Here is a 72,089-nt window from a genome sequence, read left to right as displayed (position 1 = left end):
TTCAAAATGTAATGTACATTTTTAAATTCCTTATTATAGTTTTTCCCAATTGCTAAGACACATTTCTTAAAATCTTCACATATTTTCTCACAACATTAAACAGAAACCAAGGGCCTCATTTATAAAATGTTGCGCAGAAACCGTCCTAAATTTGTGTGATTCATAGAATGAACGTACACACAGAAAATGAGCATATGCCTCTCTTGCAGATGTTAAATCTATAAATCGCAAATGATCTTGAACTTGCGTGCAGCTGAATGGTTTCAGTTCTCCACGTTTTAAATGACACCAGTCATCGTCCAAATCCTTGGCGAACTGCAAGAATAGCTTAGATTTCCAAAAACCTGCAGTAATCTGACCAGAAAAGTGCATACATCTGCTCAGACCCTGACGTGGCACTAAGCACTTTTCCACGTCAAAGACCGTTTTTATAAATATGAGCTTTGTCGTGGATTTAAGCATACACACACACTAAGATCAAATCTGTGCGTACGCACGCTTTATAAATGAGGCCCCAAATCTTCAGACTCATGGCAAAATCAAACAATCGGCTCAAAACCATTTCACCTGTACTCACCTGTCCAAATCAAACAATGCTTTCAGATCATACACACAGCCAGTGAATATTTAAACACTACAGATCATTCATTAGACACCACATAAAAAATGGAAACACAATATCCAGAGCATGTAGTTACAGAACAAAAATGTGCACCTGTGCCACCTGTGCACTCTGAGCTGGCTTATATTTTATACCGTTGGTTTGATCACATCACAAGTGTGAACAATTCTGAGCCGTTGTGTGTAAGCGATGAACTGTGTTGAAGTTGTGTTTGACTTTTGCCACTTGTTTACCGTTTTGCAACACAAGTGCATCCCAAAATGTGTTTTAGTGAGTGAGTGTGTGTTTAGTTAAGAGTTAAGTTAAAGGTGCCCTCGAATGAAAAATTGAATTTATCTTGGCATTGTTAAATAACAAGAGTTCAGTACATGGAAATGACATACAGTGAGTCTCAAACCATTGTTTCCTCCTTTTTATATAAATCTCATTTGTTTAAAAGACCTCCGAAGAACAGGCGAATCTCAACATAACACCGACTATTATGTAACAGTCGGGGTGTACGCCCCCAATATTTGCATATGCCAGCCCACGTTTCCAACATTATAAAAGGCATTAGACAAGGGCAGCCAGTATTAACGTCTGGATGTGCACAACCAAATCATCAGACTAGGTAAGCAAGCAAGAACAATAGCAAAAAATGGCAGATGGAGCAATAATAACTGACATGATCCATGATAACATGATATTTTTAGTGATATTTGTAAACTGTCTTTCTAAATGTTTCGTTAGCATGTTGCTAATGTACTATTAAATGTGGTTAAAGTTACCATCGGTTATTACTGTATTCACGGAGACAAGAGAGTCGTCGCTATTTTCATTATTAAACACTTGCAGTCTGTATAATGCATAAACACAACTTCATTCTTTATAAATCTCTCCAACAGAGTAGTATTAGCCGTTAGCCACGGAGCACTATCAAACTCATTCAAAATCAGAAGTAAACAATATAAGTTAACAGTATACAATACTCACATAATCCGACGCATGCATGCCGCATGCATGACGAACACTTTGTAAAGATCCATTTTGAGGGTTATATTAGCTGTGTAAACTTTGTTAAGGCACTGTTCAAGGCAAGCGCGAGCTCTGTGGGCGTGGACCACGGGACTTAAAGGGGCCGCAGCATAAAATCGGCGTGTTTATAATGATGCCCCAAAATAGGCAGTTAAAAAAAATTATTAAAAAAAATCTATGGGGTATTTTGATCTGAAACTTCACAGACACATTCAGGGGACACCTTAGACTTATATTACATCTTTTAAAAACATAATCTAGGGCACCTTTAAGGTTTTACAGAAAGAGTGATTTATTCGACAAATAGTTTTAGGGCTTTGAGAATTCACTTCAGAGAATGGGGTTTAGTGCCTAAGCAATTGCAAAAAACTATAAATTTATTTACCTCAAAATTTTGCAGTGCATATCAATAAGTATCTAGGAAGGTTCTGTGCTGGTTCAGTGTTTTGGGGAAAAGTCAAAAGGGACTTTACTTTAGCTCCGTTGTACACTATACAAACATGTACACCTCATTCTACTTAGCATGGAATGCTGCAGTGCTGCTTTATTAAAAGCCCTGACTGGGTGAGATGGGAAACAGAGGCTGTCCAAGATGGATTTTATTTTTATTAATCTATATTTCCTCTGTCAGAGCTGTAACTGAAGGTCTCTGCTGTTGTCAGAGCATAGAGCAGCAGACACTTCTGGTATTGTGTTCCTCTCAATGGGGCAAAATCAGTCAATAGCGCTCACTGAATATTACCCAGTAAAACCCCTATAGACAACCATTTATTATGGATTCTCTCTCTCTCATTTTCCCTTCAACCTTCTCAATTGTCTCTATTGTATGTAGGTCTCTGAGATATTGATTGTGATGCCAGGAGTAGAGTCACTTAACGTCATTATTGTCCACAATGATCACAGTGAACTGAAGTCATCGTCTCACCATTTAGAAGTTGAATCAAGACACTTACCAAAAAGATATCCTATGGCTTCAGAAAACTTTGAATGTAGTTAACTTTTTAAGGTGTTTATCCTTTTTGGAGCTTGACAGCACCTGGTTGCTATATTATTTTGTTGTATCGAAAGGTTCAGCAAGAACATTATTCAAAACTTCTCATTTTGTGTTCCACAGAGGAAATAATGTAAGCTTTAGCATGATGGCTGAATGCTGTGATTGATAAAGCATAAATATTACATGGTGCGGTGTAATAAAACAAATTAATAATATCGAACTGATTTTTGCCTTTATTTGGATTTGAATGTTTTCTGAAAAGAAAGTGAGAAGCTTTTAAACTTTGCCTGTCGACTGGTGCTAAATTTGCTGACAGATTTTCCTGCAGTCTAAATAATAAGGACACAAATTCCACAAGAGTGCTGAACAGACTTTACCCGAACAAAATGTGGAAACAGTACAATATAGAGTTTATGATCCGTGAACATTGGGCTGAATGGGGTCGCCATAGCAATGCTGATTGCTCCAGACAACTTGAAACGTAAACATATAAAAATGTATAGGAGGCTTGTTTTTCTGTTACAAATTATTTTTTAAACCTGAAACAGATTTAACAGACTCAGTGTTTCTTAACTCTGTTCATGCTATATCAGTTCCATGTATTAAAGACAGCTCTCATCTTATAAAATCTGCAAAGCACGTTTTGGCCAAAGCTCTGGAGGGCCATTCTGTGTATCAGGCTCTCCAGAGCGCCATGAATGATACATTTTGTCTGGACTCACATGATGAGAAAACAAGACGTCTGAAATTAGTTTTTTATTCAGAACTATCCACAAGCCCCCCTGCCTTAACCGCCCAGCTAAAACAAGACTTTTATGTGGTTTATTGTGTCATAAATTGAAGGTCATCTACGACAGAAGAGTCACACCCACATAATGGGACAGTTTGAAAATCCCCAGTCACTGTTACTGTTACTATAGTCTTCAAATCTCACATGGAAAAATAAATAATTTTACTAGGCCACATCAGAAGAAGAGAGTTAAAGAGATGTGTTTTCCAAACCTTTTTGACACGAAAGGAAAAGATTATATGTCACTCTTTTCCATACAATTACAACAAATGAGGACAGGCAAGATAAAAGGACATAAAGCAACATTAAAGTATCATAAAGTATCTTCTGAAGCCATGCAATATCTACATTATCCTTCAAGTTTATTTTTAAAAGTATCTTAAGGCTGCATTTGTTTGATAAAAAAATACAGTAAAACAATACTATTGAGAAATATTGCAATTTAAAAGAACTGTTTCTATTAAAATATATTGTATAATATAATTTATTCCTGTGATGGCAAAGCTGTATTTTGGCAAATGGCAACGCTGCCCTTACTTTAGTACTCAGTGTTATGCATGGTCCTTCAGAAATCATTCTAATGCTGATTTGCTGCTCAGGAAACATTTCAAATTATTATCAATGTTGAAAACAGTTGCACTGCTTAATATTTTTTTATGAAAACAGTGATGCTATTTTTAGGATTCTTTGAAAGAAAGTAAAAAAATATATATTTATTTAAAATCTCACTGACCTCAAACTGCTGTATGTGTAAGGAACAGCTCTAAATTTAGTTATTCAGTTACATTAGCTTTACTTTGCATGTCTGGGTTCATGAGTTACAGTAAGCAACATATTCATGGATAAATAAGTCTTTTGAATGAGATTTTTGTGAAGAATTGAGTGATACAGTTGATAGAACCAATCTGAATGTTCATGAATCAGACTGATCTGTTTTTTGAATTACGGTTACAGTTTAACAGCACCTTGGAGGGGAAGATGATGAGAAAACTTCATGTGTTCAACGTACTGTAAATTTGTTCTGTTCCTCGCACAAAGCTATCGTATGTCGTCAGAAGACAGAGAATCATGGGGGTTATGCGCAACAAACTTCTGTATTCTGTAAAAAAGGATGCATCGCTTTGGTTCAAGTCTTTTGTATGTGCTTCATTAAATATAGAGTCGTTTTATACTCACGAAGAAGGCAATGTTCTCAGGACCTCTCAGGTTCCGAATTTTCATCACCTTTAGAGAAATTTTAGGGAGCGTTGCACAAGGTCACGAGAGTGTTGCCTTCTACGTGGGTGTTTTATAGAAAATAGAGTTTGAAGTCACCATTATTGAGGTGAGTGTTTGCTTTAGATGGGCTCTTGATTCTTGATGTTTTAACATTAGATTTTCTCTGTCTGCTTTGACTGTGTTTCCAAACCATGCTTATTACAGCAAAAAATAAAAGAAAAAATCTGTTCAGATGAATTTGGTTACTTAATGATGGTGATTCAATCATCACGGAGTGTCCTGATTCTCCCCAGAGTCTAAACTCTGAGTGTGTTTACTGTTAATTTTGCAATAATTTAGATTTTCTTATTTTACAAGTTTACGTTTTTTTAAAATTCATTATTTTCAAGCAGTCACTTTTAGACTCACACAGACATCAGCGTATGAACCTCAAGAATGGTGACAATAAACAAAAACCTTTTTTGTGACTTTAGTAGCTTGTTTTGTGATGCTCAGAGTTAATCTGTTTATCTGAAAATCCTGCACAATGTTAAAAATTTTTAAAATATCACAGCAGGACAGGATTTTATGCAGTATTATAGGGCTACAACAAAATGAAAGGAATACAACATTCAGAGATTAAATGTCGAAGGTCAGAAGCCTAACTAAATCAAGCACTTGCCTTTTGTGAGGTTACCATTGTGCTGAAGAGTAGAGCCTATGCTTCAGTTAATGATGAGCCCAGAAACACTGATATTATGCTGCATATTGTTTTGTTTAAAGACAGTTACTGTGTAGTTGCTGATGCAGATACAGTAGTTACAGCTCATGCGTGTGCTGTTACTGACTTACTACAAGTGATTTGCATTTTAAAGAAAAGGTTTCATAATAATAATCATCCAGGAAATACCTGTTAAGTGCTTTTTTTGTAAGACATTTAAAAAAAAATTTTTTTGTTTGAACAGCCACTTTTGTTAGTCAATTTAGCTCTAATTTTCAATTCAGTTTTTTTACAAGGGCAGCAGGGACGGGGGAACATCACAAATGAAATATGGTTCCCTAAACGTTCAGAGAATGTTCTTAATGTTCCCTGAAGGTCCGCTGAATAACGTCCCCCAACCCTCCACATCGTGACCGTCTCTGAACGTACTGGGAACGTTACTAGGCAACATCCTTACCAGTGGGGACAACATGAGAATGTTCTGGGAACGTAAAATTTCTAGCGGGGTAGAGCCTCCTTCGGAGGAGTGAGCAAAAATGAGCATAACTAATGCATTGCATATGCAGATTAAAGTTTTTTTTCTTTCTTCTTACTAACATTTAGATATTTAAATAGAATAAAAGTCTAACAATAAAAAGAACTAGCTACGACACCTAGTAATTGCAACTAAGATTAATATACTGTATACTGTATTGTATTGTATATTGTCTACTATTCAAAGCCTATGACAACTTTGATGGTACTATTTTGGTTCTTTAAAAGCTTGTAATATCTAGTCCCTATTCATTCTTAAAAATATTTCCGTTTGTGTTCTACATAAGAAAAGAAAGTCGTGCAACCTGAGGGTGAGTAAATGCCCAGATAGCAACTTTGTGCCAACCCAGATCCGGCCTACATCTGCCACGCGTGGTAAGATGATCTGGGCCATATGTGTTGTGGAATGATTGCACTTGGGTGGATTGCTCCTGTTTGCCAGATCTGAGCAACAAGCAGGCCATAGCAATGCCACACGTCAGCACAAAAGCAAAGAAATAAACCAGAACTGGACCCTATCTGAGCGACAAAATCTTTATATATTATTTATAGAATCATCTTAGCATTAACAAGCCTGTTAACAAGCAAAATCACTTAAGGAAAGAAGAGAACAGAAAAAAGAGACAAACAGAAAGCCTTGCCTTGAAATAAACTGAAGATAAAAGAAGACATTAACCCTCTACAGCACAGTGATGCCCTCAGGCAATGGAAAGTTCTTTTAAGCCCTATGCTTAGTACATGTTTCTTTAAATGATTGCAACCAATTAGAATAGTCAAAAAAGTATCAAAGAACAGTCTAGTAAGGTGTGGGAGTCACTATCAAGCATTTAAAGTTTGGACTTCCTTTTCTGACACATGGTCACAGGAGCACATGGTGTGAGAAGAAGGCAAGATTATTTGCTTATGTTATCTTCTTTAAAATTACATGAACTGTACATAAAAAATATGTGTGTATGAAGGTGTAAAGAAGCCTTTTGTCAGGTTTTATGAAGTTTTTTTTTATTTTGCATGTTCAGAAATTCAGTTTTTCTTTTTGTTGCCTCAGGGCAACATTGTGCGATAAGGGGTACTTTTCGAGGATGTCTTGGACAATACCTTACATTGGCAAATAAAGTGTGACAAGAAGGGAAGATGCAGGGTTCCTGCATGTGCAGGAACAGCCAAAGTGACGTGCAAAAAGTGTAATGTACACCTCTGTTTCACAGCAGAGAAGTACTGCTTTTTGAAATTTGATGGTTTTTGAACATTTTTGAGATCTCATTACATAAAGTACATTATATGACATGACATACTACATGATACAAACCTGTGCCTGTATCAAATCTAATATATCAATGTGTTTCAATTGTTTTCCCCTTTTTACTTAATGATTTCTTGACATTTTTAAAAAAGATATGTGATTTTGTATTGCTCTCTGAGCATTACATCTTTTCCCATATTTTTTATCATGCGCCATCAAAATGTGTGCAGTAGAGGGTTAAATCTCTCCAGATCCCAGCAGAAGAGGATTAAACAACTCATTACAGCTTCACATATTACTAACCTGATTGACTTTATTTCTGTCATTCATCTACAGAAGTTCTTATTAAGAATTAAAAGTTTAGTGCTCATGTTTGTTTTATTTGACGTGTTTGGTGTTTCCATTAGTTGAGCTCTTAACTCTTATAATATGTATGTTTTCTCTAGCTGCTGTGACAGTGTGTTTGTCAAACACATTTGCATTAGCAAAAAGCTGAAATGTGATCAGATGATGATTTTTTTTTTAGCTACTGATGGTTTTATAATTGTTGTGAAATAGCCTGAATTACTGATGTCATTTGAACATAATAACTGTGCTTTGCCATTAATACATTTGTATTACAAACCCTATTTTGCTGCAACATGAGATCACACTGTTAGTTAGAAGATTGAAAACAAAAACGGTAAACTGTAATGACAAACACAGATATGAGCAATCAGAAAAACTAAAAAACAAAAAACTAATAAAAGACAGAACCAAAAAGACAGAACCATCTTTATGAGATTTCAGTGACGGTTGCTTTTATTCAGTTATGAGATTTCAATGATGGTTGAATTTGAAACAGTTCAAACTGTCAGTTTTGTTTAATTACGAGATTTCAATGATGCTCAGTTTTTTTCAGTTACGAAATTTCAATGACAGTCGATTTTGTTTTGTTACGGGATTTCAGTGACGGTCGGTTTTGTTCCTTTGCAAGATTTAAATGATGGTAGATTTTTTTTCCTTTACAAGATTTCAATGACAGTCAGTTTTGTTCCTTTATGAGATCTCAATGGTTGACTGTTTTGTTTTGTTATGAGATTTCAATGACGGTCGGTTCTTATCCGCTTAGAGATTTACATGACGGCCGGTTTTGTTTCGTTATAAGATCTCAATGACAGTCAGTTTTGTTCCTTTATGATATTTAAAAAACAGTTGGTTTTGTTTCATTACGAGATTTCAATGAAGGACGTTTTTTTTTTCTTTGTTCTTTTACAAGATTTCAAATACAGTCGGTATTGTTTCGTTACACGATTTCAAAGACAGTCGGATTGTTTATTTGTTCTTTTACGAGATTTCAAAGACAGTTGGTTTTGTTCCGTTATGAGATTTCAATGATGGTCGGTTTTATTCAGTTATGAAATTTCAATGATTCTTTGAGATTTCAAAGACAGTCGGTTTGTTTCTTTGTTCTTTTACGAGATTTCAAAGACAGTCGGTTTTGTTTTGTTACGAGATTTCAATGATGATCGGTTTTATTCAGTTAAGAGATTTCAAAGACAGTCGGTTTTGTTTCGTTACGAGATTTCAATGATGGTTGGATTTGTTCCATTATGAGATTTCAATGATGTCTGTTTTATTCGGTTACAAGATTTCAAAGACAGTCGGTTTTGTTTTGTTGGGAAATTTCAACGATGGTTGTTTTTTTCCATTACAAGATTTCAATGACAGTCAGTTTTGTTTCTTTATTCTTTTACAAGATTTCAAAGACAGTCAGTTTTGTTTCGTTGCAAGATTTGAATGATGGTCGGTTTTGTACAGTTTTGCTCAATGATGGTTGGTTTTCAGTGACAGTCAGTTTTGTTCTGTTCTAAGATTTTAAAGACTGTCGGTTTTGTTTCGTTACGAGATTTCAATGATGGTTGGTTTTGTTTCTTTTACGAGATTTCAAAGACAGTTTTGTTTTAATTATGGTCGGTCATTAAAATCTTTTGTTCTGTTATAAGATTTCAAAGATGGTCGGGTTTGTTCTGTTACGAGGTTTCAATGACAGTCGGTTTTGATCTGTTACGAGATATCAATGACGGTCCATTTTATTCAGTTATGACATCTCAATGAAGGTAGATTTTGTGTGTAAATAGTTATTTTTGTTACAAGATTTCAGTGATGGTCAGTTTTGTTTTGCTACAAGATTTCAATGACAGTCGGTTTTATGAGATCTCAACGGTAAGTTTTAAGTGTCAAACATTTTTTTTCATTGCGAGATTTCAATGATAGTCAGTTATGTTGTGTTACAAGACTTCAATGATGGTCGGTTTTGTTCTGTTATGAGATTTCAATGACAGTTGGTTTTGTTCTGTTATGTGATTTCAATGACGGTTGGTTTTATTCAGTTATGAGATCTCAATGACGGTAGGTCTTCAGTGTGAAACGTTTTAGTTTTTGATACCAGATTTCAGAGATGGTCGTTTTTGATCTGTTACGAGATTTCAATGATGGTCGGATTTGTTCAGTTTCGAGATTTCATTGACGGACAGTTTTATTTGGTTATGACATTTCAATGACGGTAGGTTTTGTTCCTTTGTTCTGTTATGAGACTTCAATGATTGTCGGTTTTGTTTGTTTATGAGATCTCAATGACGTTAGATTTTCAATGTCAAACGTTTTAGTTTTCGTTACGAGATTTCAATGATGGTCTGTTTCATTCGGTTATGACATCTCAATGACGGTAGGTTTGTTCCTTTGTTCTGTTACGAAATTTCAATGACAGCCAGTTTTGTTCTGTTACGAGATATCAATGGCGGTCCGTTTTATTTGGTTACAACTCGATGGTAGGTTTTCATTTTCAATTTTTTTTTTTGCTACGAGATTTCAATGATGGTCAGTTTTGTTATGTAATGTTTGGTTATGACATCTCAATGGTGCTAAGTTTTTAGTGTCCTTTGTTCTGTTACGAGATATCAATGACGGTCCATTTTATTTGGTTACGACATCTCAATGATGGTAGGATTTCAGTGTCAATTTATTTATTTTTTTTACAAGATTTCAGTGATGGTCGGTTTTGTTTTGTTATGTTATGAGATTTCAATGACGGTCGGTTTTATTCCGTTATGAAATTTCAATGACGGTCAGTTTTATTCGGTTATGGGATCTCAATAACAGTAAGTTTTAGTGTCAAGTTTTTCTTCGTAACGTGATTTCAATGATGGTCGGTTTTATTCGTTTATGAGATCTTAATGATGGTAGGTTTTCAGAGTCAACCGTTTTTGTTTTCACTACGAGATTTCAGTGATGGTTGGTTTTGTTCTGTGATGAGATTTCAATGATGGTCTGTTTCATTCAGTTATGACATCTCAATGACGGTAGGTTTTGTTACTTTGTTCTGTTATGAGATTTCAATGACAGTCGGTTTTGTTCTGTTATGAAATTTCAATGACGGTCGGTTTTATTCGATTATGAGATCTCAATGACGGTAAGTTTTTAGTTGCAAAAGGTTTTTTTCGTTACGAGATATCAATGATGGTCAGTTTTATTCGGTTATGAGATCTTAAAGGAACACTCCACTTTTTTTGAAAATAGGCTCATTTTCCAACTCCTCTAGAGTTAAACAGTTGAGTTTTACTGTTTTCGAATCCATTCAGCCGATCTGAATGGATTCGAATGAATTGGTCATTTTTGAGTGAGATGCTAACGGTCTAATCAGATTTTAAAAAAAGAAAAAAAAAAAGAAAATGAGCCTATTTTCAAAAAAAGTGGAGTGTTCCTTTAATGATGATAGGTTTTAGGAGTCAAGCGTTTTTATTTTTATTACAAGAATTTAGAGATGGTTGGTTTGGTTCTGTGACAAGATTTCAATAACGGTCTGTTTCATTCAATTATGACATGCCAATGATGGTAGGTTTTGTTCCTTTGTTCTGTTATGAGATTTCAATGACAGTCAGTTTTGTTCTGCTACGATATATCAATGACGGTCCGTTTTATTCGGTTATGACATCTCAATGATGGTATGTTTTGTTTTATTATGAGATTTCAATGATGGTTGGTTTTATTTGATTATGAAATCTCAATAACGATAAGTTTTAAGTGCCAAACATTTTTTATCGTTATGAGATTTCAATGATGGTCAATTTTGTTCTGTTACAAAACTTCAATGATGATCAGTTTTGTTCTGTTATGAGATTTCAATGACGGTTGGTTTCATTTGGTTATGACATGCCAATGATGGTAGGTTTTGTTTCTTTGTTCTGTTATGAGATTTCAATGACAGTCAGTTTTGTTCTGTTACGATATATCAATGACGGTCCATTTTATTCAGTTATGAGATCTCAATGATGGTATGTTTTGTTTCATTATGAGATTTCAATGACGGTCGGTTTTCTTTGGTTTGTGTCAAACAATTCTTTTTGTTACGAGATTTCAATGATAGTCAGTTTTGTTCTGATACAAAACTTCAATGATGGTCATTTTTGTTCTGTTTTGAGATTTCAATGACGGTCAGTTTTATTCAGTTATGAAATCTCAGTGACGGTAGGTTTTGTTCCTTTGTTCAGTTATGAGATTTCAATGACAGTTGGTTTTGTTCTGTTACGATACATCAATGACGGTCCGTTTTATTCGGTTATGACATCTCAATGATGGTAGGTTTTCAGTGTCAAGCGTTTTAGTTTTCGTTACGTGATTTCAGCGATGGTCAGTTTTGTTCTGTTTCGAGATTTCAATGACGGTCAGTTTTATTCTGTTATGAAATTTCAATGACGGTCAGTTTTATTCGGTTATGGGATCTCAATGACAGTACGTTTTTAGTGTCAAGTTTTTTTTCGTTACGAGATTTTAATTATGTTGGTTTTATTCGGTTATGAGATGTTAATGATGGTAGGTATTCAGAGTCACACGTTTTTGTTTTTATTATGAGATCTCAGTCATTTTTGTTTTTTTCTGTGATGAGATTTCAATGACGGTCTGTTTCATTCGGTTATGACATCTCAATGACGGTAGGTTTTGTTCCTTCGTTCTGTTACGAGTTATCAATGACGGTCCATTTTATTTGGTTACGACATCTCAATGATGGTAGGTTTTCAGTGTCAATTTTTTTTTTTTTTACAAGATTTCAGTGATGGTCGTTTTTGTTATGTTACAAGATTTCAATAACGGTTTGTTTCATTCAGTTATGACATCTCAGTGACGGTAGGTTTTGTTCCTTTGTTCTGTTACGAGATTTCAGTGAAATTCGGTTTTGTTCTGTTACGTTATGTCAATGACGGTCAGTTTTATTCGGTTAAACCTACCATCTCAATGAGGTAGGTTTTCAGTGTCAAATGTTTTTTTTTTTTGGTTACGAGATTTCAGTGATGGTCGGTTTTGTTATGAGATTTCAATGACGGTCGGTTTTATTTGGTTATGAAATCTCAATAACGGTAAGTTTTAAGTGTCAAACTTTTTTTTTTTCGTTACGAGATTTCAACGATGGTCAGTTTTGCTCTGTTATGAGATTTTAATGACCGTTGGTTTTATTCGGTTATGAGATCTCAATGACAGTAAGTTTTCAGTGTGAAACTTTTTTTTTTCATTACGAAATTTCAATGATAGTCCGTTTTGTTCTGTTTTGAGATTTCAATGATGGTCGGTTTTATTCAGTTATGAAATGTCAATGCCAGCAGGTTTTCAGTGTCAAATGTTTTAGTTTTCATTACGAGATTTCAGTGATAGTCAGTTTTTAGATTTTATTGACAGCCGGTTTTATTCGGTTATGAGATCTCAATGACTTTTGGTTTTCAGAATCAATTGGTTTTGTTCTGTTAAAAGATTTCAAAGATGGTCAGGGTTGTTTGGTTACTAGATGAAGGTTTATTTTATTCAGTTACAAGCTTTCAATGACATCTGTTTTATTTGGTTTATGAGATTTCAAAGACAGTTTTTGTTTCGTTATGAGATTTTAATGTTTTGTCCGGTTATGAGATCTCAGTGACGGTTGGTTTTCAGTGTCAGTCGGTTTTGTTCTGTTATGAGATTTCAAAGATGGTCAGGTTTGTTCCGATACGAGATTTCAATGACAGTCAGTTTTATTTAGTTACCAGATTTTAATGACATCTGTTTTATTCGGTTTGTTTTATTGTTTGAGCAGCTGCAGTGTCTGTCAGTGATGACAGAGTTTTCATTTTTGGACGAACTAACCCTTTTAAATAAAACTCAAATAGATTTCAAATCAGCTTCGCTACATGCTGGTACATACCAAACACACAGCGCGTTAGTTCAAGACATAAATCCTCTTTGCACAGACTATCACAATGGTGCTGCTCATGGACAGCTGACCCTGCTGTGTGTTACTGAAAGATGGTATGTTTTGTTTTATTATGAGATTTCAATGATGGTTGGTTTTATTTGATTATGAAATCTCAATAACGATTAGTTTTAAGTGCCAAACATTTTTTATCGTTATGAGATTTCAATGATGGTCAATTTTGTTCTGTTACAAAACTTCAATGATGATCAGTTTTGTTCTGTTATGAGATTTCAATGACGGTTGGTTTCATTTGGTTATGACATGCCAATGATGGTAGGTTTTGTTTCTTTGTTCTGTTATGAGATTTCAATGACAGTCAGTTTTGTTCTGTTACGATATATCAATGACGGTCCATTTTATTCAGTTATGAGATCTCAATGATGGTATGTTTTGTTTCATTATGAGATTTCAATGACGGTCGGTTTTCTTTGGTTTGTGTCAAACAATTCTTTTTGTTACGAGATTTCAATGATAGTCAGTTTTGTTCTGATACAAAACTTCAATGATGGTCATTTTTGTTCTGTTTTGAGATTTCAATGACGGTCAGTTTTATTCAGTTATGAAATCTCAGTGACGGTAGGTTTTGTTCCTTTGTTCAGTTATGAGATTTCAATGACAGTTGGTTTTGTTCTGTTACGATACATCAATGACGGTCCGTTTTATTCGGTTATGACATCTCAATGATGGTAGGTTTTCAGTGTCAAGCGTTTTAGTTTTCGTTACGTGATTTCAGCGATGGTCAGTTTTGTTCTGTTTCGAGATTTCAATGACGGTCAGTTTTATTCTGTTATGAAATTTCAATGACGGTCAGTTTTATTCGGTTATGGGATCTCAATGACAGTACGTTTTTAGTGTCAAGTTTTTTTTCGTTACGAGATTTTAATTATGTTGGTTTTATTCGGTTATGAGATGTTAATGATGGTAGGTATTCAGAGTCACACGTTTTTGTTTTTATTATGAGATCTCAGTCATTTTTGTTTTTTTCTGTGATGAGATTTCAATGACGGTCTGTTTCATTCGGTTATGACATCTCAATGACGGTAGGTTTTGTTCCTTTGTTCTGTTACGAGTTATCAATGACGGTCCATTTTATTTGGTTACGACATCTCAATGATGGTAGGTTTTCAGTGTCAATTTTTTTTTTTTTTACAAGATTTCAGTGATGGTCGTTTTTGTTATGTTACAAGATTTCAATAACGGTTTGTTTCATTCAGTTATGACATCTCAGTGACGGTAGGTTTTGTTCCTTTGTTCTGTTACGAGATTTCAGTGAAATTCGGTTTTGTTCTGTTACGTTATGTCAATGACGGTCAGTTTTATTCGGTTAAACCTACCATCTCAATGAGGTAGGTTTTCAGTGTCAAATGTTTTTTTTTTTTGGTTACGAGATTTCAGTGATGGTCGGTTTTGTTTTGTTATGAGATTTCAATGACGGTCGGTTTTATTTGGTTATGAAATCTCAATAACGGTAAGTTTTAAGTGTCAAACTTTTTTTTTTTCGTTACGAGATTTCAACGATGGTCAGTTTTGCTCTGTTATGAGATTTTAATGACCGTTGGTTTTATTCGGTTATGAGATCTCAATGACAGTAAGTTTTCAGTGTGAAACTTTTTTTTTTCATTACGAAATTTCAATGATAGTCCGTTTTGTTCTGTTTTGAGATTTCAATGATGGTCGGTTTTATTCAGTTATGAAATGTCAATGCCAGCAGGTTTTCAGTGTCAAATGTTTTAGTTTTCATTACGAGATTTCAGTGATAGTCAGTTTTTAGATTTTATTGACAGCCGGTTTTATTCGGTTATGAGATCTCAATGACTTTTGGTTTTCAGAATCAATTGGTTTTGTTCTGTTAAAAGATTTCAAAGATGGTCAGGGTTGTTTGGTTACTAGATGAAGGTTTATTTTATTCAGTTACAAGCTTTCAATGACATCTGTTTTATTTGGTTTATGAGATTTCAAAGACAGTTTTTGTTTCGTTATGAGATTTTAATGTTTTGTCCGGTTATGAGATCTCAGTGACGGTTGGTTTTCAGTGTCAGTCGGTTTTGTTCTGTTATGAGATTTCAAAGATGGTCAGGTTTGTTCCGATACGAGATTTCAATGACAGTCAGTTTTATTTAGTTACCAGATTTTAATGACATCTGTTTTATTCGGTTTGTTTTATTGTTTGAGCAGCTGCAGTGTCTGTCAGTGATGACAGAGTTTTCATTTTTGGACGAACTAACCCTTTTAAATAAAACTCAAATAGATTTCAAATCAGCTTCGCTACATGCTGGTACATACCAAACACACAGCGCGTTAGTTCAAGACATAAATCCTCTTTGCACAGACTATCACAATGGTGCTGCTCATGGACAGCTGACCCTGCTGTGTGTTACTGAAAGAGAACAGAACACACACTACACACCATGTGTCTCTCTCGGCAAGCCACCTCTCATCTCACTCCCTTCTGTCCATTCCCTCACTCCTTTCATCTCTCTTCTCACACCAAGATGTTTCCTTTGCTCGGCATTCCTCCACTCTCCACTCGGAGATTACTCTGCCCTCGCATATGCGAGCACCAGGAGGGGTTCTGCCTCTCTTCAATTCTCCCAACCTCTAATCTCCTTTCCCTCCCTCACATTCATCCTGCGTTTTCCACTTCCCTCCTCTCCCATCCTCCTGGTGTGAGAGACTTGGGCTGGCTGCAATGTGTCAGTGTTACCCAGCATGCCTTTGGCAGTACTGACAGTACTCACTTCGGCCAACAAACAGGAACAGGAAGGAATCCTGGGATGCGGCCAGACCGTCCACTCGGAGGGGGCACATCCGTCACATCCCGTGCACTTACCCCATGCTTCTTCCCTTCTGTCTGCCTCTCTCTTTCTCTCTCTAATGTGCTTTTCACATAAAAGAGACACATGACTTTTTACTTTAGTTTTTATCTGATCCCAGTTGGGTTTTTAGATAAAAAAAAAAAAGTATCTTGTGATTATGTATGTGCCCCCGAAAGTGTGAGAGTGAGAGAAAAATTGAAAATCCATGTCCATGTCTGAGAAAACAATAACAATATCAAGAACTTACATGGTGTCTGGACATGTCTGACAGACGCACACAATGCCGCTCACTAAGAGCCAATATCACAGCCCCTGAGATTAGCAGTCTCAACCGCAGGGAGAAAATGTGTTGCGATCGATAGAAATATCATCTTCTGCAATCCTTTATTTCTTTCTGTGGTATGATTCAATTGGTCGTTTCTACACCTTTTCAGCTCTTCTTTATATTACCCCATTTGTCTGTAAGTATAGAGAAATTAGACAAAGAACAACATGAGAATCATCATGTAATTGGTTTGTACTAAATTTCTTAAGGCTTGTGTACTGACCATCTGACATTTGCTCACACGCTCTCAAACTCATAGCCAGGTGAACCTTCATTCTGTGTTCAAAATGAAAAATCAACCTACTTCTTAGTGCATTCTGTGCAGTACACAATGCTGGCTACTATTTTTTTTTTTTACTGTAAAACAGAATGCATTATGCAACTTTTCAAATGGCTGTATGTTGCATTGTTGGCACATGACCTCATTATATCATTATATGTATAGAAGTCATGTCTACTTATTTCTGAAATTGTCCTCAACTCTTGGTTGCCTCATCAAATAAAATTGTGGCTGATATTACTTCTGGTTCATTTGTCACGTCATGTTGAGTGCATGCATTGTCGGACGCCTTATGTAGGTCAATGTAAAAGATCTTGGTATGCTATGCATCCAGAAAATTAGTGTATATTGAGAACGCTGCTTGATATTAAAAATGGCATTTGTTATTATATTATATTATATTAATTTATAATAATAATCATAAACACACTGGTTTGTAGTGCAAATAATTTACTGTTACTGCACTTATTCTCTATCTGCTAACGAAGTCAGAATTCTCGCACATTTACAGGAAATAGTTTACTTCTGTGTTAAAAAAAAATAAGGTGGATACTGAAATTATTGGAATATGTTTCACTATATACTAAACACTGTATATACATTGTAAACCTTTGAAACAGAAGGCTTCCTTGTTACATGATATAATTATGTTGGATGTGAGTGACATTTAGTTAAATGGTTATTTTGCATTTCAGTTTCGTATGTCTAATTGCAGTCTGATCACTTAAAAAAAATAAAAAAATGGATGTGAAAAATCAACTGTAATCTTGTCACTCTGGAAATAGAAGGTCAAGTCGAGCACATTGCACTGTGGGACATCGCATTAAACTGTGCTCTTCTGTATACTGCACATTTTGACAACCTTACTGATGAGTCACCCTCTGTTTAACCCCCTTTCCACTTTTGCCCTCCCTTTTTCTATTTATCTCTTTTGTTTTTCTCTCTCAGGTGGTTGTCATCTGTCCAAGTGCTGTTCTATTTCATCTCCAGACTATTTAATGTGGCTGTTAGGCCTAAAATCATGTTTTCACACACTGATGCCATTTTTCTGAAGAGGTTGTGTCTGGCCTTTTTAGCCATTACCATTTTTCTCTTTTTCACTATAACCCTCTTTCATACATACTAAACAAGGTTCAGTCTTAGCTCTTCATTTATAAAGGTTTACCCTACTGAAGAAAAATTGTAAACTGGTCTAAAGTGGTTCTTAGTTGGTTTAGCTGGTTGGAAAGCTGGTCAAGTGACCAACTTCAGTAAATGAGTTTAAGTTGTTTAAGCTGGGTTTTTTTTTTTTTTTTTTTTTGCAGTGAATGACACCGCTTTATTTTTTCCCAGGCTGCGGTTCTACAGATATGTGTTCACTAAAATAAAACTCTAAGATTAATTAACCTCCAAGTTCAGAAGAATCAAGTTTTATCCTGTCTGACATTAGAGATGTATTTATTTTGAGCAGGATTGTGTGTTAAGGCTGGCATGAAGTAATGAATCCAGCATCGTTGTGGCCTCTTAGCTGTGTAGGGAATCATGCCACCTGCTGTCTGTCCAATCTGGTCTCTCTTCTGCAGAAAGAACACATGAAATATCAATAAAGAGATTAAATAATAGGGGAAGGTAATCAAAGAATAACTCAAATCTAAACATACAGAGAACATCATGATAGTCACTCTGATGCAAAGCCTGGCTAGAGGAAGGCTAAAATTAAAAAGACTGTTAATACGAATGTAACTTTTCATTTCCGCTAAAAAAGTAAAAACTAAAAATTGTGTATTTCAACCCATTTATTTTACTGACAAATCTCATCTTCTTTTGAGAGTGGCTTTTTCATACAGCAAGCTGTTCTTAAGCTCACAGTTCACCAAAATAAATGCCGGTTGAGGTTAAATCATTGGGAAAATTGCTCTCATAGCGGGAAGCGCTTTGCAAAATGTCATTTCCAGTCTATTTCAGACGCGTATGCGTCACCATGCTTTTTCTCTCTTTGGCTCTCACTCACTCACTCACTCACTCACTCACTCACTCACTCACTCACTCACTCACTCACTCACATACTATCTTCCTTTCAGACTCTCTTTCACCTTTTCTACAAATGCTTAAGTTGGTGTTGTTTTTTATTAGTGTGTTTTTTTTTTACTTGTATTGGTTTGTGGTTATTAGCATGCATGCACTTGTGTTGTCTTCATGGCCTCTGAATTGTGTATCCATCTCCTGTTGGCACACTGCTGCTGCTGGGTTGCCAGCACACAAACACATACACACACACACACACACAGAGGATGGGCATGAACATTAAGTCACTTGTTCCTCTTTCTTTGCAAAATTGATTACTGGGAGTCATGACACTGAGTGTCTCTTTTTGGCTTGGCATCCCACCGAGAAGTAGTTCCGCCCAGGGTCACAATACACCTCCACAGAGAACGAGCACACAGAGCCTTGTCTATAGCTCCGTTCCAAAACCTAGTGAGCAACCTTGCTTCATACTCTCTACATAGGCAGCTGCCTAATGTTCATGGAACCACATAAGTGACAGATGCTATACATATAGTAGGCAGCAATGTTGCTCTGTACATAAAGTTTGGTGTCAGTATGTTGCTAAGCTACAGCTTGATACTGTAATAAGCATAATAGACAGAAATATTGGTTATATGTTTTTTAATTACACTGTTATTTAATATTAAGTATTATTAATTTTATAATAATATTATTATTAAATATTTTAATATCTGTTTATTTATATTTTATCATTCAATTTTATATTTTTCAGCACTGAATGAAATAAATATATATAATAAAATATATAAATACATATAAATATATCCATGATAAACAAACACAAATCTAAACGCGATCTATTTTTACTATATGTATGTATTAGGGATGTAATGGTACACAAAAATAAACTTACTCTGCCTGCTCCGCCCCAGTCTCCAGTCTTTCCTCCTCTCCATGGACCTGGCCCTCCACCCTTCCCTCTCCGGTCCGCCTCTGCTCCACCTCCTTCCTGTACTTCTCTGGTCATATTAGGAGCATCTGAAAGCTCCTTAGGAGGGGGGCTATGTCACAATCACCAGCTGGAGTGCCCTTGATTGCCACCAGAGGGCACTCCACCCCAGACTGTTGTCACTCCAAGGACTACATTACCCATAACTCATTGCCCAGTCTCATCATCCATTATTGTCTACAGCTGTTTCTCATTACCTTAACTCTGTGTATAAGCCTGGTTTTCTCAGTCATTCTCTGTGAAGTCTTGTATGTGTCAATACTGCATTTCTGAGCGTTCCATTGACTATCTGTTCCCTGGTTTTGACCCTGTTGCCTGTTTTCCTCAATTTACCATGTCTGCCTGTGTTCCTGCCCTTGGATTGTTTGCCTGTGTTTTGACCTTTGCCAGTTTTGTGAATTACCTATTCAATAAATACTGCATTTGGATCCTCAACCTTCGCATTTCTGAGCAGTTTATGACATGTGAATATTATTATGTTTAAATCCACCATTTTGGATTTTTTGGCATTACGGGATTGGCTTCTCCACGAAGGATTAAGCATCTGATTTAATTCCCTCTGCATTCTGACAATTAAATTTAATGCTTATGAGCATCACATGGTTTCTCATTCCCCTCATGCTGCTGAGAGATCCACCCAGCCAGTCAAACTCAACAGAGGGTTCCTACTCATTTATAGAGGCAAACAAACTCTCCTGAGGAGAAAACTAGAGAGGGTGGCATTTATTTCCTTGAGACAAACTGCAAATAAAACCCACTCATTCATTTCAAAATGAGTGTAAAACCAGTTAAAACCAGCCATGTGTTGACTTGAGTTTCTGCAGCCTTCGGGCCTGGCTGGGCTTCATATTTTAGACTGGTTTCACTTGTCATGACTTAGAGAGGCATTCTGAAATGCATCACCCTCCATTATAAATGATGAAGTCGAATCTGAATAATGAATTGCAGTGCCTTTGCCATCTGCAATGACAGAGAGAGAGAGAGAGCAGAAAAAAAGGAAGTCTGAAGTCTGTGGTTGGTGAAGTTGATGAAAGAGGGAAAAAAACAGTGTGTGAAAAGCACAAAAGACCTCAATTTGAAGACCAGATGGGGACACATTTTCTTCCTCACACTGTTTTTCATGCGCACAATGGAAATTATATAAATGAGAACCAAAGTAAATGAAGTGAAACTGAGCTGCAAAAACTAAAAGACACCTGCACACCTTTCTTCTTCCCTCAGTGGGAGTAATAACTCTCAGGAAGTATTTTGACAGTATTTTGGTGTATTGTTGATTGTATGGATTTTAAGTTTTTATACCCTTTTCTACATACTATTACATTGCAGGTGTGGCCAAAAAAAAGAATGTGAACTTCTCTTTACACATTGTTATACAGTAGCAGCACTACATTTGTTCTACAACTTGTTCACTGCGTATATATGGCTTAAACTCAATGCACTGCATCAGAATTTTTTATATCAATGGAAACTGGTTACCTTGTTAAAGCTACACTCTGTAATTTATGGCTCTCTGGCAGTTAAAAAAAAGAAACCTGTTTTGGTTGTGCTTCGGCTCTGCTCCTCTGAATATAACTGCATTTAGATATATGTTTTCAACCCATGACCATGGTGTTGCTTAGATATTTGTATATCATGTGCTCATTCTAGTGTTTCTAATTCAATGGGACAGTCTCAATCTGTGCTGACACATCGATTATGCAGCAGAATATTGATTGAGCCACAGCCAAACCACTGCAGATCCCCCTATGTATCCATATTTGGTCACATAGTTGAGTCTCTGCTTAAAACAAAACAGTAAACCTGCACCGATTTTAATTATCGACCATGTTTTTGTACTTTTACACTGGAGGTTTAGATTCAATGTACACAGCTAGTTGTACTTTTTAATTTGTTTTTACAATACATCTGCCAGAGGTGTAATTTCATCCAAATGCTATAGTTCCACCCTTTGGTTTTACATGTCTCTCTCTCCCTGTGTATCTGTTATTGGGTTTGCACTCTTATTTTAGCACAGGAAATCAGATCCATGTGGTTGACTCAGTAAGGCATTTTAAGACTGAATTATGGAACTGCAGACCCACAAGTCTTTTAAAATCCAGGTACTATAGTTTCTACTGTCTAACTGAGAAATCTCACATCCATTTAACAGACACTCAAACCTTTTAACTGGGTCTGCAGTGATCTTGGAATTCAGTGTTTGCTCACACGTACACTTGATCAGTGTTGGAGAAGAAACTTTGTAACCGTATCTTCTAACAGTGTGTCTACAACACTCATTTAAACAGCATACACACCAGGACATTTGACTGCATATCACATTTTTTACATTATTGAGACATTTTTTGCAATTGTAATGCAATAGTCTGGTCTACAGGACATAAATCCAATAAGCCTATAAATAAAGGGGTTATTGAGCTATTTACACTGTTATATACAATAAAAAAGCCTGCACAGTGAAAGTTAACAAAAAACGAAGAAAAAAAAAAAAATTTCAGCACTCCTACTTCCCATGCCCATGATAATCAGTGATGCTGTCTACACTGGATATGGCGCGACGCGACACAACAAATTCCCAACAGTAAACTGATGCCTTTTTCTATTTCTGACCTACTGCCACAATAGCACAGAGACAAGAAGGTAAGATCCATGTGCAGCTTTAATTGGGCAATCCAAGAACATAATCCAGGCAGGCAAGGGTCAGAGTCCACAGAACAGTCCACAATAAACAAAGAAAACAAACACAAAAACCTAGTGACAGTAAATGAATCCTCAATAACAAAAGCAGAAACAAACAGGGTATAAATAGACAGACACTAATCATAAAACACAAAACAGCTGGGTGCAAAGGATAATGAGTCCGGGAAGTGTGTTATGGGAAATGAAGTTCACAAGTGGGGTGAGGAACAGTCCGAGTTGGAGTGCCCTCTAGTGGCTACCTAGGGCACTCCAACTGGTGCTCATGACACCTACTTCAAGTGCTTGCACTACTTCTGACACAAAGAACAAATTGATGTGCAACAGTCACTTTGTCGCATCCAGTGTAGACAACTGTCGTGTCAGATGTAGAAACAGTGTAGGTCTACTCATTTTAAAGTAGTTCAGCTAATCAAGCTACTCTTAAAAAAGTAGGTGGCTCTAAAACCATGAGGGTTTTTTAATAAATTAATTTTGATATAATCATGATTAGGTTGCAATATAAAACTTATAAATGCAACTTAAATACAATCACACCTAGTAAACATAACCGCTGATGAATAGCAGTGTTTATTTTGCTATGAAAGCGATGCCAATTGCCTTACAGAGACTCTTAAAATGATGAATCATTTATTTTTAAAGTGATTTGCTAAAAAGAATGCCAAATGCCTTAGATGGGACTCTAGACTTGAACTGATGAATTGTTTATTTTTGAAGAGATTTGCTAAAAATGAATATAACTTCTATGCAGCATTTTAAGCCCCTTTTGAATTAAGACAGAAAAGATGTCATAATGGTCTTCTCTTCTCCTCTTAAGTGTCAATAAAAGCCAAGAGGTCAAAGGTTGTGCAGGTTAACAGGGTGTATTTTCCCTTAATGCTGCAAAGCTTTCACATCAGAAGAGGTCCTTTCACCGGTCACTAACATTAGAGAGGAGACACTAGGTGTGTGTGTGTGTGTGTGAAATAAGTGTCCTCTCCAACCCTACACAGACAGACGACTCTATTCTTCAGTCTCTGTGCTCCTCAATGCTGTGTGAGGAATTCAGATATGAGCCGAGAGATGGGAAAAATGAAATACGCTCTGAGCTTGTGTGTGTTTATGTCTGTGTCTCTTTTCACATGTAGGTGCGCAGGGTCCAAATGTAATACCTGCCAAATATGTAAATGTGTAAAAATTGGCTTTGGTGAGAAACTAAAAGCTATTTGGCTGGTAATTTTATTGGGAACTGCAACATAATGCATGGATTAAATCATAAGGCAGGGCGGTTGAGTGTGTATATTAAATTACTTTGTTTTATTATTTCATTTTAAATGAAATGGAATGAATGATAGTATTTTTTATTAAAAAATAGTGCACAATTTAAAATATTTTTTTGCCTTTTTTCAATATTGGATAATATTAATATATTTTAAAACTGCTATTCATCAGTCATTTTTTTATGAAAGAATAATATACAGACAGAATAATGTAAAGAAATTATGAACTTTTTTAAAATCATGGCTGGTGAGAAATAGTCTAATCATTTGATTTATTCATCACTGTCATTCATTTTATGTCTGATGTAGAGAATTAAGGTCTATCATTTGAACCAAGAATCTTCCACGTCTTCAATCTGCATTTCTGATTTTACTGAGCACAACAAGATTGATTGTATAAAAACCTACTTCAGTATGGTCAAATATATGATAAACATATCCACTTGCACACATAAATGCATGGAAGTGCTTAATCAAATATAAACATTTTAACAAAAACCTCCATATTTCATCTCTTTGCTATATTCACAGGAATGCATTAATTTTCTGTTTCACGAGTTCGCCTGCCCATTCACGCTTAATGGGTAATGGTTAATGGTAAACAAACTTGGCTTGCTGTCCTCAAAGGAGGCTCGAACCCGAGGCTCGGCTCAAGCTCAGAGTTTAAAATGGGGTAATGTCCTCATAAGTCACCCTCTCCTTGTAATACCCATGTCATACCCATGTCATTATACAAATCTGTGTCCTGATATGTCACAAACACACACACACACACACACACACACACACACACACACACACACACACACACACACACACACACACACACACACACACACACACACACACACACACACACCTCAATTGTTTCTCTCTGTGGTCCCCCTGACAACAGATCCAGCACCCTAGACCAGATGCTTCACAATTACCCACAGTTCCCCTGGAATTGTTCCTGCCTCATTGAGTCTTCAGCCAAAGTCAGGCAGCTGCAGCTCATCAAAACACACACACACGCACACCTACACACACACATAGCACACACACATGACCCCCAGCCCCACCCCATCTGTTATGGCTGAGATTATGTCACCTCTCTCCAAACAGGTTAGACACACCTAAAAGCTTTTCTTTATAACCTTCAAGGGTTAGTTCACCCAAAAATGAAAATTCTGTGATAATTTACTTACCCTCATGTCGTTCCATGTCGGTTTAGTCCAAATTTTCTGAAGAGACACACTCGCTTTATATGTTGAACAACAGATTTAGATTTAGGCTCATATTCATATATAACATTGATCAACGCACATGGTAAATGGAAGTTCAAGAATGGTTGTCTTGATGTGCAAAGAACCAATAAGATGTATTCTCGTGTGTTACACAGCACATTTGACCTTCCGAAAGAACCAACAATGTTTGTTCTTGTGCGTCAAGCAAGTAATCTGTGTTCGCTGATCAATGTTTATATTAAATTCAATCTGTTCATCATATAAAGAGATTGTGTCTCTTCAGAAAATTTGGACTAAACTGCACAATTCATATGGATTAGTTTTACAGTCTTAAAGGTGCCCTAGATTGTTTTTTTACAAGATGTAATATAAGTCTAAGGTGTCCCCTGAATGTGTCTGTGAAGTTTCAGCTCAAAATACCCCATAGATTTTTTTTTATTCATTTTTTTAGCTGCCTATTTTGGGGCATCATTAACTATGCACTGATTTTTTCAGCACGGCCCCTTTAAGAGATTCGCTCCCAGCCCCACGAGCTCTCGACTATATATACATTGCATAAACAAAGTTCACAGCTAATATAACCCTCAAATGGATCTTTACAAGATGTTTGTCATGCATGCTGTATGCATGCTTCGAATTATGTGAGTAAAGTATTTATTTAGATGGTTACGTGTGATTCTGTGTGAGTTTGAGGCTATGCTCTGTGGCTAAAGTTAACATTACACACTGTTGGAGAGATTTATAAAGAATGAAGTTGTGTTTATGAATTATACAGACTGCAAGTGTTTAAAAATGAAAATAGCAACGACTCTCGTCTCCGTGAATACAGTAAGAAACGATGGTAACTTTAACCACATTTAACAGTACATTAGCAACATGCTAATGAAACATTTAGAAAGACAATTTACAAATATCACTAAAAATATCATGATATCATGGATCATGTCACTTATTATTGCTCCATCTGCCATTTTTCGCTGTTGTTCTTGCTTGCTTACCTTGTCTGTGCACAGATCCAGCCGTTAATACTGCCTTTCCTTGTCTAATGCGTCGAATGGGCTGGCATTATGCAAATATTGGGGTCATACATATTAATGATCCTGACTGTTACGTAACAGTCGGTGTTATGTTGAGATCCGAGTGTTTTCCGCAAGTCTTTTAAACAAATGAGATTTACATAAGGAGGAGGAAACAATGGGGTTTGAAACTCAATGTATGTCTTTTCCATGTACTGAACTCTTGTTATTCAACTATGCCGAGGTAAATTCAAATTCTGATTCTAGGGCACCTTTAAACATTTTGAAGTGAAAGTGGTAGTTGCGTGGACTGTCAATGGAAGGACAGAAATCTCTCAGATTTCATTTAAAATATCTTCATTTGTGTTTCAAAGATGAATGAAAGTCTTACTATTTGGGGTAAACTAACCCTTTCATTCAGCAAAACTGTATTTTTATGGGCTTAAAGGCAAATAGCCCAACACTTGATTCAAGCAAAAAAAAAATAAAATAAATAAATAAAAAAATAGTCAGTTGAACATTGGAGAAAAAATTGTGTATTGTGTTCTGTCAGTTTTATTTTAGGGTTAAGTTGTGGAGGTCAGAGATCTGCCCTTCCGCCAATATGACTCATTTATTCACTGCAACAAAAGTGCCTTCGTTCTAGTCCAACTAAAAAGGGCAAGTGGCCAACAAAATGCACAAAACCTGACAGCTGGTATGATGATAGAGAAAGAGAGAGAGTAGAATAAAGGGAATGTGATAGAGGCAGGACTGAGGTAGCTTAATTATATACTCAACGAAGGAGTGAGGGATGGTGGAGCAGAGAAGGAAAGAAGTAGACAAAATGTTCTCCTCAGAAAGGCCTTGGACTTCAGCAAAATGTTTTCAGTAATAGTTTTGTTCCTTGGAGCATTGTAAATTTTAATGAATGATAAAAAACCAATTATCAGTAGTCACATTTTAATACATGAACCAGCCATCTGACCTTTTCATAGGGAGCCAAGAAAATGGCCCTCCAGCAAAATTGTTTTTTTCCCCTTCTGTCTTTGCTTCTCATTTAAAATAAATGTATTTTTAAAAAGTCTCTCTTTACCATTTCTCAGGCATATTTTACAGACACATTTTACAGATTGTGTATCATACCTGAGTACGAGTGGAGTAAGTCCCTTTAGTGCAATACTTTAACCTATTTTTGTTTTTACATTTTGTGGTTATTTAATTTTAAATTCAATTAAAAAACTTTTTTCATTTTTATTCTGTAGTGAGAACAGTATTCAGATCTCATTTGTATTGTTTTCTTACTTTAGAATTTTATAAATTATGATTTTAAGAAATATATCTAATCATTTACGATAATTATAATGTAATAATAATTATACAATTTTATATATTTATTACATTTTATATACATTTTAATATTTTGATGCTTTAAATTGGAAAAACAACTTTTTGAGGTTTTGCAAGCCAGCTTTTCATTGACCTTGCTGTAGATCTCGCCACACTCCCTACATTATATTCAACCATGTACACAAGTTTATTTTCATCCATCCAGTAACTTCATTGTGACTGATATGGCTGAGTGCTATTGCTGTTTGCACTTTAAATCAGCATGTGGAAACTAGAATTTCCTCTTCACTACACAAAGAGTGTAAGATTCAATGTCTCCATGAAATTGAGTCTCTCTCTTTCTCTCTCCAACTCTTTCTTAACCCTTAGAAGCTTTCAGTTACATATTTGTCCTTGAAGTTTTACATAGTTTCATCTATTTAACATGAAGGCCACATCTTTGCTCTACCATGCAGCTTTTTCCAGTTTCTCAAAGGATTACTGAGATTTGAAACATACTGGAATTGCTTCAGGTGTGGCGCTATTCTGCTCAGTTTCGGTGAGACAAAAAAGAAGTGAGACAGGTGAAATGATTAAGAAGACACAGACAGGTTTGAAAAGAATCACTCGAAGTACGGATTCTGAAGGACAATCTTGTTCTTATCTGGGAACAAGTGAACAAAACAGAAAAGCTTCATAAATCCTTTTGCTTTTGTTGAGAAATACCTTCTTATATTTATTGCATCAAGACATACAGACACACAGAGAAAGGGTATTGTTTGTGGCAATGCATAAATCATTGTTGCATGAGCTTCTAACCATCTAAAATGTGATGGTAGTGTGAGACTGAGAATTCTGTAACTTATTGCTATATGTCAGCACAATTACCCACAGTCCTGTGAAGTTAGCACAGTCAAAACCGGCAAAATAAAAGACTCCAACATTCCCATAAAAGATTATTCAGATAAATGTCTTATTAAAAGCCAAGCAGATAAGCATGCTGCCTGCCAAATATGGCAACTTCCTGTCCATCTCCTAATGAGCTGTCATAAAGATGACTGATTGCACTGGGAACAATGAAATCTTTCATATCTGAGCTGAGAGGTCTTTTGTTCAACCCCAGTTGCATTTGGGAGACCTCCCGAACGACAGCCTTTTGTCAGCGTAAAAGAGGAAGGCCTGATTAGACACGCCAGGGATGTGAAATTTCTCTAATGAAAGGACTATTGTAGGATATTGTCTCAATACAACAGCAGGGCGGATATTGCAGTCATTTTTCTCACAAAAGCTCAATGGCTAAAGTCAGGCCAGAACCTTTTATCATTGCAAAATATTCCAGTTCAATAATGACAAGACCCCATTCACTTTGTGCTGTGACATATTGGACAAGCACCCCAGAACAGCAACTGATATCTACTTCTGCACACAAACATCTGATATTATTGGGTTGGTGATGTATCTGCTGATAATTTTAAAGTTTAAAGTGTTGGCCTTAAGGGGCTACATCATTTTCTCACATGGGTCATTCCAAAGACTATAGAATAACACAAGACGTGTCACTCGTATAGTTTTGAATGGGAGAAAGTGTAAAGTCCCGCCTTCTAAATAAGAGCCAATCGCCGACTGGTAAAGTCATCGCGTCACTTCAGCGGCCATTAGAATTGCCGGTTTCTATCCGCTTGTTAAGTCGTGACGTAAGGAACGCCGTTTCCGGGTCCTAGCCTCAACTCGTTTCATTGGCAAATGCCATCGACGGCCGTTTATGAGTGCTATTTATTCATATTAAACATCAATCATTTTAAAAAGTTAAACATTGTAAATACTTACAGTCTACACCACAGTCTCCGTGCTCACAGTGTCATCGTTATTAATATTTTAACGATTTATATTTAGATGAATCATTGTCTGGCCATCTGGAATACTGGTATGGAGATAAAGGTTATTTTTTTGTAGTATTACGTGTGTATATTAGCACCATTTGTTGTTTTCTTGTGGTATGAGATAGAGTGTTTGGACCCGGAAGCGCTGCCGCGTGACGTCAGACTTAACAACCGAATAGAAACAGTCAGACGCGTGCCTCCGAAGAGACGCGCATTTAGGTCTGCGCATGCGCATTAGCTTGATCCAGCCTGAAAAATACAGTTTTTTTGTCACGATTCGAGCGTTTAGAAACTAAATTTATGAGCCGGTTGTTTTGGAGTTTTGGAGAATTTGATGTTTTCCCCATTCAAAGAGATAGGGCATGATGCCCAAGATGCCCGAGAGGCGTTTCAAAGATGGCCGCCGAAATGACTTGTCTTAAAGGGACTTTGGTCATTCTTAAAATGTTATAACCAACCAAGTCCCTTAAATAGTCAAGAAACTCAATATAGAGGGCATAATACTATATCTACCAGTTTAGTATAATATGAAATATAAAATGCTTTACTTTTTTTTAAAAATTTGTTTGAATTTGGCAAGTGCCTGAAAATGTTTGTCATGTCTTCTTAATCTGTTACAATGCATCTGTGACATTTATACTTACTTATTATTTTTTTCTGGGGTTACATAATTAACAGTATAAATCATTTTTAAAATGTCAGACTTTTTTTTTTTTTTTTTTGAGAATGGCCCACATGGGTTTCTTAGACTCAGGTCCAGTTCATCCTGGTCTTAATGACACTTATTTAAAGTGTTTTAAAATTCCTAGTCTAGTTTAACTAAGTGGCTGGGACTCTGAACATCTGCTGTTGTTTTTTTCTTTTCAGCTCATTCAAAAAACCAGCTTCCACCTTTATATCAGACACACACACATACACATCTTGCTATCATCTTTGATCCCTTCTAAACCTCGGCCGTGTCCAACGGTGTATGAGTAAGAAACTAAAAATGACTAATGACTCTTATACCGTCTGTTGCCTGCTGGATCGAGGCAGGAATTATTGGCGCGGGAGGAAGCGAGGTGAGGCAGGGAAAGGCTTTATCCTTGAGAAAGCGCGTTCTCTGACATTGGCAGCATCTTGCTGTTGGTGCAGCTTTAGGGCACTTTTACGTTGGCCATAAAATATGACTTTGTCTGAGCCCCATTTGTTTTGCAATCGTTTCCCCATGAGGGAGGTGAGGCTAAACTATGGTGATATAGTGACTCCTGCACCCCAGAACTCTACTTTATGGAGCCATTAAGAAGTTCCAACCTACCACAATTTCTTAAAGTGCTCAATAACTTTGTATGCTGACTGTGTCGTTCTGTTGAAGTTGTAGCTTTTAAAGTTTTGAGGATGACATTTTGCCAATATATAATGAAAATGAAGGCTGGAGTGTGCACACACAAACACCAACAGAGAATACAAAATGGGAGAAGATGGCACCTGTCACCTCACATTACACAGCAAAGGTAGACATTTGACTTAGATGGTTGACTGCATCCCATAATTCCAGGTCTTCCTCGTGTTTTTTTCTTTCTCTTTCTCTGCTCTGAAAATGATGGATGGGAAAACATTTAGATGATCAACCAGGGAACCATATTTGATAACCAAGACATTGTGGCTTACCTTACCTAGTTAATCAGTTGCAAGTATATTGAACTGATTTGTGATAAAAATTAAAGTGTAGTTTTCAAATAATTTCTACTGAATTGGCTAAAAACAACAGCATTGCATGAAAAGAGCACGTTGTAGCAGATTAACCAACAGTAACACCGATCACCGTAATGGCGACAACATCCTTGAAATCTACTTAACTGTACATGTGGCCAAAAACAATACCATGAAAGAGGTATTGTTCGATCTCTTAAAGAAACCAGTTGTTTAATTTTTAGTCCGTTCTCAAAATGTTTGTGCCTCTGTGACCTGCCCATTTACTCAGTTCAATTTCAGTTTGTGTCTGAAGGGAAAGCAATTTTGGCTTATAATAAAGGCTTTGACAGAAAAAAAGAACAAGAAAGAATGTGAGTTAACACGCTGGGGGTAAAAATACAACACCAGAAAATCTGAATCATCTCAGCAACACACTCATAAACTCAGATAATGTTAATGAATTCATTCTAAACATGGCTCTAAATGATTCCAGATTGAATAAAGGATATGTTCAGTCTGGAACTGACGTCAGAGAGCTTATCTCTATTATTTGTGTGGAAAAACATTCATGACTGAGTCTTGCATCATTGTATTATTCCTGATAATGTCATAGTCTTGTTTCATACAGCACAGAGTAATTGATTTTGATTAACGATTGATTTGATTGATTAGCGGTTGTTTACAGCAGTTTGTACAGTGGAGGGCTGTCTGGGTATTGCAGGGACCGTTTTGGTTTTGAGAGAATAAGCTGGCACCTCAGTACAGCAGCTTTGTTCTGCTGGATTTGTGTGGCAACACCAGCAGTAGAAATCACAAGTAGAAGGGGAAAAAAAATGCTCCCATCCCACTGGCAGCCGCCCAGTCTAGGAAGGTATTGTCTTCCGTAATTGTTCCGGAAAAAGAGAGCGCCAAGACAATGAAGCTAACAAGCTGTCTGTGGAATCCTTAATTTAAGAGCCTAGTGATAAAAACAGATTTCAATTTCGGTTTCTTCCCTCCCTCTCTCCCTCCTCCATATTCTCTCGCTGTCTCTGCAGCAGTGTAATATATGCAGTGAGAAGGTCATGGTGTTGTGATTCCAGTGTGAGATGAGTGCAGTGGAAAACACACTCGCACAAACACACAATGTCATACAAACGCAATGGCCTGCAGCCCAATGATGACAACACAAAATCATCCTGCAGCTTCATTACATGAAATGGCCTCCTTATGTCATGATTCCCAGGGAAGATAACATTTACGTTTTTTGATAGCTTCTTGGTCAACCCAGCTGTATTTTATGTAGCGCAGCATCAGTACAGCTTTAATAAACCTGAAAACATTTACGCTTGGTGATTTATATAAAGAATTCTAATGTAATTATGGATCGGTTGTGTTAGTGGTTCTCGCACTTGCATTCTTCCGCCGATGCGGATGGAACACTGTACTAAAATACTTTGATAGAGTTTCCTGCACCACTTATTCAGTGTTAGCGGATGGAAAACCATTTAGTTTGGGGAAACAGAGCGAATCTGATGAGGTGGATCTTTTTATTAAATTACATACATAGCACGACTGTAGTTACTAATAATTACTAATTAATGAGTCATTGGTCCCACTTTATATTAAGTGGCCTTAACTACTATGTACTTACATCAAAAAATAGGTACAATGTACTTATTGGGTTCATATTGAATATGCTATTGAGGTGGGATATTGGTACAGTTAGGGACAGGTTTGGTGGTATGGGTAGGTTCAGGGTAGGGGTAAGGTGTAAAAGTTGGGTCAACAGTGTAATTATAAATGTAATTACAGAAATTAATTACAGATGTAATTACATGCAGGTGTTTTTAAACCATAAATACAATGTAAAAACATGAATGTACACAATAAGTGCATTGTATCAAATGATTAATTTAAATGTAAGTACATAGTAGTTAAGGCCACTTAATATAAAATGGGACCGAGTAATTTCCTTTTAGTCAATCAAAACAAAGCTGTTCAGCTAATTTAGTCTGATTCCTGAATTAAAGGTGCTCTAAGTGATCCTGGGTGGAGTAACTTCCTGTTGACGTTCGAAGTGTTGTCAAACAAAACAGAGTCTAGCTAGACCCTCCCTCCTCCTCCTCCTCCCCCTCCCCTCAGTGCTTCCTGAAACAGTCATGAATGCGCATTTAAAATCATTCTTGCCGGTTATTGGCTGGAGCATGTTTATTATGATTCGTGGTCCAGGCTGCACCAGTTTGTTTTTAGTGCCGTTTCGGAGCTTGTGGCGACTACAGAGGCCGCGTTTTTTTACAGTGTGTTCAGGGGACAGGCAGCTAGCGGATAGTGAGGAGATGTTTGCTGTATGTGACAAAAAATGTTTTAACCTAAAAATGCGTGACATCACTTAGAGCACCTTTAATGATTCTAATGAGTTGATTGATTTTTTTGTGTGAATCAAGCACATACAGCTATTAACAGTGAGACTAAAATCAGTGAACCTATTGACTGGTTGTTCCTTGTCAGTAGTATTTAAAAAAAAAAAGTGTTATTGTGATTTTTTATGTTTTGTATGGTTATTGTATTGTTTTATATGTATTAGGAACTAAAAGAATCAGTAATAAAAACTGTGAACCAGAATAATTAAATTATTTAAATTTCCCATTCCTCAATGTAATACACAAGGCGTTTCACAACAATTTTGTCAGCACTGTATGAGTGTGTCTTTAGCTCAGCATCAGTAAACCCCCTTTTTAGCTAAAATTCAGACCTGCAACATTCCTACCCGAAATCTTCAACTAGCAATATGTAAAGACTGACCATAAGGAGAAATGTTACATCACTGTTATGTGTGGTAGGTCATTAGAGCTGACATTTCCAGAGTGTGATCATCTTTTCCTGGCCGCGGGTCCAGCTGGAATACACTAATGATTACAGCAGAGGCCTGCAAGGTTTGCAGATGGATCAGAAATGAATATGTATCTCCACATTTGCACACAGAGCTTAAAACTCCCATTAGAGAAAGAGTGTGAGAGCACGTACACATAAGCTCCGCTGGCCTCTTGAGTAGATAGAAATGTGAACTAGTGATAAGACTAAATCCAAGAGGGCCGAGGATTAACCAAGAACGTGAGTCTTTGTTTAACCCATGACCTCTGAGTTCATTTAGTCATCCAGGATTCACACTGCAGGCTGGTTTAAAGGTTTTGACCTTTTACAGATTTTCCAAAGACATTGATGACTATGTCAAAGGTCATATGGTCACTATGCTGTGGAGTGTTTTAGTGAAATTACTAGAAATATTTGGGCTTATATTAGAAATTTTAGCATAAAATTGTTTTTAAAAAATCTGAATTTTGCTTTAGGCACTTAGCAACAAGTAAACTACATTATATTCTTCTTTCTGTTAGAGAAATGATCAGTATCAATTAATTTTACATCGACAGAAATTTAGATAAATTCTTCTGATTTCGACGAAGTCCCGCACATTCAAGAAAAAAGTAAATTGTGCGCACGATTTACAATTTTGTTCCTTCAATTTGCTAAATTGTGCAGACGATTTACTATTTCACTCCCTTGATTTGCTAAATCATGCGCACGATTAACTAATTTGTTCCCTCGATTTATAAACCATGCGCACAATTTAGAAAATCAAAGGAACGAATTAGTAAATAATGCACACAATTTACTAATTTGTTCTCTTGATTTATAAATTGTGTGCATGATTTACTAATTCATTCCCTCGTTCCCACGTAGATTTATTTTGTCTGCACTGCTCAATAAGTTTGACAAGACTGATTTAGATCTATTTTGTCCGATTTACCTCGTATAAAAACTAAATGTTACATGCTATTCAAGTGAATTATTCTATAGAAAGTGGTTCTTAGCCAGAATGAGCTACAACGTGGATTACAATAGTTAAACGTTTGTCTCTGTGAGACTAGATTATCCAGGACCTGCAACTAAATGTATGCTGCTTTTCTTTTTAGGTGGTTTAGTAGTTTTCTCTTACGACTGACGTAATTATCATGAAGGAAACAGATGTACTTTTTCCCTTAGCTGTGCCGTGCCATCACTTACACCGCACACTTGACACTATTTTCAAAACAAAAGCTGCTTTTCTTGTCATATATTTGTTACTATTGTTTTCCTGTCGGTGTCCATCATTAACTGGAAGTGCTTTTTATAAATGAAAGTTAAAATGATGAGGAACGACATAATAGGCCGGCACATGGAAAAAGGCTGTTGAAACAAGCAGTTGTTAATTAATATAACCTATTCATGCATTCCACTTTCTACAGGCTGGGAATGTTCACTAGCTCAAGAGGCCATTCACACACAGAGTTTACCCTGAATCCTCGCATGCAATTAGCCATCCTTCCTATCCTAATTACTGCCATTCATTCCTTATCAATAAGAGTCACTGGTAAGCAACTACTCACAACACAAACACCCACATGGAGAAACACACTTCCAAATACTCGCAGTGCAGGTGCAGGAGAGATACAAATTAACACACTGTCACAGCTCATCAAAGCCCACAACAGTCAGCAAATGTTATTTAAACCAAACACTCAAGAAACAGTGAGAAAATCTCCTTCTCATTAGGATCCATTATCTGCTTTCCTGCCTGGATTGTTTTGATCAGAGCATCTGTATATGGAATAATTTGAGCATCCTAATTAGGTCATCATGTGGCATCCCTCTCAATCGTATGAGCTTTAAGTTAAAGCTGATATTTTAATCACTTTTATTTACATCATAATTCCTTCCTTTTCTCTCCTCCACTTCAAGCCCAGAAACCCCACCGTCTCCCATGGCAACGGCTAAAGAAGGTCTGTCACAGCAGTGGTGTCACCGCCCGCTGCCTGTCACTACTATCGCCATGGCGATCGGTTCGCCCCATCCTCCGCAGCCACCAATCAGGTGAAGTGGAGCGCTGATCGATTGGGCCGTGCCTCGGGCTGACGTTTCCTACTGCTCTCTGAGACAAATGAGAGGGACAGACAGAGCAGTCAAATAAAACAACAGCGCTTTTAGTGGTACATCCAGAATATCTGCGTCACATGATTTATGTGAGGCTAGATTAGTTCAATCAAGATAAAGTGAATTATTTGTCAGTGCGAGCCCCAATCAGACGTGTGTTTAGTCATAATTGCTGGAACTTTTAAATGTATAGCCCATGTCATTCTGAATGAAGGTCATTGAGGTTACAGTCTGAATGAGGTTGTGTCTGAATGAGGGCCTGTGAGAACAGACTCTGAAAGGTATCAATATGAACGCAAGTCTGTGAAGTAATAGTCTGTGTGAGGTTGTGTGAGGTACCGGCCAGACTGTGAGTGCTTTGTCTGAAATCTACTAAAGGCTGACCCACACTAAAAGATTTTTAAAATCTTATCAGAGGGGAGACTTGACTGTTCGCAAAGAGTCTGTTCGCAAAGTGCCTCAGATCAAGCGGTTCATGAACTGATCATCTTTTCATACTAGTTAATTTATATCATCAAATAAACATGAAATGAACCACATTTCAACCACAGAAGGATCATTTTTCAAGTTCAAGTCCACCAACGTTAATCTTCTAACTCCTGGCTGCTTTGTCGGACAAAATGGTGGATTCGGCGTTATGATTGGTTAGATCGCCTGTCAATCAAACTCCCGGCGATGGGTCAACTGGACCCAAAATCGACCCGATTATCTTTTAGTGTGTGGGTGCCTTAAGAGTATTTTTAGCTATCATAATTGCGCTCCTGATGTGAAATTGTAGGCAGTATAGTGGCTCTAAAAAGTAGTCAGCTTAAAATTATGACAAGTGTTTAAATGAATTGCAGTTCTCACAAATTATGTGAAGTATGCCCATAATGTGATGTTATAAAACAGATAGTTTTGACTCTGAATTCTGACTTTGAATTCACTGTATAGCCTATAGTTCAGGGGTGCCCAACCCTGTTCCTGGAGATCCACCTACCTGCAAAGTTTAGCTCCAATCCTACTAAAATACTTCTGAATCAGCTAATTAATATCTCCATAATTACAGACAGGTTTGTTGAGCAGGGCTGGAGTTGAATAAAAGCCACTGGAAGGCAAGCCTGCAACCTTAAGCCAAAAAAGCGTAACGGCTAATGCTAACGCTCCGCCCCCCTGTTTTTTGAATGGAAGTCAATGGATGAGAGGCTTCACTTCGCTGATTAAACAGCTTTTGTGGGGAAATAGCTAATCATTTAATTAATGGACAGCCTGTTTGCCAATCTTCAGAATGTTTTACACTAAACAATACTTTTTTGGGAACTATATGTAGATTTTAGCTTGATAAAAATGTATTTTTTTAAGAGAAGGCAGTTGCGACTGATGTCACTGCCATTACATGATAGGCTGAGAGGTGCCACACGTGATTAAGTTAGCCGTTATGCTTTCTCCAATAGTAAGAGATACAGACCCTCTTATCTCCCCATTATATACAATCTCTGGTTGAATTCTACAAAGGAGGTACATCTCCAGGAACAGGGCTGGGTACCCCAGCCTAGTTTATAAATGTAAGTTGTGAAATAAAAATAATTCTTAAATAAGAATTTGATTGCACCACATCGTCATATGTGCTCATTACATTAATGTGTTTTATTCACTCATTTGCATTGCTAGCTGTGGTAATGTCAGAATCAGTACGTGATGCTGTGTGACAAAGGCTATTAATGAAGTTGCTGTCAACAAAGGGTGTCTAAAGTAGAGTAAATCAGTTACTGATGAGGTTCTAATTCAGTTAAGATGCTATATAGGCAACTATATATGCAGGATATAGAGAGTCACCTATACAGTATAGGCAAATAGGTTTTGAGAGAAATTGTGAAATGTTAGATTGCATGCAGGTGTTTGAGGTATCATTATGTATATGCCAAGGTGGCAAGTAAATAAAGTAAGATTTTACTGAATAAAGTAATAATAAAGATGTCTCTAAAAGAAATCACTTTGTGCAGTGTTGATGACACATGTTCAACACTAAAGTTTCACCCTGATTAATGATGTTGTCACATGGATTGTAGCATTAGATATACAGATTTCTAGCATTCTTTAGTCAACGCCATTATCTTCTACAGAAATCCATATTTTACGCTTTTGAAGATCTAACAGCTATTGATGTGCTATTCTGTCCTGTTCTTTATAATACTTGCATTTGCAGCAGTTGTGAATTGTTCAATATATTATTGATGAAGAGAGTTTAGTTTATCACAGAATACCCTTATTCTCTTCCTTTTGTCTTATAATCTGACCACAATGTGTTGAACAGTGACAACGAAGAGAAAATGTTGAGATCTTCTGTTGTGTATTGCAATGTCAAAGTGCATTCTGTTGAATCAAGCAGAGAGTTTTCTGTTGAACTGTGTGATTCTGTCAAAGAGCTGCTCTTTGAGAATGATGGATTTTGACAGGAGAGGAACTCTTGAGACTTACATCATGAAGCTTCTCTCTCAGCATGTGGGGAGATGTGTATGTATATATATATATATATATATATATATATATATAATTAATAAGACATTTCATTTTTTTTAATATGAAGACAAAGGTCCAGTACATTTACCTGAAATTTTGAATATAAATACTGGAATGTATTTATGTATAGCAGGCTTAGTTTAAATTCATATGAAAAACCCCCCAAAAAAACAAACAAACAAATGCAATGGTGGGAAGAAAGGAGGAGCAAAAACAATAGACTGTCAGTCAAACAGAGAAAGATGCCCTATCTTACGTTCTCACTTTATTTCGTCGACAGGTGGTATCACCTAAGACCTCCCAACTCTGCCACTCGACACAAAGTCATCCATCACCACAGCAACAGCACCTGTCATTGCCTGGGAAGCGAGGGACTGCTAGGGCAGATGGAAAGGGAGGCAACTCGACTGGCTGTCCAGCATCAGGTGGTCTGGGAATGATAAAGAGAGAAAGAGGCTGAAGTTTAAAAATGGCAAAAATAACTTTATTTTTGACATACAGGCAGTGATGACTGTGACTGGAGCATCCAGCTAGAAACTCCAGAATGAAATATCCCAAGTTTTCTCAAACAGAATAGCCGAATCTGACCCTTTTTGTGCAAAGCCTCTGATCCACAACATGAACGTCTTGGTGATAGAGGGTCAAAGTCAGACATTGTTCCTGTGAAAGCTTTGGTCATGTGTCACTGTGGACACTGATGTTGGCTTTAAATGCATGGAAATATTTCATCCCAGGTCAGTGGCATCTTTCCTGAAAGGCAGTAGTACTGTTTCAAAGGCGGCGACCTGAAGGAAAAACAAAATTCATTCAGAGTTTTCTTTGACATACTGGAAACTTTTGAAGGGAGAACACTCATCAGACTGTATTCTGTCTTGGAGAATGCGCCCTACATCTTAATGACACACTGATGAAACAAAAGAGCGTATTCAGTACATGTCTGATTGCACTAAAATGCCATAAAGAGAGACAAGACATACTTTGTTCAGTCTTGTCAGCCATCAAATGATCCAAACCATCGCTCAGCTAAATATAGAATTGAGGAGGCTAGTTTTGACACTTTTTTAGTGCAGTGAATATTTCTCAGGGTATGTTGGTTTTTGAAAGTCTTTGTATTTAAAGTTTCTGTATTGGCGCATACTGTACCTGAAAGCCTTAGCTTTCAAAAAAAAAAAAAAAAATTGTTTGCTCAATATTTTTTTCTGATTTCTAGTGTGTTGGTTTCAAATATTTAAAAACAGTGTTTGGATGGGATTAGTTTTCTAATTTATGGTTAAGTTACAATTATTAATATATTTGTGATTTTCATGTACAGACAGGATTGGGATCACTAATTCCCAAGAAGATGCACCATACAGCACAGAAATTAAGATATATGGCATTCTATACAAAAAAATATATATAACCATAGACTTTTCTGCCCATACAGAATTACATTTCTTAAAGGTCCTTCAGTGTGTGAGAATAACAGACATGTTTGATTCAGACAGAATAATAATGTTTAAAAAAGTACATCGGTAAAACACAAATTTACCATATTCTTGTCTGAATAGTCATAAAAATTGATAATAAAAATTCTTTCAATTTCTATAAAAACTTTTTGTTTGGTGTTTGTTTGAAAGCTTCAGCATCAAAATACTTCATGAGTTAAAGGTGCCCTAGAATCAAAAATTGAATTTATCTTGGCATAGTTGAATAACAAGTTCAGTACATGGAAATGACATACAGTGAGTCCCAAACACCATTGTTTCCTCTTTCTTGTGTAAATCTCATTTGTTTAAAAGACCTCTGAAGAACAGGCAAATCTCAAAATAACACCGACTGTTACGTAACAGTCGGGCTCATTAATATGTATGACCCCAATATTTGCATATGCCAGCCCATGTTCAAGGCATTACACAAGGGCAGCCAGTATTAACGTCTGGATCTGAGCACAGCTGAATCATCAGACTAGGTAAGCAAGCAAGAACAATAGCGAAAAATGGCAGATGGAGCAATAATAAGTGACATGATCCATGATTACATGATATTTTTAGTGATAATTGTAAATTGTCTTTCTAAATGTTTTGTTAGCATGTTGCTAATGTACTGTTAAATGTGGTTAAAGTTACCATCGTTTCTTACTGTATTCACGGAGACAAGAGAGCCGTCGCTATTTTCATTTTTAAACACTTGCAGTCTGTATAATGCATAAACAACTTCATTCTTTATAAATCTCTCCAACAGTGTGTAATGTTAGCTTTAGCCATGAAGCACAGCCTCAACTCATTCAGAATCAAATGTAAACATCCAAATAAATACCATACTCACATGATCCGACGCATACATGCAGCATGCATGACGAACATCTTGTAAAGATCCATTTGAGGGTTATATTAGCTCTGTGAACTTTGTAAATGCACTGTATTATAGTCGAGAGCTCGGGTGGCAGGGAGCGCGCGATTTAAAGGGGCCGCAGCCTGCATCGGTGCATAGTTAATGATGCCCCAAAAAAATTAATTTAAAAAAATCTATGGGGTATTTTGAGCTGAAACTTCACAGACACATTCAGGGGACACCTTAGACTTATATTACATCTTGTGAAAACTGGTTCTAGGGCACCTTTAAATAATGTCTTATTTGAAGCCTTTTATGTGTAGATCAAACCAAACCATTAAAGCACAGCTCTTATGTTTCATCTCGAGTTTACACACAACAAAGCACTAATTAACAGACGACAATCACATCAGTCCTGTTTTCACCAGCTTAAATGACAGTGACAAAAATTGGCGACTGGATTATATGGTTTAAACAAACACCACTTCTGTTATGATGATTACTTATGAATTTAATAACTACATACTCCCAAAAGCTACACCAAATGTTGCTTTGCTAACAGGAGGCCCTCTGATAACCAGTAATTGATGTATATATATATATATATATATATATATATATATATATATATGTTTGTGTGTGTATGTGTTGTAATGCATTCTTGTAAATTTATTAATTCTATACTTAAATAGCTTTAAATAGTAAAGTGAAATTTAATATTACTATACTATACTATATCAAGGCAACTAAGTTCGTGTTTGTAGGGCAGCCCAGCTCTTTTTTGTGACACACTGTTCTGTGCTGCTTTGTCCTTCTGTTGTTAGAAAAAGCCAGTTTTGACAGCAAGAGACACATAATGGAAACGGTGAAAGGAAATACGGATATGGCTTAATTGGGGTAATTTAAGTGAGTGTGTGAGAGAGGATGTGTGTTGTTTGCTGCTCTCCTCTCTGAATGGTCTCTTTTGATCAAACTGATGCTATTGATGCAGAAAGAGAAAGAGCAACACTTGACTTCAGCCTCCTTTGAAGAAGAGATGGATTGTGAACAAAAAATTCATGGTCAAGAGAAAATGGTGGAACAGAATTGCATGCTGGGAAAATAAAGTGTGAAATGTTCCTATTCACTTTTTGCCTTCTTATTGTCACTTTTGAGTAAGACTGTTTCTCACCACACATGAAAGGCAAACATTTTTTTTTTTTTTCGGCACTTATTTTACGAGGATACAGCATTCACAATGTCAGCGTAAGAAGAGTGTGGCAGAAAAAAAATTCAAAATGTTTTGTAATATTAGCATTTATAGAGCTATATAATACTGTTTAGAGTTTAATTTTCCTTTTCATGTACACAGATCTGGCATAACATTATGATCACTGAAAGATGAATAACACTGATTATCTCTTCATCACAGCACCTGGGTAGGATATATTAGGCAGCAAGTGAACATTTTGTCCTCGGAGTTGATGTGTTAGAAGCAGGAAAAATGGGCAAGCATAAGGATTTGAGCGAGTTTGACTGGGGCCAAATTGTGATGGCTAGACGACTGGGTCAGAACATCTCCAAAACTGCAGCTCTTATGGGTCTGCAGTGGTCAGTATCTATCAAAAGTGGTCCAAGGAAGGAACAGTGGTGAACCGGCGACATGGTCATGGGCGGCCAAAGCTCATTGATTCACATGGGGATCGAAGGCTGGCCCGTGTGATCCGATCCAACAGAGCTCAAATTGCTCAAGAAGTTAATGCTGGTTCTGAAAGAAAGGTGTCAGAATAGACAGTTTGTTGCGTATGGGACTGTATAGCCGCAGACCAGTCAGAGTGCCCATGCTGACATGTGCGTCGCTTACCTGGGGAACACATGGCACCAGGATGCACTATGGGAAGAAGGCAAGCCGACGGTGGCAGTGTGATGCTTTGGGCAATGTTCTGCTGGGAAACCTTGGGTCCAAAACCAAATCCAGAACAAATGAGCAGGTTTGTTTTAGTGGTTCAATCTGATTCATGAACAAAAAGACAAGTTACTTGTCTGAATAAATCTGACGAAGGATTCACTGAACTGAATCCCCCAGAGCAGTTATGAATCAACATCTGACTTACTGAACTCCAAGTTATCATTATTCTTGCAATTTACACAAGAAAAAAGTACAATAGAGCAAGAAGATTGAACTGAGGTATGCATCATTAGGAATAGAAATCTGGTCATTTTCCCCAAGACTTGTTCTAGTTCAAGATAACAAGCTGGTATTAACAGTCTCATGGTGATAAGTTCTCTCATGGCACAGTGCTTGATTCAACTAGTCTGTCTCTCAATAATTTAAATGGTAATGTAGCAAATTATGGCCGTAATTTTGCTGAAACGTCAATTTCACCAGTTCTGTGCAAATCTTAAATACTCTGTGAAATTTTTGCCATATTATAATGGAACAATTTGAGTCATTATTTAGTTGAATAATCAAGGCCTAATGGAGGATTTTCTTTCTTTCTTTTCCTCTCAGTGTGGCAGCTACCACCTCCCTGACAATCTGCAATTTCTCATCCTTGATTCTCTTTTTTTCCCCCACCCTTTCTTGTGTTGTTTTCCTGTTTTTGTCTTTGTTCTGTAAAAGATGTGCTATAAAGGGAATTAATCTGCAAAATGACTGTCTCATAAAAGTGTCCTGCAGCATGCTTTGCCTGCAGCTGAAGCCATTTCAAAAGTCAATTCTGAATGAAATGGTTCATGGAATCACTCCAAGACAGACAACATCACAGGGGTAATAGAATAGCATTGTTTTTGTTTCAAGGTTAATATCATGCATAATTAAAATTCCAATTATCTGGCTGGAGGGTTATTCTGAGCTATCTCATGAATATCAAACCATACAGAGAGCATGGAGTGTTTGTGCAGTTATAGAAAGAGCCTACGGTAGGTTTGGTCTCCATTAAAAGGTCAAGGTGTTCTGAACTTATCGCTCTGAGAAAAAGGCAGAGGACAGGTGTGAAAATAACTGGAGGTCTACAGAGAAAAGAGAGATGGAATGTGCCATGTTGTGTCTTATTAGACATGTAACTAGTCAACTGACCTTTGCATTTAGTCTTTTAAGTTTATGAACTGATGAAGCATGTGAGGACTAACTTCAGATAGTGGTAATTTAGTCTAATGTTAAGGCTGTCTGTCTCTGTCAGACACGGCCTCCCAGTTTTGTCTGGATATTTTGTTGTTGTTATAAAGTGCATGGAAGGGATGTGCGGAGAGTTCCCTGAAGGCAGGGGCTCAAATGTAAAAAGGGGCACTATAATATGCCATTTTGCAAGTTCTTGACCTACTAACAGCCTTCATTTCAAATAATAGGGCTGTAAATGGCACTTGGACACTTGGATTTAACCAACTATGATAGTTTCCTCAAACAGTAAATCAATAAGCAGTACATAAGAATAAATTTAACACTACTTGCCATCAATGTGACTTCTGGTGCTGCATGGTTTTACAGAGTGTGTTGGAGTCAATTCGCATCCAATTTTTAAACGACGTAATTCAATTGTAAAATTTGACAAACTGCAGATTATTCTGTCCATTCAGACTGTAAAGAATAATCCACACCTTTATTTTTCTTTTAGGTATTTCACCTTTGTTAAACAACTGAAAACAGACAGTGACTATGCAGTTTTGAACTCCACTTCACATTGTCCAATGAAATTTGATAGGGATGCTCCAATCAGGATTTGTGCAGCTGATACGACTACCGATTTCTTGTCATCATGATCTGCTGATACCGATACTGATCATTCAAGGCTATAAGTGATAAGTGAAAGCTCTCTGTTGACTGTCACTGTTAACATTTTTTCTTTTCTTTTTTCAGATAAATACCACAGATGTTGCATTGGTTATAGCCTATTATTTACAGTAATGTTGTATATTGTTGTTTTAATTGAGAATCAAATAAATAAGCATAACAAATATTCATTTTACTATGAACATTTTAATATGGTGTTAAAAACTGATCTTACACACTACACAATACATATTATGGTACTTTTGTCTTGTTAAAGAGCTTATAAAACTTTAAAACTGAACATAATTGCAGACTGTTAGTCAATGCAGTTACATTGTTATGCCAGCAGGTGGCGGCAAATTTTTTGTTTGTTTGTTTGTTTGTTTGTTTTTTTGAGTCGTCATTAAACTGTTCGTGCGCTTAAGATTCATTTTTTAAAGATGCTGTATGTATTTTTTTTTATTATTATTATTGTACTAAAGCACAAAAATGCCATAATGTGCCATAATGTGCAATAATGTTTCTCCAAAAAACCCGCATGAGCGACGCGTCCATGGAGCCCTGCACGACATGAAAGAAAAAAAATTAAATAAAGGGAACGAATTAGTAAGTCGTGCGCACGATTCAGCCTACTATTTTTTCAATTTATTTCACTTTGAAAGAGTATCACGCGATGTTCATGAACATTTTTTATGAAGGCAACATCTATTACATAGTACAGATATATATCACTATAGTTATATTTAACCCGTCCGTTATTGCTGTTGAAAGAATTGCGCTTTTTCATAGCCTGAAAGTACCTTGTTGATGCTTTTACACTTTTAAATGTCCTTTTAATGTTTGTTGGTTGAAGGGTGAGTAGAATAATGTCATCTCATTGTACCCAGTTTTTAAAAAAATCAACGTATTATTGCTGTTCATAGAGCGAGCCTTTCACTGATTGTTTACAGCTTAACGGAAGTTATACCCATAATTTGCGCAAAGCGTCATGGGGCATAGGAATAAGGTGGATATGCCCTGTCCCAAATAGAGTGCCCCAGGGATGACGTGTTTTTGTAGGCCAACCCGGAAGTTAGCAGCGCACGGGGTTCCCTCGGTTGAAAGCCTATGCATTTTTCCCATAGACTTTTGGAAAATCGCAGAAAATAAGCTCTGTGTTTAACAAAGGGTTATGACACTTACACGTTTTGTCTATCAAGATAATCTTTACAAGTTAACACAACATTTATAGATTTTGAAGCCTAAATAAAGTCGTCATTTATAAAAGGCTAACAGTAGGCTATAAACAGACTACAGCACACCATGGTCGCGGATCAACGTCGTCACCACCAAGCTTCCTCAAACTTTATTTAGAAAACAACTTTATTTAAAAACATGCTCGCTGATTATGATCTGCGCTGTTATTAATACTTATCCACTTTTTCATAAGAAATGCTGTCCAAATGTCCCATTTTTAATGATGACGTCTAAAGTCCCTGCCAAAGGAAGTAGTCCCTTTTAGCAATTTGTTAGCAACCTCTGATTTTAAGACACAGTAAAAGTTTAAAAAATCACAAGTGGGTTATAACTGGTGTGTTTTATGTCATAGATCAAAACGTGAAAGTATTTAGAGGCTTTGTTAACCACAGACCTTATTTCAGGCGATTTAGCAAAAACCCATTCAAAAAACCCATAGACTTTACGGCGTTGGAACCGGAAGTCCTAAAATGCTAACTCGCTTCTGGGTTTTGCCTACAAAAATGCGTCATCCCTGAGGCACTCTATGGCGCACTTCATGTGGACTTTCAGTCTCGTGGACTTAAATTGCGCATGCTCGCTGAGTCTACGAGTCCATAGGCTGTCCCATTCAGCATTTTAACGCTCTGAAGTGTGCTCAGCAGCGCCCCCTTTGTACCCTTGAAGCGGTCTTCCGCGAAGCCCGCATAAATGCAAGCTCCGCACACTTTAACTACCCAGGAATCCTTGCGAAATGCCAATCAGACAACGGATGGGAGGAGATTTCGCTCAAGAGCAATTGATGACATGGCTGAGAAGAAAATATTTAAGTGTAAGTATCATTACGGTTTTTATGACCTAGGTGTACATTTTACCAGTTGTTACCTACAGTTTATACAAACATTATGGTCATCGACCAGTGGTTGATATCTCAAACATAATAATAGCGCGTTGAATAATACGATCGCATTATGATTCATTAAATAAATAGAACCGAATGTCAGGGCTTTACTGAGTCATATGTAAACCTAGTATTTATATTTAAACCTGTAAATTCATCTGAAACTCACTCACATGTTTATTATGTGTTAAAATTGTAATATTAGTTCAAATGAAACATTATGTATTATTACAACTGTATACATTATTGAAATAAGCATGTATATATTGTCTAATGCCCAGGTGGCATAAGCAAAAGCAGGCTGTGTAGTTGACATGGAGATAATATTTTGCAAAAGAAAAGAAACTTGTTCTTGATACTAAATATTATCCCCGAACCTGCAGTTTCTGTCAAAAAACAACCAGACCGTTATTTCCGGCGTGACGATCCGAAATGAGACACGAGACGCGCATTTAGGACTGCACATGCGCATAAGCTTGATCCAGCCTGAAAAACAGTTTTTTGTCATGATTCGAGCATTTAGAAACAAAATTTATGGAGACAGTTGTCAGATTTCATTGGTGATTTCAAATATGAAATTTAATCGAAAGCTTGGCAAACAGCTTTGGAGAATTTGATGTTTCCCCATTCAAAGAAATAGGAGCTGCACTTGGATGCCCGAGAGGCTTTTCAAAGATGACCACTGAGTGAAATGACTTGTCTTAAAGGATTAGTCCACTTTCAAATACAATTTTCCTGATAATTTACTCACCCCCATGTCATCCAAGATGTTCATGTCCTTCTTTCTTCAGTCAAAAAGAAATTAAGGTTTTTGATGAAAACATTCCAGGATTATTCTCCTTACAGTGGACTTCAATGGCCTCCAAACAGTTGAAGTTCAAAATTACAGTTTCAGTGCAGCTTCAAAGGGCTTTAAACGATACCAGACGAGGAATAAGAGTCTTATCTAGTGGAACGATCGGTCATTTTCTACAAAAATACAATTGTATATGCTTTGTAAACACAAATGATCGCCTCGTTTAAAGCCCTTTGAAGCTGCACTGAAACTGTAATTTTGACCTTCAACCGTTTGGGCTCCTTTGAAGTCCACTATATGGAGAAAAATCCTGGAATGTTTTCATCAAAAAACTTAATTTCGACTGAAGAAAGAAGGACATGGACATCTTGGATGACATGGGGGTGAGTAAATTATCAGGAAAACTTTATTTGAAAGTGGACTAATCCTTTAAAGGGACTTTGATCCAATGCATTGAACAGCGCTGACACCAGTCATTGGAAATATCCATAAACGTTGAAAGGACACTATGACAAAGATATCACTTTCATCTTCTGACAACTGATGTCAAACTGATTTTTTTCACAAGTGACTTGACCTGAAGATTGACAGCCGCAGGTAATCACACAGATAATTCCCTTTCGCTGTCTGCTCTCTCTCTGTGTGTGTGTGTGTGTGTGTGTGTGTGTGTGAAGGAGCTGTCTTCAGAGAGCAGAGCACCATACGGAGATAAAAGAGGCAGCAATTAAGTTAGTTGTATTAAATCCTTTAACCAGTGTTCCTCCATATTATATGATATTTCTTTAGAACATAAACATTTTTTTCACTGGCGATGACATGACTGCAGCGCTTAAGTTTGACGTCTTCAAATTTTGATTGGTTTGTGAGATCGGCCAAATTTAAAGGGTTAGTTCACACTAAAATGAAAATTCTGTCATCATTTACTCACCCTCAGTTTGTCCCAAACCTATATAAATGTCTTTGTTCTGCTGAACACAAAGGAAGATACTGGAAGAATTTCAGTAACTAAACAGATCTCATCCCCCGTTGACTTTCATTATTTATTTTTCTTACTGACAGAATTTTCATTTTTGGGTGAACTATGCCTTTAATGACTACCAAATGAGTATGCCAAATTTAGACTGCAAATGAGACACAGAAGTGCTTTTGGGATGGCATGTAGGTGTCTTTACAAAGACTGTGTAATGCTGCTCAGAGGTGGCATAAATGCATTTACACAGCAATTTTAACTGTATACTTTGTCTTTGCTGGCTGAGGTGGGTCAGAGCAGGCATAATTTGGTTTGTCTTTTATACAGCATTATGTCTTTACACATCATTTTGAGTAGGCACAGAGCAGCCTTAACTCATCTGTGTTAAGAAGCCTATAAAATGTGATTATCAGCCTATACGAATCTGTGGCATCCCTAAAATTTGAGCTTTTTGTGCCACATCATGATTAGTTTGTGTATTTCATGACAAATGGGCATCGATATACACATTGTCATAATAATTATAATTCAAATGCATTATGCTTTATTGACCGCAATATTATTGATGATCATTGTTGAGAGGGGCACTTCTAATTAATTTTGAAAAAGGGCAGGGGCTTGAGGCACTATCCACTGATGATAGGCATAAAAGATTTTAATAATCAGTACAAGAATCTTCAAATGACGTTTTACGCATGGCATTTATAGTGAACCCCTGTACGGTGAAATGGATTACAGGTGTGCAAGGGAGAGACAGAGAGAAAGGAGACAGAAATAGAGGCAGGGAGTAATTGTGAACCACTTAAACACAGTAGAAGCTGATGATGAAAGCAAATCTAGAATGACAAGCCTGTGCCTGGTTCAGAGTACCAAATACTCTGAGCACACAATAGAATCCTGATTGAGACAGAGAGAGGGGGAGCGAGAAACAGATGAAATGATGGAAAGAAACAGAAAAAGAGAGTGTGACAGAAACAGCAGTGTTTAGGAGAGAGGGGGCCAGTGAAGCTGTAATTAAGTGAGCAGTTTCTGCAGCAGGGAAATGCTAATTCCTCTCTCACTGTTGCTCCTGGTTAATCATCTAAAGCAGCTCCTGAAGACAAGAGTAAAATCTCTCAGCATTTGTCTATATCTACTTTATTATGAACTTTATTATAAACTTTACATATCTACTTTATTATAAAAAGTAATTACGTTACATCTGGACTTTTTTACAGAAAGTATGTGCTTTTAAAGGTGCCCTAGAATTCAGTATTGAATTTATATTGGCATAGTTGAATAACAAGAGTTCAGTACATGGAAAAGACGTACACTGAGTCTCAAACTCCATTGTTTCCTCCTTCTTATATAAATCTCATTTGTTTAAAAGACCTCCGAAGAACAGGCGAATCTCAACATAACACCAACTGTTACATAACCGTCGGGGTGTACGCCCCCAATATTTGCATATGCCAGCCCATGATCAAGCCATTAGACAAGGGCAGAACGTGCACAGCTGAATCATCAGACTAGGTAAGCAAGCAAGAACAATAGCGAAAAATGGCAGATGGAGCAATAATAACTAACATGATCCATGATAACATATTTTTAGTGATATTTGTGAATTGTCTTTCTAAATGTTTCGTTAGCATGTTGCTAATGTACTGTTAAATGTGGTTAAAGTTACCATCGTTTATTACTGTATTCACGGAGACAAGAGAGCCGTTGCTATTTTCATTTTTAAACACTTGCAGTCTGTGTAATGCATAAACACAACTTAATTCTTTATAAATCTCTCCAACAGTGTGTAATGTTTGCTTTAGCCACGCAGCATAGCCTCAAACTCATTCAGAATCAAATGTAATACATCCAAATAAATATTATACTTACATGATCCGATGTATGCAAGCAGCATGCATGACGAACATCTTGTATAGATCCATTTTGAGGGTTATATTAGCTGTGTAAACTGTGTTTATGCTGTTCAAGGCAAGCGCGAGCTCCAGGGGAGGGGGAGCGGGAGATTTAAAGGGGCTGCAACCTATATATCGGTGCATGTTTAATGATGCCCCAAAATAGGCAGTTAAAAAAATTAATTTAAAAAAAATCTATGGGGTATTTTGAGCTGAAACTTCACAGACACATTCAGGGGACACCTTAGACTTATATTACATCTTGTGAAAAAGCATTCTAGGGCACCTTTAAAGTATTATTCTTAGATAACTTTTGTAAAAGTTGTAAAAATTGATCTTGAATGCATTCACTAAACAAACTAATCAATTAACCTGGATTACTTATTTTATTTTTGTTTGATATTAATTTTAGGATAATTGAACTTAATAGTTTTGGACAAATTAATAATGTTTAATATGTTAAATGCAAGATAACCCAGTTATGTGGAACCTGTTGACATAAAAAAAGTTAAGTAAATCCAACGTATCTTTTTTTTGTGTGTGTGCACCCTTAACTCAATGTGAATCCCCATTTGCAATTTATTCTGCTTTCTTTAAATTACCATTTTTGCATTAAACAGGTAATAAGAGCAAGTTATAGATTTTGATTGCAAAATAGCATCGGGGACCTATATTAAGAAAGTAAATAGGGTCTATTGTGCTTGCATGTTGATAATCTTATTTCTCCCAAGTCCCAACATGAGGAAGAGAGAGGCTGTCAATTGTATTTGTCTGTCAATTGTATTTGTCTGTAAATAAATGAATTACTAAAGACTACTTAATTGCATAATATCTTAGAAATAAAGTGGGTGATTTAATCACTGCTAGTTTGGCAGTGATTTTCAGTTAAGAACACATTTTAATGAAGTACTGAATTAATTCAGTATTTGCATGCTCCTGCATCATACACTTTTAGTGAATTTGTGTATTGATCTTCATGTGAGATGTCTGTTGCCAATTCAGATAAAGTGAATGTGAATGAGTGATAAGTTGTTTCCCGTTGACGTACATCCTGAGTCAACCCTGGACGATTGAATGGTGAGCCAACAGTGTCTAATTGATGTCACGAACGCATCATTCTCTGGAGCGAATTCAGTATCCTTAATCTGCTATCATTCCCTGGATACAAATAAGAGAATACATCACACCATACACTTTGGTTAACTCGAGTGAAATAGGATTTAAAACTACACAGGTAGTAGATTTGTCTTCTGTCACGTGACTACTTCTACTTTTTCAAAAAATTTTTTTCAATTTTTTTTTTGGGAGGATCAGACTTTATAAAAGGACAAATAAGTGAACAAGGAAAAGACTTTTCGAAACATGTTAGGGGAAATTCTTTTATTTGTCACACCAACAGGCCTGACTTTAATCCCTCTTATTTCTATTGATCACAATCTCTGATCTTATTTATTGATGGTACCAATACACTACTTTTCTTCCTTCACAAGTTGTAGTGAAATTGCTGTCTCAAATCCTCCTTACGAACTTCAGATGTTCAGTACAGTGATATGCTACTGTGCCCATTCAACCTGATCTGCTCACATTAGAGTGTTGCAGTGGGTTAGATAGGATCATATGCTTTCATGTGTATTCGTGTACTCTAGTATCATTTGCTTTTATGTAGTTCTGTAGAGACATATCATATTCTCTCAGTGGCATTTATTTTGAAGAAGACAGTGTTTACCTGATATTTAATATACCTTTTTGGTGCATCTCTCTATTGGCCTTTTTACATAGTGGTGGGGGTCTACCCTCCTCTCTGGTACCATCTGGCCCAGAACAGAGACAGAGCTGGCATAACCCTGTTGACCTATGTAAAAACACACGCATGAGAACACACATACACGTGTACACAAGTGTGCACACTGATCCACCCACACCCACCAGCAGGTAGGAACAGTGCTGGGCCATCTGCTTTTCCCTCCATCCAGCAAATCTCCAAAGATCCTTGGCTTTCTATCTCTCTCTTTCCCTGTTACTCAATTTTTATTCTATTTTCAAACTAGTTACATCAACAAATTCCCAGAGCTGTTTATATGAAATATAATGAGATGTATTTTTACAGTCTACAAATTATATTTTTCCATCAAGATCATGCATGCTGTACAACTGAGAATTTGATTATCATTCTGTAGGCGTCAATGACCACTTTTTGCTATAGCCAATTTTGTCGTCACCACTTTATGACAAAGCTCACAGGAGAGATGTGTCTAGAAGAAGCATCTCCAGTTGCTGTCATTTTGTAATTTTTAATATTTTGCTGTTGTTTTTGTTGTGGTTGTCATCAGCTTGCTATCTGTTCAAAAAAAAAAAAAAAAGCCGTCAGAAAAATTTCCAGTTATACACCTATTCAAATTTTACAAAAAGTTAAAGGGATAGTTCACCCAAAAATGAAAATTTAATGTTTATCTGCTTACCCCCAGCGCATCCAAGATGTAGGTGACTTTGTTTCTTCAGTAGAACACAAATGATGATTTTTAACTCCAACCGTTGCCGTCTGTCAGTCGTATAATGCATGGCAGTGGTAATAAAATCTATGAGAGTAAAAAAAAACATGCACAGACAAATCCAAATTAAACCCTGCGGCTTGTGACAACACAATGATGTCCTAAGACACAAAACGATCGGTTTGTGTCTTAGGCAGTTGGACATAGTGGTGTATTAGAGGAAAAAAATTATATAAATACTGTTAGGTTTCTCGCACAAACCGGTTGTTTCATGTCTTAGGACATCAATATGTCGTCACAAGCCGCAAGGTTTAATTTGGATTTGTCTGTGCATGTTTTTTTTTTGACTCTCATAGGTGGAGTTCCCATTGACATGCATTATACGACTGACAGACCGCAACGGTTGGAGTTAAAAATGATCATTTGTATTCTACTGAAGAAACAAAGTCACCTACATCTTGGGTACCCTGGGGGTAAGCAGATAAACATCAAATTTTCATTTTTGGGTGAACTATCCCTTTAAGGTAGATTAGAACCCACAGAATTCCCTCATACACAAAGCAAAACTTATTATTGATAATTTAGTTGCATGCATTCACCCATTTACGTACAAAATCCCATGGCCGACAGTATTGATGAAGTTTTCAAAAAAAATGTCATAAGTGCAGTTGGATTGATCAACAAGAATTTCAAATCACTATCTAATAAGTTTTATGTTGAATTAAATAGCCATTTTATGTGCTACTGAAATAGTTGTTTAAATGCTTGGCATTTTATTTCTAATCATAATATTATTGTTTATATTTCATGTTTTTTAAAAAAAAATTTTAAGTGTCTATAATTTCTAGGACAGTGGAGATTTGACCAAAAAGTAAGTATACTTCCACTGAAGTGTAAGTTAAAGAGAGTACACTTCCATGTTTCTTAAAGGGATAGTTCACCCAAAAATAAAAATTATCCCATGATTTATTCACCCTCAAGCCATTCTAGGTGTGTTTGACTTTCTTCTTTCAGAAGAACACAATCCGAGATATATTTAAAAACATCCGTAGTACTCCAAGGTTTATAATGGTTGTGAATGGGGGGCCACATTTTGAAGACAAAAAAAAAAACAGCATCCATCCATAAAAAATGAATCCATACGACTCCAGGGGGTTAATAAAGGCCTTCTGAAGTGAATCGACATGTTTGTGTAAGACAAATATCCTTATTTAAAACGTTATGAAGTAAAATAACGAGCTTCCGGTGCAACAGCCATACGCATTCGACGTATGTCCAAAAAGCGATAACTTCTGTGACGTAATACACAATGCCATGACGTTCTACACAGACGTACGTTGAATGCTTATGGCTGTCGCGCTGGAAGCTCGTTATTTTATTTTATAAAGTAAGTGTTCTACACCTCCACCCAGCAATGCAGTACTCCTCTTCTTCTCCACAAGCTCACCATCCATTCAGTTCCTTTGTCTGTGGCTCAAGCCCTGCAGCTGAGGCCTGCACTTCAGTGGATTCTTGTAATTGAGTTTTTAAGTAATTATAGAGGAGCTAATGCATCTTAAACGCCTTTAAATTAGGAATAGTGATTATTTAAGCTCACTTTACACAGGCTGGCGGCAAGAGTAGTTAAAATGCTTGTATATGTTAGTGGTTCTACCTGCTAAGGTGGCAGCCAACAGGTTTATGCGTTTGTGTGAGCCCATCCATTTTGATTCATTTTTCTTGTCACGTTGGTTAGACAGTGTAAAGTTTCCCCATCAGCACGGAAAACAGCAGAATGAGGTGAGAAAAAGATGTAAACACCAGGGATCCGATGGAAGGCCCTCTGAGGAACATCGAGGAACCCTTAAGAAAACTGCAAAAAACCATAAATGGGAACAGCCTAGAGAAAAGTAAGGGGATATTTGACATCGTTCCAAGTAAAACCACCATTTGGAATCACTCAGAAATGTACAAATCTTGGACAAAGACAGCAAGCACCTTTAATCTGCAACTTTATACCTCTGAAAATAGGAAACAGAACCCTTGAATCTCTAGATCCCCTGACCTCCACCCTAAAAGCTTCGATCTTAAGCCTTGCACATCCCAGAGGAATCTTTCTTTCCTTATACCTTTTTTCTTTTCCTTATCTTTTTTCTTTTCTAAATTAATCGAGTTTGTTCAGTCTCTCTTTACATGCATAAATCTTCCTGAACAAATACTTCAGAATCCTCCCAATAATCGTTTTTTTTTTTTACAGTGACTTTCTACTGTAAAATCCTGTCTTTTACTCCAAAGGAACTGCTTTCTCAGAGGCCCGATGTCCTGTGGAGCACTGCGCTCAGCTGAATGTAATTTTAAACGCTTTTTATAGTGTTAGAGACAGAAACTGGTTCAGATGGAATATATATTTCCATGAGTTGCATCAGGAAAGTCAGCATGTTCACTATCAGGCATTGGCAGCCTCTACATGTTTACTGTCAGCTAGCATCATTAATACATCTTTGTTATCTCATCTGGCTCTTCTCTTTACATTGTGGTTTGGTTTATGACTTTTTAATCTTCACTATTGCCTTCTTTGTTTTCTTAAAGCGTGCATGTGCTCCTCTGTCAGTGCGCGTGTGTTTCTTTTTCCTTGTTAAGGTGATTCAGTGTATTGCTAAGGGATCTCTGAGCCCTCGGCTCTCTATACAAAGCTTTTCAATTAGCCCTTAATTGCCTAATTACCTCTGGGCATCAATGAGCAATGGAGAGAAAGAAAAAAAGGGGGAAGAGGAAAGATGAGCGATCTAAAATAAATGTCAGTGTTTTAGTCAAGAGGTCAAGGTTTGCCTGCCTGGTTAACATGGTCAAGTTAGCCCCTGCTGGTAGATGTTGTAACTACAGTACCTCATCCAGAATATAAAAAAGCACCTTCCTCTATTGACTGCCATTAAAATGTAGCAGTGCATTATAGTAGTAATAATAACAACAACAACACTAATATTACCAACCCTAACACAAGCACATTACAGCTGATACTGTTTAAATGTTTCTTGCTAAAATCAGGCCACTTAATATATCAATGTACACTCTCAGAAAAAAAAAGGTACATGATGGTACAGATAATGTTCCTCAAAGAACAGTATTGTACCTTTTTAGTAATTGTACTTTAAATTGTACAATCTCTGATGATACTGTCCGGTACCTTTTATGCTACAATTGAAAGGAAGACACATAATTGTTCTCACATCAACAGTAACCTTAAGTGATAGATAACTCCCTCTTAAAGGTACAAACTGGAATGGTACAACGTTGTTTCTTTATATTAAGGTACAATTCAATCAAGGTACCGCCCCAGGGACAATGGTTTGTATTTTATTTAGTACAAAATTGTACCTTTTTTTCAGAGAGTGTGCTGAGTCTACCTATTTCATTAACAGCTCAGAGCATACAAAGTGTAAACTGAAACATTAATAGCTCTTAAACTTAAATTTACAAATCCTACCTTAGTGCAGTTCAGGCTCCTTACTAGCAACAGCTAATGCAGATCAACAGACAACAAGCATACAACAGCTATGGTCACTGACAGACAAAATGCTTCTTCTTTTTGCAAGTAATATAATCAACTGATTTGCACATTATATTAGTAACTACACCATCTAGATGCAAAAAGCCACTTTGTTTAAAAACTGAAATGAAAAAGTATCTGTTTATTCTAGTAGTAGTAGTAGTAGTAGTAGTAGTAGTAGTAAGTAAGAAGTAGTTTTTTTGTTTATTCTTTTCTATATATATATATACAGTACAGTCCAAAAGTTTGGAACCACTAAGATTTTTAATGTTTTTAAAAGAAGTTTCGTCTGCTCACCAAGGCTACATTTATTTAATTAAAAATACAGTAAAAAAACAGTAATATTGTGAAATATTATTACAATTTAAAATAACTGTGTACTATTTAAATATATTTGACAAAGTAATTTATTCCTGTGATGCAAAGCTGAATTTTCAGCATCATTACTCCAGTCTTCAGTGTCACATGATCCTTCAGAAATCATTCTAATATGCTGATTTGCTGCTCAATACACATTTATGATTATTTTCAATGTTGAAAACAGTTGTGTACTTTTTTTTCCAGGATTCCTTGATGAATAGAAAGTTCAAAAGAACAGCATTTATCTGAAATACAAAGCTTCTGTAGCATTATACACTACCGTTCAAAAGTTTGGGGTCAGTAAGAATTTTTATTTTTATTTTTTTGAAGAGAAATTAAAGAAATGAATACTTTTATTCAGCAAGGATGCATTAAATCAATCAAAAGTGGCAGTAAAGACATTTATAATGTTACAAAAGATTAGATTTCAGATAAACACTGTTCTTTTGAACTTTCTATTCATCAAATAATCCTGAAAAAAAATATTGTACACAAATATTTTGTACAATTGTACACATTAAATGTTTCTTGAGCAGCAGATCAGCATATTAGAATGATTTCTGAAGGATCATGTGACACTGAAGACTGGAGTAATGATGCTGAAAATTCAGCTTTGCCATCACAGGAATAAATTACTTTGTCAAATATATTCAAATAGAAAACAGTTATTTAAATTGTAATAATATTTCACAATATTACTGTTTTTTACTGTATTTTTAATTAAATAAATGTAGCCTTGGTGAGCAGACGAAACTTCTTTTAAAAACATTAAAAATCTTAGTGGTTCCAAACTTTTGGACTGTACTGTATATATATATATATATATATATATATATATATATATATATATATCTTCTTTCAATTTAATACTTTTAACAATTGGTAACACTATTTTACAGTGCTGTAGTTACACATTACTATACATGTACTTACTATAGTAATAACAGTATTTACAAGTAACTAAACCTAACTGTAACTCTATAGTAAGTACAAGTAGTTAGGCCTAATTAATAGTACTCAGTACTTATTTGAGTAACTAAATATAACTACGGCACTGTAAAATAAAGTGTAACCTAGCAATCAGTTCATTTAATAGCAAACAATGCATGATACATGTTTCAAATCACACTTGTTGCTGAAATAATTAATGATACAGGCTACAAATGCAAAATTTGAACATACACTTACATTACCTAACTTGCGTAACCGCCATAAAATCTATAATGTTTTCTAATAGAATCTATCCAGTGTGTTATCAACAGGCATGAAGGTATAGGGTTTTGTGCTAGAACGGAGCTTCTCACTGTGCGATATGACTGAATCTATACTGTCGTTGACCTTTGTGTGAGTTACAGTAACATGGCAGTCCCTACCATGGTAATGCCTCTGTGTACAGTATCACATGACATACTGTAATGTAAAATGCGGTGTTTGATGCCATCTGTCTCCCTTTTTCTGATACATCTCTGATCAATCTGATGTTACACAGTCATTGACTGTTTCCTCTCCCTTATACTCTATCCTGCTTTGTGTTCACAAATTGCAAATCTCTCTGTTCCTCTCACACACATATAATGTAAAAAGTATTCATATGCATACTGGAAATTGCAAACAAGTTCTAAAGAATCTATAGCTATTGAAATCGATAGATGTACCAAATGATTCATTGATTAACCACTATCGTCAGTTGGGTTAAATAACAGACAAATGTACTGAACGAGAAAGTAAAATGGGAGGGGGGTGGGGGGTGGATATAGATTTCTCCTACAATACCTAGAGAAAGCTATAATGGATTTACCCAGGGAGACCTTCTTGGTTTTCGTTCATAAGTTCTTCTGATGAGAACAGAACAGGAAAATGCCACATGATGCATGTGGAGCTTTCAGACTGAATCCTTTTTTCTCCATTTTTTCTATCTCTTCCTCCCTCTCTCTACTTCTGATCTCTCTAGAAATGTAACTCTTTCCCATCTCTCTCTCTCTCTCTCTCTCTCTCTCTCTCATGATCCCCTTCCCCCCAGTCTCTCTCTCTATCTATATCTCTCTCTGGAGGGCTCTGAGGGAAGCAGTGAAGCGCCACAGCGAGCTCCTGTCTGTCACAATCACACATGTTTCCCATTAATGTGACAAACACAGTTGACATCCAATTTCCCCCATGTGCGCCAGCTTCCCACAAAATGGATGATGAGACTGCAAAACCCCCGTTCATGATAAACAGCGGCATTCCTCTGCCTCAGGGGAGGAATCCACACAAGCAGCGCCATCAAACACATGAATGGCATCTCATCTCATACTAAGTGAACGACCAGGGCAGGTGCGTGGGGGTGGGGGTGGGTGGAATGAACGGAGACACCCAGTTGTTATTTGCGGGGAGCAGACGTGTCTAGCGGCGGAGGCAGAAGCCGACACAGACACTTTGGCGTGCGAGGTTCTGACAGGCCGTTTAACTGTGCCATCATGACCTCTTGCTACGGCTGTAACAAACAATAGTCCTCAGACTGACTGAACGGATGTTGACTCTGTCAGAAGAACTACCAGAGAAACTCTTTTGGCATTCTGGGATGCCACTGTCAATCTGTGCAGCCTCTCCTGTGTCATTATTATGTCACGATGATGACCCGCACAGCCTCAGAGATACCAAGTGGATGGAGTCAGACAGACGCGTGTCATTTGCTGCCCTCTGCTGCCACCTAGTGGTGGATTTGTCACAGCAGGTATCATTTCAGGATGACCGCACAAATGCAGACCCTCAGCAGCAGCACAGTGGTCATGATAATTCATTAGAATGCTAACTGTTAAAAGACAACAACAGGCCTTATGAGCGAACTGCTGAGCTGCGCACAGATTGAATGCGGAATACGATTACTTTGTTATCTCTCCCAGTGGGAAATCAAAGATTTACTTTGAACAACAAAACTTGGGTTTTTCATTATTCTCTGTCTTTGTCTAACACCAACACAACCGCCCCAATCGTGTAGATTTTCCTATTAGCATCAATAGTCTTCTTTAGTTTCCTCTATGCTACATTCCCGCTCTAAGTGAAACCGTAGTAAATCTGAGTGAAATTAAATTTACTAATTGGCTTCTGAGGGACAAAGGAAACAAAACTAAATTGATTGCTGTAATAAGTCTTTTAGTAAAAGCACTTTCAGTTCAACTGTTCGGAGGGACAAATTAATTTGTCTTGCTTTCTTTCTGCGCTTTCCTTTTTCTTGCCTGCGTCGCTTCATATTCTCACTGTTTCACTGTTCTCACCATCCGTAGGAGGATGAAATTCTGCAGTGCTCCATTGGTTTTGACCTCACCTTGAAGAACACTAAAGGACCTGGAGGCAGCAGGTGAGTATAATTCAGAGGATGGTCACTAGATTATTATTTCTGCTGAATAACCTACAGTGAGCGCTTAAATCCTTTAGTTCTAGTGTACTGATATTTATTACATGTGTTTATTACGCAAGCTTATTTCATACTTTTTTATTTTTTATTATTATTTATATATTTTATACTGCTTTTTTAATGTGATTAAAAGGTTTATATACTTAAAATGAATGTATTTAATATCCATACATGTCAATCTATACACATTAGTCTCAGGATTTTTGTATTCTATCTGTCCTTATATATGTTAAAAATAGAAACAGTTTGTAAGAAATGGCATGACATTTTATTTTTTTACCACTTCGGTTAAAAAGAGTTTGGAGTCAGTAAGATTTGATTTGATTTGATTTGATTTGATTTGATTTGATTTGATTTGATTTGATTTGATTTGATTTGATTTGATTTGATTTGATTTTATTTTATTTGATTTTATTTATTTTATTTTATTTTATTTTATTTTATTTTATTCAGCAAGGGCACATTACTTTGATTAAAAGTGGCAGTAAAGTTCCAGTTTCAGTTTATTGATGAAGCACATAATAATACAACAATGTTGACCATAGTGCTGAACAAACAATAAAACATTAAAATATAACAAACACAAATAACTATAAATAAAAGATATGCAAAACATATACTCTCAGACTCTTAAACCCTAAAGACTTTTAAAATCTCAGATTCTTAAGAGTCTTTAAGACACTTTAGTCTTAAATTCTTCAGACTCCTAAAACCAGTACCTGTGACAACAGTACCTCGACAAACCTAAAAAATATGTTTTTAAATGCACTAAGAATTTGATTGTCTGATATATTGTGGTAAACTGTTCCATAACCTTGGGGCGGCAGCCGCAAAGGCGTGGTCACCTCTTGTTTTCAGATTCGTCCTCGGAACAACTAAAAGATTCTGTGACTGAGATCGTAAGAGTCTCTCCTTCTGCTCCTGAATCAGGTCTGTGATATACGGAGGGGCTGTACCAAGCAAGGATTTAAAAACAAATAATAAAATCTTAAAATTAATCCTAAAAGAAACTGGTAACCAATGCAGGTTACCATGGATATTTGTCTTACAAAAGCCTATCGCTTTCCTTCAGAAGGCCTTTATTAACCATGTGGAGCTGTATACATTACTTTTATGATGGATGGATGCACTTTTTTGGACTTTAAAATCAGGAGCGCCATTCACTACCATTATAAAGCTTGGAAGTGCCAGGATATTTTATAATATAACTCCGATTGTGTTCGCCTGAAAGAACATAGTCATACACACCTAGGATGGCTTGAGAATTTTCATTTTGGGGTGAACTATCCCTTTAAATAGATAATTAAACTAAAAGCAAAACAGCTGTGAACTAATCAGTGAATCGCCATGACAACAAAACAAAAACATGAGGAAAACAAAATAAATAAAATAACAAAATAAAGTCCTTGAAAATGAAACCAAAACACCAACATAATGTGACAGTGGCACTGAAGCTGAAAATTCAGCTTTGCCATCACAGGAATAAATTACATTTTAAAAAATAGAAAACAAAAAACAGTTATTGGAAATTGTAATACTATTTCTCAATATTGTTCTTTTAACTGTATTTTATTATTATTATTATTATTATTATTATTATTATTATTATTTATCAAATATATGCAGCCTTGCTAAGCATAAGAGATTGTATATTTTACACTTATCCACAAAAACACCACTCTGGCAATTCAACTATTAATGAGTTTTGTTTCAATGTGAGTGAATCACATTAACATTAAGAAAGCACTCTCAGGCCTAGTGTTATTTTCTTTGCTCTCTAACAACAGACCTGTATGTAGAGTTTAATATAAAAATTAGAAAAAAATCTAGACACCCAAGAAGTAACTTTATTTGGGGGAAAAACAAAACGCAGCAGATCTTTTCTTCCATATTTTGACATTCAAGTGTAACAGCTCATTAAAAAAGAAAAAAAAAATGTTGTTGACTGAATTTTGAGATGTGGAATGAAGTCTTGCATATGTCATGAAAGTTTGACTAAACTTTACAAGGTCAAAAAGAAAGAAGATAAAAAATATACATGGATCTTTAACATGCATTTAGATAGGGTGAATTTTAATTTCATGCCTTTAAGTAAATAAAGTTATAATGTTGTAATAATTTTTTATTTGTAGGTTTATTACTAGAAAATCCCAAATCACACAATTAGTTAGCAAATTTTAGTAACAGGCATAACATTGGTGAGTACTCTATTCAGTGTGAATAACAATCTGTTAACAGCTGAGAACAATGGAACTAGATGAGTGTTGAAGAGTCCTGTATATTGTGTGAGGGCTCCCTCTGCTGATTGGGAGAGAATTGTAAAACCCACATATGTTAAAGTATTTCATTTTTATTATTAAGACATTCATTGCATTGTAAATGTTTGAAAAGTTTACATGCCTTGCTACAATCTCATGTTTCTAAGAGCTTTGTTTTATATAAACAGACTTTATATACATTAGAATAATTATTTCACATTTGCTCTCCAAGGAGTCTGAAAGTCAAAACAATCGTTGAGCTTTTGTAGGACATATTTTGCTTACAGTAAAATTAATTTTAAAAAAAGGGGCCCAGCTAACACAGTATTATAGATATTTATTTGTTATGTTTGTTATCCCCCTGATTACTTTCTGCTTAATTAAATCCCTCAAAACACACACACACACACACACACACACACACACACACACACACAAATAATCAATACAGTCCAAATTTATAAAGTGTGTAATATAAAATTAGCTCACTGGGGGCATCAAGAAAATGTTCACAGACTAATTCATTGTGAATTTCCATTAGCTAATGATTTGAGGAAAATTTATCCTAATCAGAGAACAGTTTAAGCATTTAATGAGAATGTCCCTTAGAAGGGAAGGAAATTGATTCATTTGATATCTTACAGAATATCAAACCCTCTGTTTCATCTGTTATCTTTTATTGTTATTATACACACATTTTCTGTTCTTTTATGAGGTGTGGTTCAAAATGTTGTTCTCTGGTGATCAACTACAGGCCACAGATGCTGTCCATAGCACTTTAAGGTTTCGTTCACCCAAAAATTAATAATGTCATCTTTTTTTTTTTTTTTTTTTAAATGAAAGTCAGTAAGGTCTTAACAAACATTGTTAACATTGACTCCACTGACTTTCAGACATTTTTCAAAGTATCTTATTTGATGTTTCACAGAACATAATTAATTTTGTGTTTAATTACTTTGTGCTTTTAACCTACATTAAATAAGTACATAATATAAATTTATAATTTTGTAGATGTAATTAGGGAGGAGTTAGGGTATCCTGTTTCAGTAGTAATTCTGCTTATAATTAAAATTCTTGCTATACAAGACTAACCAGTGGAGTCACTATTCTGATTAATTTCTTGAATCAACCCTGGGGGGCGCTGATGCAGGCAATGGGAACCTGAACACAGGCATGCATGACTAATGAAATCTGTGGGTCAAGTGGACAAGTGATGCTCACTATACAGAGCCAAATGACTTCCAGCTCCACCTCTCTCTAATGGGTCAAGGGATACAGGTATGGGTAGGGTTAGGGTGGTTGGACATTCTAGCTCCAACCATTACACCCAAATTACATTCAGAGAGGGGGAGCTGGACATCCTGAGAGGGGAGCTGGACTTCGCGGATACAAGGAAAGAAAATGAGGGCAGAGGAATGAAAGGGATCTTCCCTCTGCTTGTTGAAGTGCAACAGGGCATCTTGCTTTCTTATTATTTATTATGAATTTCTTAAATAATCATATATTTCTAAAGCTGAATCTTTAGCCATTTTCAAAAAACTGCTAAAGACATATCTTTTTCATCAACACTTGACCCAGTAATATTAGCACTTACTTTTTATTTATATTTTACTTCTCTTTTTTCAATTTCTATTCTCTTTCTCCATCTATTTGCATATTTCAAAGAAAAAAAAACTTGCTGTGAGCACTTTACTGTGACTTGACACAGCACTTACATACTGTTGTACTCTCATTGATTTGATTGCTTCTACTATTCTCATTTGTAAGTCACTTTAGAGAAAAGCGTCTGCTAAATGACATAAATGAAATGTAAATTTTAAAAATTCATAATAAATAATAATAATGCAAGATGCCCTGTTGAAATATGTGAGATGTCCTTCAAGATGGCTAACTTTGATTGTTTTCCGGGTCACGAGCTGGAGGACAGAGGCGCGAGAAATTGAGAAAGCATCAATTTGAGTATTGAGAAGCACCCATTATGTGCTTTTTTTTCTCTAAAACTTAATAAGCAGGTCCCTGGCTCAGATTTTTCTTTTGTTAATATTTTTCTACAGTGAGACAAAGTCTATTAGTAAAATCTGTTGACTTTAGCAATCTTTGTTGCTTTGTTGCATTATATGCCAACAGTAGTTAAAAAATAGCAAAAACATTATTCTGTAAATATACCTCTGTGATATTTAATATTTTGGTTTTTTTCACTATTTATGTTTGTCTTTCTACAAAAAAAAAAAAAAAAAAAAAAAATTTGAGCCAGGGAAGTCACTGAAATATGGTTGATTTGACATGGAATGACCCTAAAGTTTTTTTGTTTTGTGTTTTTTTTTTTTTTTTTGTAGAGAATACACAGAAAAGCGAAAACAGTTTAATGATTTTATTTAGCCTTTTCAGCATAGATTAAGCCTTACGTGATGTAAACAAACATCAATAATCATTTGAATAAATATAAAACACTTGCTGTACTTTAGTATCTGTAGAATGTGGGACCAATAGTCTTTCACAACTGTCCTTCACTCTTCTTCTTTTCTAGTGAAGAGATGAACAGGTTACTCATTCACTTGACAAAAACCCAGGTCCCTATTGTTGCATAACATCTCCTTCATGTACTACAGAAGAAATTCATACGGGTTTGCAACAAAGTGAAGATGAGTAAATGTCAACTATTAGTTTTGAATTAACAATCTCTTTACAACTTAAAGCACACATAACAGTTTCTTGCCAAACTTCCTGCTTAATGCAGAAGTTTTTTTTTAAGAAAGATTCTTCAGAAGCAGCTGTAATACAAGCATTATGCTATTTTAAAATGTGTTAAACCACAAGGAGACAACTGTGAACATCGCTGAGCATCAAATAAATGTCTAAAATGCCACCATAAAACTCTTAGACACACACACACACACACCATATTAATTAATAAAGAATGCCAAGACATTACTGGGAATTTAAACATTTTCATAAAAGTCTGTTTTTGCAATACATTAAATGTAAACCATACATATAAAACAGATATCTTCAGAAAAAAAAATATCACATCCTGTTAAATAAATAACATCGTGGCACTACAAGTGGATAAAATGATCTTCAGCAGTTCATAGATTTACAATTAAGAACAAAGTACAAGTCAATAAACCTACAGTTCATAATTGGAAGAATTATTATCACTAAACTTCTTTTATGAAAACAAATACTTTTATGTCATACAGTCATTTTGTTATAATACATTTCAATTGTTAAACATTAATGCATTAGGTACCATAAACAATGGAAAGTTTTTACAGTATTGAATTGATTGATCTAGATTCATGTTAATTTATGAATATACTATTGAGCTGTAATGTTAACAAATTTAACTTCATTGGATGTAGGCAAGAACAGGGCAGTACATGCACATTTCCCATGGGTGTGTGTGGCTCAAGTTCCCCATTTTGGAAAACATATCATTGCAAAAGAATATGAAGATTGCCTGTGTGACAAAACCTAAACCACAGAAATGCTCCTCAGAACTACTTCATAACAAGTAAGGCAGTATTTGATAGTACGAAAAAGTGACTGCAGAGCCACAGTGCTGATGAATAGAAATGAAGGCAGGGTCTCGAGCGTGAGGCGCTTTCAGACGTCCAACTAGCACGTTTACATTGAAAAACAATTAAAAGCAGCAGAGCTAAATGCGTTATGATTGGCCCAAAGCAGACTTCTCACGTCAACACTCGCACATGCTCATACCGGCAATCATATTTTTTGTTCACACACATTATCATGCCGGTAATTTTTTGATAATGTTACAACTTCTCATATATATCTCATAAAATTGCCAGAAAATTACCAATATTTTTTAAAAAGTCCCATTCACACATGATTTCTTATTGTTAATTTATCATTATTTTATCAGTAAAGACTGTTTTGAGTGAAAGGGGCTATTATGTCTTAAAGAAAAAAAAAATATTTCTTCTGTTCTTATCAGCTTATCACCTCACATTTCAGTCAGATTAACCAGCAGCATCCTCTTAACTCATTTGTCTTCTTCATTCTACAGAAAACTATCTCCTTATATGACAACAAGAACGAACACCACAGCATCTTTACCGAGAATTAGATAAAGTGTTTGTTTGACACATATACATTTAGGTCAATTCCGCCTACACAAGATTAAACATTTACTCACACCCTAATGTTGTTACAAACTTACATGACTTTTCTCTGGGGTATATAAAAAAATATTTTGAGTTTCAGTGTTTCAGTGTTTTCTGTCCAAATCAATGAGGTCCAGAGCTGTTTGAATGCCACTGACTTTCAAAATCTCATCTTTTGTGTTCCTCAGAAGAAAGAAAGTCATAAAAGTTTGGAATGGCATCAAGGTAAGTAATTGGTGACAAACATTTCATTTTGGGGTGGATTGTCTCTTTAAGAGACAATATGACAATATGGAATCACATTATAAATGCTTAATGTTTCAGTATATAAAGCATTTATCAGTACGTGTTGAATAATCATGCTTGAAATATTCTATAGTTTGAAGGAGTTGCCTAGCAGTGGCAGCAATTGATAGATGAACATCTAATTTCAAATATCAATCCTTTGGTTGCATTAAAATTCTGCTAATTATTTACCCAGCTCCATTACTTTCTTTGGATACCACTGACTTTCTTTTCATTGTAGAAACATTGAAACATTTTTAAATAATCTTATTATAACCGTTTCTGATTTAACTAAACCCAAAATTTGTGTTCCACAGAAGAAAGTCATACAGATTCAGAATGACAAGCAGATTTTTCATTTTTTGGTGAAACAAACCTAATTTTGAATTGAAATTAAATTCTGCTCAAGTATGAAAGATTCAGAATAAGACTCTAACTGATTAAAATGAACACCACATATGTATCAGTGTGTTGCTGCGTTATATGTGTTCTGCTCTTCGACAGCATTCATAATTCACTCTGATGTCTGCTCTTCAGTGACATAGCCGTGCTTAATGTGTTGCGCGAGCAGTGCTTGTTATTCTTGACCCTTGTGAAATGACCCTGGATGTACTTGCGGAACTTTGTGGTGGCGAAGCAATAAACCAGCGGGTCCAGGAGGCAGTTGATCCCCATAAGCATGAGAGTGATCTGGTGAGCATCGTTGAAGCTTTGGTGAGTCTCCACGCTCCAATCATTCAGCTTCAGCACGGACAAAGTCCAGGGACCCTGCACCACATGATGGGGCAGGAAACAGATCACAAAGACACCCACGACACCACACAACATCCTCAAAGCTCTGCGCTTGGTACCACCGGGACGCTTTCCCGTGCTGGCTCGAGGCTGACTGATGGGTTGGGACAGAAGAGCTCGAGCGATCAAGACGTTGCAGACAATCACCACTGTGAAAACAAGAAAGAACAAGCCAATAATGATGAAGTGGGTGATGGCCACTGCTTTTCTATTAGAGTGATCCGTGTAGTGATAACCCTCGAAACAGCGATGAATTGTGTTATTATTATCACTCTGGATTCCCGGCTCAATGAGGTATTTAACCGATGCGCCAAGAGTGATGACCCAGATGAACGCTGAGACGATTGCTCCACGTTTCCAGCAGTCAGAAGAGGCAGCCACCAGTGGCCTGGTAACAGCCCAGTAACGGTTAATGCTGATGACAGTAAGGAAGAGAACGGAGCAGTATGTGTTAATGAAGAAAAATGAGCCTGTGATACGGCAGAGGGCATCCGAGTACTTCCAGTCACCGTGATTCGCGTAGTAGCCAATCCAGAAAGGTAGAGCGGACACGAACAGAAGGTCTGCAACAGTCAGGTTGGTCATGTAGATTCGAATCTCATTCATAGCTTTAGACTCCCGCATATAGTGCAACACATAAAGAGCGTAGAGGTTGGCCAGCAACCCCAAGATAAAGACCATGCCATAGAATATAGGAAAGAGAGTGTAACGAAACTCTGAGTCAATGAATTTGTTTGTTTGATTCTCTTGGCTGCCATTTCCAGTGCTCAACATGGCTGCAGTAGTCGTCATCTTGTGTATCTGAGAATAAAACAGAGTGATAAGACAACATTAAATTAAATTTGATTCCTTCTAATAGTGTTCATCTAAAAAACGATACTGGCCGACAACTGATCTGGATATCAGGGAGGAGGTATTCTCCTCAGTGTTTATGGTGTTATGGTTGGTTCAATTATATTCATCAAACAACACTCAAGACGTAGTTGCGCTAAAGGTGAAGCATGTAATTTTTCCACCACATTTCAGACAGGTTTCCCAAACGACTGAAACTGGCCAATTAATAGTACTGCCCTAAACTCACATTTGATAGTGTCACAGAACCATAATATTTACACTTTTAAATTAACTTGAACACCACGTTTTTAGAATGCTGTGACATCTAAGAATGTTTCTTTAGATCTCATGTGTCAAACTACACTCCTGTGGCCTGTTGCACAAAGCCGGTTACAGTTTCTATCCAGGTAAGTTTGAGCAAACTCTGGTTTTTCGGGCTCATGAAGGTGGATTGGTTTTTAGCTGGTTTCATTGCTATGGTAACTTACCCTACATGGCTAACCTGCTCTGGAGCAGGTTTTATTCTGAGTTAGAGATCGCAAACCAAAACTGGACCAATCAGCTCTGAGTAAAGTGACACGTATCTGATGCAATAAAACCACTCCCCCTGTATCTCTCACTCCAAATTAAATCAGTTTATAGTGAAAACATTTTAGAGAAAAAATTGCTCATCTTTTGCTGCTAATTATTCATTATATTTATATTAAATACATTAAAACTATGAATAATTAATATGACATTCATATAATTAGGCCTATTATATTAATTGACAATATTAAACTTTGCTTTTAAATTTAAATAAATATAATGCATGCATAATATATAAAGCTTTTATTAATAATTACTATATAAATTATTCGGCCTATTTGTTTGATTCAAATGCATTGATATAGTCAGATATTTTCTTTCAGCTGCCTTCTCAAACTTTCACTGCAGCAGTGTTTATTCCTGATTTGTAAATGCATTTAATTTCATATTTTTCATAACGATCTCTTAATCTTCGGAAGAGACATGAATTGAGCGTCTCTCTCGCGAGAAGTGAATCAAACTGACGTTCTCCTCGTTCCGTGTGATTGGCTGTTTGCCGCACATGTCGCACTTTCAGGTGCACACGCTTTGCAAACTCTGGATTAAACCTGAGTTGACAGAAAGTTTATACTGAGCATCCTGATCTAAACCAGGTTGGATTTATCTGGATTTGTCAACTCCAAACCTACTCTGAAACTCAGAGTTTGTTCAACTAGCTTCATGCAACAGGCCACTGGAGGACCACTTTCCTTCAGAGTGTAGCTAAAACCAAAACTCCAAAACACCTGCCTGGAAGTTTCTAGTAATCCTGAAGACCTTGATTTGCTGGTTCAGGTGTGTTTAATTACGGTGGGAGCTAAATTGTGCTGAACAGTGGCCCTCAAGGAACTGAGTTTGACATCACTTCTCTAGACCTTGCTTTTTTTTCTCATTCCACTACCATCAGTCTCATCCTTGTCTGTTATTTTTCCAGAAGTCACTATCAATTTACCCTTTTAAAGGATTAGTTCACTTTTAAATAAACCTTTCCTGATAATTTACTCACCCCCATGGAATGTTTTCATAAAAACGTTCATTTCTTTTCGACTGAAGAAAGAAAGACATGCACATCTTGGATGACATGGGGGTGAGTAAATTATCAGGAAAATTTTATTTAAATGTGAACTAATCCTTTAAGCAAGAGTTGTGGATCACACAGTATGCATGCAATGCTGATATTTACATCACTTGCACTATATGTTTAGCCTAACATACGTGTAAAATCCAAAGTTTACTTCAGGCTTTAGAGTTGTGAAAATGACACACTTACTTTTATGTGTTTTAATGAACTAGAAAGGTGGGAGAGCAGCATTTAGAGTGGTGACGCTATTTCCTCTTGCACACTGAGTTCAGAAAATATGTATTCTATCAAAAGTGTTTTTTCATTACCATCATAACAGAAGCTTTTTTCTTTCTCATCATTGCATATTTATCTGCAATCTCTTGCTGTGAGCAGGAAATGAATAGATGAAGCTTCATTTTCTGAAAACCACAGTGCACATATTACATCAATATATGTTTTTCATATCAGTGGTTTCACAGGACTTACAATGTCAGATTACCACCAGGTACTTTTCAGTATTTTTTTGTTGTTTCAGAAACATATATAACAGAACAGACTAAAAAAACTATAGACAGTAGACTTGACTACAAAACAGCTAGAGAACATTTCTGCCATTATCACCCAGGAAGTTCACTGAACCAGCTGCTACCTTTTGTGACATGCAAAAGTGGGCATGCTGTTGCACCACAAAGCATGTTGTCACATTATATGCGGTAAGTTGTCACAGTGTAACATACCATTAAAAAGCCTATTATAGGCTTTTCAGCAACAGTAAAACAGTTATGAAAAGGTTTTAAAAGTTAATGCAAATAAATTATACATTTTAAACACATCTAGCAGTGTCTCCCAAGAAGATTGTGATAACATATGGTAGACGTTTGCCTGAATATATGCTATTGTGGTTTTATTGTTCACTTACTTACTAAACAGCTACAAAAATTCAATTGTAATTTTAGTTTGGAGGACAAAATTCACAGATACAAAGCCTGTGACAATAATCCCTGGTCTCCCCTATAATGGATAAAATAACAATGGGTAATTATAAGTAGCACAACACACAATAGTACATTAGCCTACTTATTTACATTACATTGCAATATTTACATGGCACTAATAATATATTGTTCATCTGTACATAATATATTGTTCATTTAGTTAATCAGTGTGCTCTGAGACATTTTTATTGCATATTAAACATACAGTTGGCTTTTCCAGCATTACATGTGCCAAAGTCTTAGTCATATCATGGGGATTTTTGTCTTCTTTCAACATTTGAAGACACGTGACGCAAAATTTAGAGCAGAAAAAAGGATATGATCGATAGTTACTGAGACACCAACAAACTTACATAACTGATATGTAAAATGATAATCTTATCTGATCACAACTTTTGGCTAAGCAGAAGATATACAACACGTGAACACTAAGTATATACTGCGCGCGATGCCAAAACTATCTATCATTTGTCAAGTGACAAGTATAACAAGTGAAACTCTTGCATTATATTGTAGCGTCACTCGGTCGCAGTATAGACAGTGTGAATAGCTTCTAAATAAGCACAAAACTACATTTATAGCTTAACCTACCTTGTAACTCCCAGTGAATGTTATGATCGCGCGCTGTTCTCTCAGAGTAAACGCCTTCAGCTTAGCTCCTCGTATTTAACGCGCAGTCACACCTCCACAGTCGCTTCCTATTTTCCCCAATTCCTTCCAGAGAACTTTGTGATGTATTTACTATGAATTAAATTGAGAAGCATCTACTTATCCTCTTATCCTACCTCGAGATGAACTGTTGAAGACTGCTGAAGACTTCTTGTGTCCATTTGGTTGATCTTGTTTGGGTCAACTCATTAAGTAGAACCTCTCCCAGCAACCTTTAAAGCCTCAAGTTGTTCAGCCAAACCTGGAAAACCATATAAAGTATGATCTGGATGCAAGAGTCCTCTATGTTAATTTTTGTTTATCAAAATTCAAGAGAAGTTGACTGCCACTAGGAATGGCAAGATCCTCTGGAAAAATGCATAACATGAGGTCTCACAGGACCACTAATTTACCCTGTAAACATAACTAATGGGACAGATTCTTTGGAAAAAAAAACAAAACATTCTTTTCATTTCCCAGGCCCAGGACTATAAAATAAATTAAAGGATTAGTTCACTTTCAATGAACCCCCATGTCATCCAAGATGTTCATGTCTTTCTTTCTTCATTCGAAAAGAAATTAAGGTTTTTGATGAAAACATTCCAGGATTATTCTCGTTATAG

General features: G+C 36.3%; 1 protein-coding gene across 2 annotated transcripts; it reads right to left on the bottom strand.

Moving 5' to 3' along the window:
- Positions 1–64,511: 64,511 nt before the first annotated feature.
- On the bottom strand, positions 64,512–71,569 carry ptafr (platelet-activating factor receptor). 2 transcript variants are annotated; one of them, XM_048191895.1, is made up of 2 exons: positions 71,410–71,569; positions 64,512–68,160 (listed from the first exon to the last, which is right to left on the bottom strand). In XM_048191895.1, exon 2 carries the CDS (start codon positions 68,149–68,151, stop codon positions 67,075–67,077), a length of 1,077 nt encoding a protein of 358 aa, XP_048047852.1. In that variant the 5' UTR covers positions 68,152–68,160; positions 71,410–71,569; the 3' UTR covers positions 64,512–67,074. The 2 variants fall into 2 exon arrangements, with proteins under 2 accessions (XP_048047852.1, XP_048047851.1); XM_048191894.1 differs by lacking the exon at positions 71,410–71,569 and adding an exon at positions 70,150–70,241.
- Positions 71,570–72,089: the final 520 nt, after the last annotated feature.

The sequence above is a fragment of the Megalobrama amblycephala genome, linkage group LG5 (assembly GCF_018812025.1).
Source record: "Megalobrama amblycephala isolate DHTTF-2021 linkage group LG5, ASM1881202v1, whole genome shotgun sequence".
NCBI lineage: Eukaryota > Metazoa > Chordata > Actinopteri > Cypriniformes > Xenocyprididae > Megalobrama > Megalobrama amblycephala.
This window is presented reverse-complemented; position numbering and strand designations above follow the sequence as displayed.

Excerpts from the sequence above, each read along its gene's own strand:
- ptafr (XM_048191894.1), bottom strand. The coding sequence starts at position 70,239 with ATGAAGCTTCATCTATTCATTTCCTGCTCACAGCAAGAGATTGCAGAT. Across the intron at positions 68,161-70,149 it reads AAAAAGCTTCTGTTATGATG|ATACACAAGATGACGACTAC; the intron begins GTAATGAAAAAA and ends TTTTATTCTCAG.